At 40.8% G+C, this 72,089-nt stretch overlaps 1 protein-coding gene and 2 long non-coding RNA genes across 3 annotated transcripts; 1 reads left to right on the forward strand and 2 right to left on the reverse strand.

The window, feature by feature from the left end:
• The first annotated feature begins 15,893 nt into the window (after positions 1-15,893).
• Positions 15,894-17,264, forward strand: LOC133463956 (uncharacterized). Its single transcript, XR_009784394.1, has 3 exons — positions 15,894-16,079; positions 16,782-16,953; positions 17,102-17,264. It is a non-coding gene; the product is annotated as an uncharacterized LOC133463956 (long non-coding RNA).
• A 17,570-nt stretch (positions 17,265-34,834) lies between these two features.
• LOC133463633 (uncharacterized) lies at positions 34,835-37,473 on the reverse strand. Its single transcript, XR_009784356.1, has 3 exons — positions 37,314-37,473; positions 37,018-37,126; positions 34,835-35,277 (listed from the first exon to the last, which is right to left on the reverse strand). It is a non-coding gene; the product is annotated as an uncharacterized LOC133463633 (long non-coding RNA).
• Positions 37,474-37,550: 77 nt separating this feature from the next.
• LOC133463572 (butyrophilin subfamily 1 member A1-like) lies at positions 37,551-47,396 on the reverse strand. The gene is made up of 7 exons (XM_061745167.1): positions 47,101-47,396; positions 43,963-44,271; positions 40,655-40,921; positions 40,280-40,570; positions 38,966-39,055; positions 38,080-38,300; positions 37,551-37,556 (listed from the first exon to the last, which is right to left on the reverse strand). The coding sequence occupies exons 1-7, from the start codon at positions 47,171-47,173 to the stop codon at positions 37,551-37,553; spliced, it is 1,257 nt and encodes a 418-aa protein (XP_061601151.1). The 5' UTR covers positions 47,174-47,396.
• Positions 47,397-72,089: the final 24,693 nt, after the last annotated feature.

The raw sequence follows: 72,089 nt of genomic DNA on the forward strand, positions 1-72,089 counted from the left end.
GTGAAAGACGCCCCTCCCCCAGAAATGTGATGCTGCTGACCAGATCCACAGCTTTGTTGTCAGTGATGAGTGGTGAGTGGCTGTTTTCTGCAGAAGCTGTAGCTGAGATCCTTGGTCTTCTTGACATTCAGGATCAAGTAATTCTGACAGCACCAGTCCACCAGCTCTCAGATGAGAGGATGAGACATATAATCCTCCTCCAAACACGAGTTCACCACCGGGCGCTGACCTTCCTCGCAAGGACTGGTCAACACTAAACCGGCTACGGACGGGTGTGGGCCGTTTCAACGCCACCATGCACCGCTGGGGCCTGCGCCCATCAGCAGCCTGCCCATGCGGAGCCGAGGAACAGACCGCCCACCACATCATCCACGAGTGCCCCACCTTCCCCCCACCCAATGACCTTGACCTGAATGACCTGAGTCCCGACACAGAGAGCTGCCTGCAGCGGCTGAGCGACATTGCCTAGCTGCCTCACACGAAAGAAGAAGAAGATATAATCCTCCTGCTCTTTCATCTGTTTATGCCCACCACCTCCAGGAGGGGCCACATGTGTATATTGGCACCACAAGCACCTACTCGGCTCTACTCATCTCAGCTTGGGTCGACTCAACTCGGCCTGGTTTCTTTTCCATAACAATTCAGCACCTGGAGTAGAAGTAGGAGGTTGGAGTGAAGCTGCTGTGACGTATTTGATTGTGTGATCTAAACGAAGAAGACAACAACACTAAAGATGTAGAACCTGGAGGAGATGATAGATGTGCTGCTGGGTCTGTGGATTGTGTTCCATATCAAGTTAAAAAATGAGAGTGAGAGAAGCTTCAAGCGGCAACGTCAGCTGGGAGCAGCTATGAAGAGACAGAGCTCCTGGTGGATCTGGTCGTTCCTTATCTCCGTCTAGATCCCTTTTTAATTCTCTCCTCAGCACCAGGTTTATGAACATCTGCACCTCAGAGTTGGATCATGAAACAGACTTTTGAGCTGCCTGTCGAATAAAATGAACAAGAATCCGTCAGAGTCTCTTTCTCTGATTTCCTCCTCCTGACTCAGACGTCTGACTCCAACCCCCCGACCAATCGGTGGCCTGTAGTGTGATGATGTCAGATACAGCCGACTCAGCCGCTTAGAACCTCGGCAGAATAGTTACAGAAAAGTATCTACTTGGCACGTTTAGACCCTTAGTGGAAAAGTGCTAGGCGAGTGGAGTCGGGCTGAGTAGGTACTAGTGGAAAAGCAACATAAATGGGTTTTCTTTTTCAAATGATCTTTAGTTCATTAATGAAAAGGTGATAAATTGTTGACCATAATGCTAATATGCTATGGTTCATCTGTTGGTTCTGGTGAATGACAGCCTGCATAAACATGAGCGGCATGGGCCAGATCAGCTGATATCTGGTTAGAGGTGGATTTTTATCCTGGCCTTACGAGTCCAGCTACTCCACATCCAGGGTCCCGTCTCCATCAGTCAGGGGCCCCGCCTCCAAGGATTTACTGCTCTGGATTGTGGAAAGAAGCCTTGTAAACTTCAAAAAATGATGAAATGTCAGTGGTTATTAGTCTCTCCGCCTTTTTACAAATAGCCCTAAAACAGGAACATCAAATCATCCAGCTCGACACGTTGCCATTAAAGCAATCTCCTTGTGACTTCTTTTATGGTGTTTGTGGGTTTATCTTTCAAAAGACATTTACCCAGCCATTACATCCCCCCTCTCACTCTCTGTACAAAGCACACACACACACTCAAACACACGCACTAAAGACAAAAGCCAGAGTCAGGAAATGTTATCAATAATGAAAGATGGTGACATTTCATTTTGGGCCACTTTGGTATATCCACTATGAAAGCACCGGCTCTTCTATAAATCCACTACATGCAGGGACAGAGTGCATGTATCTTACGTTTGATGCTTTGCCTTTTGAGTTGCCTTCAAGGCTTTTAAAGTGGTTTAAAAATTGCAGTCAATATCTGTCTTTGCTTTCTTGGGTCAGCTGGCCAACCTCGGGTGAAAGCTATACACCACTTTACACACTGTAACTCCTTCCACCGATGTCAGTTCAGAATACTTTTGTGACATCTTTCCTCAAGTTGTTTGGCTCTATTCCAGCTCTCCTCCGCCAGACCTTCTCCATCATCTGTGTCGTTCAGATTACAGCTGTCTTCATGGTTTGTTGCAGTCATTTCCACGTGAGATCTCTGAAACTCTCACTGTGGTGTCTCATTTCTGTTTTTCATTCACCACCTTTTGCCTCTTGACTTCCGCCATTTTATGCCTGCTTTTATTTCGTCTTTGCTCTCTTTTTCTTTTTGTGCTTGCCCTCTTGTACATGGTGAGTCTTTCACTAAGACCCCTGACTCTACTTACTGCCATTATTTTCATTTACAATATGACATTTCTGCTCTCTCTTTGTCTCATTGTCATGGAAACCATTCAGCATCCATACAAAATTAAGGAGACCAAACAGATATTGATGGATTAAAGAAACAAAATGTATTTAACTAAATTATATGCAAAAGTAATGTGAAATATGTTAATCAGTAATATCAGTCATGCGGTGAGTGTATGGGCGTGATGGAGTGTTGGAATGTGTAAAGTAAAATAACAGCTGTGGAACAGGAAAATAAAAAGTCAGTAACAACTCACAGTGCCACCAACAGCAGGGGAGGGGTTGTCACACATCCTTCCATCCACACTTTATTACCTCACACTGTGAAGTTCTCTTTTGTGCATGTTTGCTTTCTTTTGTGCATGTTTGCAGGCCGGAGCTTCGGGAGCTGCGTGCTGGTCTGCGGCCCCCGCCCCCCCCCAAGGTCATCCTGTTGCTGCTTCCACCTGCCTGCGGCCCCCACCCCCCTCTGGGGATCCCGCTGCTGCTTCCACCTGCCTGCGGTCCCCCACCCCCCTCCGGTCATCCCGCTGCTGCTTCCACCTGCCTGCTGTGTGCTGTTGACGTACCCGACCCCCAAGTCTGGCCTTCAGCAGGAGGCTTATGAGCCTGGTCCTGCTCAAGGTTTCTTCCCTCCTAAAGGGTTTTTCTTGCCACTGTTTGGGTTTTTCTCCCACTAGGGGAGTTTTTACCTGCCATTGTTTATGTAATAATTGCTCGGGGGTTTATGTTTATGTTTATGTTCATGTTCTGGATCTCTGGAAAGCGTCTAGAAACAACATCTGTTGTATTAGACGCTATACAAATAAAATTGAATTGAATTGAATTACTTCAGCCTTTTTTTCTCCATTCATTTCAGCACTTACTGACGGTCAGTTCTGCTTGAAAGCCTCTTTGTTTCACCGCAGCAAGCTTTTATACATATGTTTGAATAAGCAAAGAGAGGCACAACTGAATATTGGCAGAGGTTGCTGTGGACTTGTTTCCCCATATTTGTGTTTTTTGTGTGTGTGAGTGCAAGTGACTCATTTCCACATGCTTTCCAGATCCTGTTCACGTGCCGTCATCACAGCAGTAGTTGGTGCAGGGGTGGCTGACCCATGGTGGGCGAACAGGAAGCCACAAGGGGAGTTTATTTTGCGGTCCATAGTCTTAATATTATTGTCCAATCAGCAACCTGATTCATTTTGCTGATCATTCAAGCAGCTTGCACTGCAAAATCCCAAAATCTTAACAAGAATATTTGTCTTATTTCTAGTTAAAATGTCTCATTTTTAGTAAAAAAAAAAAATCTCATTACACTTAAAACAAGACTCATCACTGGAAAAAATAACAATTTTCACCTGTTTCAAATAGATTTTGACTTAAAATAATTAGAAAAATCTGCCAGTGGAACAAGATTTTTTTGCTTGTAATAAGAAGATAAATCTTGTCCCACTGGCAGATTATTCTACTTATTTCAAGTGAAAATTTACTTGAAACAGGTGAAAATTGTCAAATAAGTTATTTTTCTGGTAATGACTCTTGTTTTAAGTGTAATGAGAGTACAATGCACCAGGGAATTTTTTTTTAACTTAGGCTATTATTATTTTTTTTAAATAAAGGAAACAGCTGATGAGAGTAACAGCAGCAGCAGGAGGTCACAGGTAGGATCTATATTAGCAAGATGAGTAACTGGGGAGAGAATGAGATCTGTGTTACTCACGAGCACTGCCATAAATAAACCGGCGTATGTCCAGAACCACAAAGGATGATCCATTGTTTGAACAACTGGACACAAAGATGATAAACTGTGACTTTGCCAGAAGCCAAACCCAGCCCAAAACATTCATCACAATGTTCATCCATCCTCGTTTTAAAATTACACCTGTCTAACGGCGTATGAATCTTGCTGATTTAGGGATAATATGTAATTCTACAGGCCCACAAAAGGTTATGTTTTACTTCCCCTGACTCACCTTCCCTTCCCTCAACTCACCTTCAGGTACGAGTTGACAAATTGCACGCCTTACGTTGACACTACCAACGCGTGTTAAACATGCGTTCAGCATCCAGCCATATTAGCAAGATCCAATCTAAAAATGCCTATAGATTTACATAATGAGTCTTTTTTTTCCAAATTGTGACCCTTCCCTTCATTTCTTTGGGGTCCGGCAGGGCTTGCCCCAATGTGATGTCGAGTGGGGACACAACTATAAACTCTACTTGAACATACATTTTTTGGTTATTTTTTATTACATATCACTACATATACTACATATACATGGAACATATTTTACATAAACATATAAGTAACAAAATAACATATTTGAACAATTTTTCAGATTTTTTCAGTTATTATAGAGATATTGACAGATATTGTCTGAAAAATGGTTCAAATATGTTATTTTGTTATTTGAAAAAATTCAATTTGTTTTGTTGATGAGAAAACATGTTTCTCTATTTTTCTTATTTTTTTTAGGGGGGATATATATTGTTTTTCGGCACTACCTTGTTCTCTATAGCTGATATAACAAATAACTCCTATGTGGGATCAATAAAGTTCTTATTTTTGCCATCTCAGAAAATTAAATATATTGTATTTGGTGCCTAACTGTTATATTTGGTGCCCAACTGTTTCCCAAGTATATTAGTGCGTGTGTGAATGAATAAATGAGACGTAAAACGTACATTTCTTTGTAGAAAGGTGCTTTATGAAAATAATTCAATTCAATTCAATTTAATTTTATTTATATAGCGTGTCTAGAGACAACAGATGTTGTCTCTAGACACTTTCCAGAGATCCAGAAAATAAGTCCATTTACTTGTATTAGTTTACAGCGCAGTCTTGCCACATCCAATATGGCGGCGACGTTGACGTGTGTTAAACATGCGTTCATCATCCAGCCATATTAGCGAGATCCAATCTAAAAATGCCTATAGATTTACATGATGAATCATTTTTTTCAAATTGTGACCCTTCCCTTCATTTCTATGGGGTCCGGCAGGGCTTGCCCCAATGTGATACATACATACATACCGATGCGTACTCGGATGATACGTGCCGCACTTGCGTCTATCAAAAGACCAATGTCATCATGGCTTGCAACTCGAGTAACTCAATCATTTTTCTGAAGCAATCACCCTTCGTTCGTAGAAATAATGTTGATAAATCGGCCAATAGTGCCTTTGGTTTGTTTCTACACAATAAATCACCTTTTCTTTGGAACTCCTGCATCTCTCCTGCGCTTGGGCCCTAATCTACCCACTCGTGACGTTAAGAGTTTAAGGGATGCTTAAGAAAATGCAATACGTATGTAATTTTGTACATCTGGAAGTAAACGCCTAAGACTGTCATGAATGCTGAACAGCTCCAACGTGACCTGAGACAATAGTCTTGAGTCCTGCTGACGCTGGAAGATTTCTCCCTTTTAAAACAGCAATTTACATATGAACAGGCCCTTAAATAGCATCAAAACAATTTATGCACGATTACCTGCTTTCTTCTGTAAAGAAACTCGTGAGAAGGAGCTTTTAATGATCCTTTTTATTCATTTTTTTTCCTGCGGCTTTGGTGTGCTCATTAGTGGCAATATTTAAAATGTTATCCATGGCATGGGTTTCAGGAGGTTGAGGGGAGGATACACTTCTCTGTGAAAAGAAAACAGAGAAACAACAACCTTATCTTCAAAACGTTGGTAATTTTAAACATTTTCTGACTGAGAATTGTCATTTAGTGTTTTTACTAAAGAGCTGAAGGGCAGTTGCATGTATTGCTTGCAGATAAAATGCCACTAATTCTTGATTAATCGGTGGAAAAAAAATAATTTTCAACAGCAGCACAAATAGCTTTAGTAGTAAAACGCCAATAACTAAGATTGGCCATCTTGGACTGTCCGCCTTTAAAGTAGAGGCATTGTGAAAGCAACATTACAGAAGCTGTTGTGAGGAAACACCCATCTAAGAAAGCTGTTCAGATCTTTCTCTCAACCGTTGTCCTGTCACTTTTTAAATGAAACACCTTGTTGTGGAAAAACCTATTAAATGCTCTTTAATATGTTCTTTCCAACTCCAATAACTGGACTGAAACTGAGAGTCTAACTTACCTAGAATAAAACTTGATATGATTCAGATTTTAGTAGATTTAATTAAACAGTTGCATGTAAAACGGTCAGAACATCCATCAGGTGTCTAATGGAGGTGTCATTCTGATGCAGAATGACAATGAAACAAAGGAAGCATAATGTTTTTAAGGCATAAAAGATGATTTATTCTTACTGTTCGAGTAGACGAAAACAGTTTTAAGGTCAGTGTTTAATCTTTTTGAGCAAAGTACCAGTATTTACATTTAGTCAGGCCAAGGCTACATTTACTGCTCTCAGCAGTTTTTGTTTAATCAAGTGGCCCAGGCTGAATGTTCCATCACACACATTGAGCCTAAAACTGTGGAAGCGTGGTTCATGTTCCAACATGGCCAGGGCGTTCAGTACAAAAGTCAGTGTTTAAAATCTGGCAGAAATGTTATGATTCAATGATTTGATTTGCAATTAGCAGCCACATGCAGCACAACTTATTACAACTTCGTCTCTGATATCTGCCACCCCATGAAACCATATTTTCACTCACACACTGTAACTTCTCCCACTGTTCTTTTCCAGATATTCTTGTGTGGCTAGTCAGCTTTATACCTGTGTTGTTGCTATAGCTCTGGACATCACATCATGGTTATTGTTGATAGTTGGAACTAGTACAGTTTGTTCCGGTATAATAATTTCACTTTTCCAAGCTGCTGTTGAACAATATGGTTAAATATTCCACTCTTGTCTCCCCTGGGTACTGCCACACCTCCACCGGTATGACATCAGAACTGACTGTCTTTCCATTAACTTAACTTACTGATCAACAGCACTTTTCAGTGTGCAAGAGCAGCACCTTCCTCTCCCTCTCTTTTTCTCCATTCATCCACTCTCCAAAGTACTCTTTCCATGTGCACATTTATGTACACAACAAAGAAAAGAGACTATTGTCCAAAACCTGTATGTAAGATCATGCTTCGCAGTGCCACAATGATACCTTGCTGTATAACCATCAGTCCCTGCAGCTCGGTGCAGAAACTATTCTGAAAAAAAAACAAAAAACAAACCTAAACGTTTTGTTATGATAGTGAACAAACAGAGTAGAATCCTGAAGTATATCCTGATATCATATCAGCATTTACACAATACCCAAATCATTTCAGAAACTCTGGTTTTCTTTTGAGGCTCCTAGACATATTTCAACCAAGTGCATTCAAGTGTGCATGATGGAAACCAGTATGAAGAGATTGGGTTTAGAATATAGTAGATAACAGGTGATTTGTTCTAAAAGCTTGTAAAAAAGAGACATTTCTTTTGTCCACCACTCCTTCTGCTTCTGTCATCGCTCCACAAACTTATTATAGATAGAGTTTTTTATAGCGGTGCATACACGTGCATCCATCAACTCACACTTTTCTGCACTCCTCTATGGTATTGGCTCTTGTTCTTTCATGAATGTATATGTTTTTCTTTTAAAGATTCTCATCTGCAGCTCATCCATTATAAATACTTCACACCCAAAATGAAAAGGAATATACATAAACCACTTTAGATTTTTTTTTTTTTTTTTTTGTGTGTGCCAATGCATCTGAAATGATTCTCACTGGTGGCTTTAAGCATAAAGGGGCAGGGGCAGGGAACCCATACATATTAACTCTGGATTAGTATTATTGGATCAAATAACTTGAATGTTTATGGAAGTCGTCTGACAGTGACCTAAATAAAGAGCCTTGGATAAGCTGAACAGGTTCATGATGAAATTATGCACAAAAATTATTCTGTTTTATGTAGAAACATAATAAAAATCCTCATCTCAGTAGTCTCAGTAGTCGGCAAAGACAAGTACTAACATGACTTTGCACAAAGGAACTTTTGCAATGTTTTGCTCAGTGGAGCATGGTGGCTTCACGCACACAGCCAGGAGACGCCAGGCCAGAATCTCATCTGGGGTGTTGTCAGGTTCAAACAACCTGGAACATCCAAAACATAATACAAAAGAGAGAAAGACAAGAGGTTACATTTTACTTGCAAGAAGAACGGACAGAGATGCGTTCAGTTACAATGTCCTACCGCTCTGAAGTGCACTCTGCCGACCCTCTCTTTTTATTTCTTTAAGGTGGTCCCTGGTTAAAATATGAGTTACAGCTCTAAGAAACACAGCTGCAACGCTTCACGTTTACATAACTCCTTAACTTCAACTTGATATATGTTGCTCCTCCTTGACCTTGAAACAGCTCGGTATATCTTCAACCAGGGGAGCAGTTCTTGTTTTGCACAGAAAGCTCTTTGATGACTTCACTCACAGTCACACCATCTGACTTCTCCTATCTACATAACAAACTCTGCAAATTTGAATTGTACATACACACCAAACAAGCTTAGTTTATATGTAAAGGCAATTGGAGTAAATATGAGATAACTCTATGTTTAATTGCTCTAACAGGTGTGCATGCTAAACCGGGGTTTCTCTGGGTACTCCAGTTTGCTGTGGTTGATTTCATGATATATAATGATATTAGCTTGTATCAGGACATATAGTGTAGTCAGTATTTGAGTTGTAAAAAAAAAAAATCAGGGGGGATGGTGGATTTTATCATATGGGGACAGATAATTTGTGCTGATTACAAATAGTATAATATATTACAAATAATAGCAGTGACCAAAACACCTGCAGAAATACTGCAGGAATGACATAGCAGCAGTTAAATGCAGCCTTCTGTAAGCTTTAAATATCCACTGGGCTTACATCAAATACATCAAAACACAACAATAAAAAACAGTTTTCTGAACTTATCAATATGACTCTGTCCTTCACAGGATAAGCAAAATGGATCACTGCAAAAACTCAAAATCTTAACAAGAATATTTGTCTTATTTCTAGTTAAAATGTCTCATTTTAGTAAAAAAAAATCTCTTTACACTTAAAACAAGACTCATCACTGGAAAAAACAACAATTTTCACCTATTTCAAGTAGATTTTCACTTGAAATAATTAAAAAAATCTGCCAGTGGAACAAGATTTTTTTGCTTGTAATAAGAAGATAAATCTTGTCCCACTGGCAGATTTTTCTACTTATTTCAAGTGGAAATTTACTTGAAACAGGTGAAAATTGTAAAATTTTTCTGGTGTTATTTTTCTGGTGATGACTCTAAATGTTGAAATAGCAGTAAAACCACATTCATTGATGAAATGACATAAAGGATGGAAAGGGGGGATGATTTTGACCGTTTTTATTTCAGGGGGAATGCCATCCCCCCTCATCCCCCCTCAACTCGAGTACTGAGTGTAGTGATATGGTATTTTTGTCAGGTATAATAAATAACGAAGCATTAGGCTTTATATGGAGATCTATAAAAATAAACTACAAAAAGCAAGAAGCCCAGCCCGGACAGAGAAGCGACGGTGGGATGGATGACATGCGCAAATGCCAGTCTGACAGCATAAAGCCTTTAAACTAAATGGAAAGCTCTGGTTTCATTTACCATTCAGTTAACTGTTACCATGGTAACTTGAGGACATAGGTTTACTTCCTTTTCAGGTTTTGCCACCTGTCAAAATGTGACGTGATACTAATGAAGGCCAGCGGTGGAGTGAGATGAGATGTGTCTGATTGTGAACTAGTTTTGCAGCATGTTGTCCATGAAGATAACCGGGACAGGCGTCCAAAGTTACTTTGGCTGGTTTTGTGATTGTAGGATCAGGCAACACGATGCATCCTAAAAGTCAGCAAATATTCCCTCAAATTAAACTGAAAGTGATATTTTAACTCTGGTAAGTCCCTTGTGTCACTTTAACAGTTCTAATGAGTTATCAATCCACCTCACTATTACAAACGCTGGATACTGGAATGAAATATATCTACATAAATTTAACAAAACATTCAATAAAGGCCTGCTTCCATTTTTTGGCATTAAAATAAGTGTGGGGTAGCTACACCAATGCCAAACATGTCAGTGTGTCCAATTAATAAAAGAGAATGTGATGGTTCATTGCCCCTCATGGTGTGATCCCACAAATTGGGCTGCAAATTGGCTCTTTAGGCTCTTTTGTCGAGCTTAGTCTGAGAAATGTGTGAACTTTAATTCAATTAACACCTAATCTTGGTGTTAAGTGTAACCAGTTAATCTTAAAAATCATTTTAAAAAGGAGACGTTTCCTGAGGTCTCAATTAAATGTCTTTGTCATGTTTTAATAAAAATACCTTGTTACGGGGCACGGTGGCGCAGCTGGTAGTGCAGCGGTCTCACAGCAAGAAGGTCCTGGGTTCGATTCCCGCTGGGGGACGCTGTGGGTGCTGAAGTGCGTGTTAGTTCCCCCATGACTTCAGTGCCCACACCCTGGGTGGGGTTGGAGAAAGGATCTTTCTGTGTGGAGTTTGCATGTTCTCCCCGTGTTCCCTTGGGTAGCTAGTGTGAGCTACCCTCACAAAAACATGCAGCAGTCCTGGGCTACACATGCCCCCTCTGGCCAACCGGGGCGCCAGATGGGGTGGGGAGGATCCGGCCGGAATAATGTGATCCTTCCACGCGCTACGTTCGGCCGGAGAAACCTGTCTGGTGAAAAGATGCGGCCTGCTCACTCCTCAGGTTAAGGAGGAGACCTGAGCTCAGTGCAGGGCCCTCCCGGGGTTGGTAGAGGATGGCAATGCCCAGGACTGTCAGTAGGTAGGAGCACGGGGTGGTAAAAAAATGGGAAAAAAACCGGGATAAAAATATTTAAAAAAAAATAAAAATACCTTGTTACAGTACAAGTGAAGTGAAGTCTCTTTTCAACCGTGTCGATGTTCCTCGGTTCAGAGCAGAGGGGTTTGAGCAGGTGGGGCCAAACATTAGAGACTCCACCGTCTGTGATGTGAAGTTGGTGGAGATACAGATGGGAAAGGTGGATGATTCTACTCTCATCTTGGTGTGTGATGTTAAAGATCCCAAAAAAACTGAAAGTCTCAATTAAATGAGCCCCCAAACTAAGTCAGGGGGTCGTGTTATGTCAGACTGTTGATACTCAAAGGGGAACAGAAGGTGCCATGGCTTGGTTTAGACGCGCTCCAGAAGGGATTGTTCCCTCGGCCCCACTAAAAATACGACCAGCTACACCACATCAACCACATAGTGACATTATTAGGCCCCGAGCACTGACAGTGCGAAGGCCCTATTGTATTTGTAGGAATTTTTTTTTCTTTTTTTCTCGTTTTTCTTCTCACGAAATGAGGGCTTTTTTGACCCCCTAAACGTGCCCCAAAAGTCACCAAATTTTGCACGCAAGCCAGGCCTGGCGAAAAAATGTATATTTAATGGGCCTGACCTAATGGCTCAACAGCGCCCCCTAGAAAACTTTGTGCCTCAAGCCCCACAATACGGTTTGACGTACATGCACGGACATCGGTACACACCTGTATCATGTCGCAACTTAAAGAAAAGTCTCTTGGTGCCATGGCCGAAACCGAACAGGAAGTCGGCCATTTTGATTTAATCGTGTAATTTTGCCGCAATTTATGCCATTACTTCGGCAGCTTCTTCGCCCGAACCATAACGTGCACCCAGGTGTGTTACACATCAAAATGTGCGTCTCCATCCTGCGATGACGCGAATTACTTTTCTCAGTCAAAAGCGTTACCATGGCGACAATAGATGCCAAAAAGCGCGCCCACCCATCATCTGATTGGTCCATATTTGATAGTTCCTACTTTCTGTCATAACTTTTGAATGGTTTGACATAAAGACTCGTGGGTGGTGTCATCGGACTTGGTTTTGAGTCCTTGACCATAATTGGTGCAAATTAGCCCCGCCCCTTCTTCTGATTGGTCAATATCTGATAGTTCCTACTTTCTGCCATGACTTTTGAATGGTTTGGTATAGAGCAGTGGTCCTCATTCAATGTTTCAAAGTTTATTTAGACGGGACAATGCATATTCATGAACACTACATTACAGTTAAGCAGTGTAAATACACCGGGTTTAGCAGAAATGCTAGTTTCCACCCGCAGTCCCCACAAACAACCAGACACACTCACACTCACACCTACGGGCAATTTAGAATGATCAATTTACCTAGGTCCTCGAGAGCCGCTGTCCTGCATGTTTTTGATGTTTCCCTGCATCAACACACCTGATTCTAATTAGTGGTCATCACCAATCTTTCCTCCAGCTCTGCACAGTTCTGTTGGTGACACAGTCATCTGTATCAGGGTTTACTGGAGCAGGGAAACATCAAAAACATGCAGGACAGTGGCTCTCGAGGACCTGGAATGAAGACCACTGGTATAGAGAGTCGTGGGTGGTGTCAGCCCCTAAATGTCCAGGCCTGAAGAATCTACATGCAAGTCATACAAGCGCTTCCACTGCACCCTGAACGTGCACAAGGGTACGAGGGCCCGTTCATCGCTGCTTGCAGCTTTAATTTCTAGTATTAATTACAAACCAGCGGTAGATGCAGACCACCAGGTCCCCTCTTTGATGAGGGCGCTAAACTGAAAGTAAAGCGTTGATCTCATTACGCTGGTATCAGGGGCGGAGCAGGGGTCCCAGCCCAGGGGGGGCCAAGCATTCTAGATGGGCCCTTGTGGCCTAAACATCCCCGTTAAAACATAATCGCTAAAAGAAATGCCACAGAACAGCGCCTCTGACACACAACCACAGCACGCAGGCGACACGGTCAGAACGATTCAAATGAGGTTTCAGCACCATGGATTTTGCCAGTCATTATGTCAAATCTAATTATAAGCCTAATGCAAACTTTAAGATATAGCACAATTCAGACACACGTGTTTAACCTACAAGACAAAAAGGTTACAATGTGCGCAACATGCATTTAACACAATGACCGAGCAGACACGGAGGTCAAACAGAAATAATTAATATTATGACAGCTACCAATGATGGTTTCATCCAGCGGTGGGCAGAGAACCACAAGAAAAAATATTTCCATCCAGGGGGAGTAGCACATTGAATGAACCAAAATGCAAAAACTTTAATTTTAAAAAATGTTCCTCATCATAGCACCATCAACCGCCGGTTCTTCATGGCCGCAAACCTTTCAATCACCAGGTGAGGTTTGATAGTCTGGCCTCATCCACTCAGCCTGGGGATAGTTTTTAATCAACTTCAGCTGAGTTTCCTGCTTTAAGGCCCCACTTCTGATGCGACAACTGGCTAAAAGTAAACGCACGCGCGCACGTACCCGTGCATGACAGGCAGACACACACGGGGAGAAGGGACTATTTCTTTCATTTTTATTTTTTAAACAACTTTATCCTTATGAATGCAAGTGTTATATAGTCCAACTTTCCTTATTTTATTCAGCACACTTTTTTTTCCCTTTTTTTTCCCCCCTTCGGCTTGGGCCCCCACACAGCAGTGGGCCCCGCCCCCACCTGCTCCGCTAGTGCCTGGTATCAATCAAAACATTGGCCACGGTTACATGATGTTTTTTAATTCAGAATTAATTATTCCAAATTAAATAATTCACAATTAACCTATTTTCCTTCGGGTTTACATGGAAAACACGTTTGATCGGCTTTATCCAATTCCGCTTAAGATCTGGGGGTTGGGAAGGTTCTGATTGGATAGGGGGACGGACGTCTTTACGTCCACCGGAAGAAAACAAACTTACTCGATTAGCAACAACATGGAGGACCACATTATTAGCATCCTTTTTGGATTTGTTTTGATTTTATTTTTGAAGCAGCAGCACAACAACATCATGTCGATTATTTTCTTTCACTGCAAACACAACAAGTTTGCACTTTCCCCTTCTACACACTTAACTCATCACTGACTGAGACAAGTTCCCCGTCCTGTGGTCGTCAGAAGGCGTTTGGGAAAAAAATAGAAAAGCAGCCGAGGAAGCAGATAAACTGCAAGTTAAAAACAAAAGACACCTTTTTTTGTGAAATTACAAGGATTTTTCACCATTGAGCATTTTGCTGAAGGCCACTGCCTCAGTGATGGAAACACTACGAGGAGTTTGACTTTCTTTTGCAACAGCAGACTTTAAAAGCAGTTTTTCTTGCAGATGTAACTTCAGGCCTCTGCGACTACATGAAATAGTTATAAATGCTTCTCTCACTGTCACATCTCGCGGTAGATTAAAAAAAGATGGTTATGTTGAATTCTGGGTCACATTTGGACAAGCCGATTTCAGCAGTGTTAATGTTTCGTAATATTATTTATTTTCTGTTTTTTAATAATGACGTTCATTATTTCTTGAAAAGGTTCAGAAATATGCCCTGCATTGTAATAATGTCTGACATTTCAGCTGCACCTGGTGAGAAAGAAAAGCAAATAAAGTATTTTTAGCAGAGCACCTAAATGCCCTAAATGGGAGTTTCTGGAGGATTTGTTTCATTTCTGGGAAGCCAAATCTTCCATAAACCAAGTTAACACAACAGCTCAAGCAATTCACACTTTGGTGGTGGGTTTAGAGTCAGCAGCTTAGAGGTGGGAATGATGTACGAAATGCATCAATGCGAGGAGGAATGCTGAAAAGGAGCACAGAGAACTTTCTACATAATACCAATTACATTTCTCATTTTGAAAATCAGGCTTTATATATATATATATATAAAACTGCACTAGATCAAACACTACAGGCAACATTTTGGAAGATGTTCCACATCTCTGTGCACACATCCACTAAAGATCTTGACTTAGCATCCCGTCTACATCTGGTATTAAAATCTGATCACTTTAATTGACTTTAATCAGAAAGTTTAGCCCCCTTATTTGTTAGACCGTGGTGAGTTGGACGATTATGGAGCCAAATCAGGGCCAAAAGTTTTGCTAATTTGAAAATAAAATTTTAACCTGAAATTTTTTTTTTACAGTTTCAATTTTATTTTTTTCAGTATCAGATCTTTTTTTCAGTTTCAAATCTTTTTATTTCAGTTTCAAATCTTTTTTTCAGTTTCAATTTTTTTTTTTCAGGTTCAGACTTTTGGCCCCGATCTGGCGTGGGGGGCGTGGCATCAACGGAGAGGGGCGTGGCATCATGAGTGACAGCATAACAGAGAAGGCGGGGGACGTTCCTCAGTCATGTTGCCTTCAGGAAACGTAGGTTGCAGAAGTTATCAGTAGAAGTATGATTGAACACTGTATATACACCATATTCACGTGATTGGCAGTGGAAAAAACTGATATTAGTGACACATTTCTGTTTAAAAAGCTGTTTTAGACCGTATTTGGTAGTATGTGGAAGTGGGAAATGTCAAACTTTAAAGTGTGGCTGTTGAACTGTACAGTCTGACATAGTTTATTGCTTTTATACTGGGATTGGTGCCAAATACGGTCTAAAACAGCTTTTTAAACAGAAATGTGTCACTAATATCAGTTTTTTCCACTGCCAATCACGTGAATATGGTGTATATACAGTGTTGAATCATACTTCTACTGATAACTTCTGCAACCTACGTTTCCTGAAGGCAACATGACTGAGGAACGTCCCCCGCCTTGAGAAGGGTATGGCTGCAGACCCGGAGGCAGCAGATCTGAGCAGCAGATCTGAACCGCAGTTCTAGACGTCACAGAGCCCCCTACTGGATTACTTTATAACTGCAACTAAATCAACAGTTCAGATCGAGACTTCTCGTTTTTTTCCGGCAGCGTGCACTTTTCTCCTTTTCTCAAGATGGATGACGACCGGAGTGTGAGTATTACCGTGAATCACATTTTTTGTGTATTCTTTTCAAGATATATTGGCACTTAATTGATCTGCAAAAGTGATTTAATCAATCAGTGAAATGCCTAACATGATCCACAAACTATATTGTTAAGTTAAATTTGACAGAGAAATTAACGTTAATGACTACTAATACTACTACTAATAATACTACTAATACTACGTGGCACAATTTCTATTGTCTGCAATATATATTTTTCATTTATTATGTGCAATAAGAACATGATCTCTTGTATATTACCAATCATTACCAAGATTAATCTTGTAAATAATGTCATGGTTATTATATTGATTATATATTTTTACTATTATTGTTAGGGTTGTTATTTTTTTCGTCCCAATAATTCATTGTTCATATATTGTTTGTTATTGCTACTCTTCAATCAACTGTGCAGTTGCTGCTGTAACTGTGGATTTCCCCATTGTGGGACAATTGAAGGAATATCTTAACTTATCTTTTTATTCATATTATACATTATGTGTGTTTATATAACTATTCACATTTATATCACTATATAGCCTATATTTAGATATTTTGTGGACAGAAATGTAGCTAATCCAGTGCATAAGATGAAAATGTATATTTGTCCGTTATTAGGTTTTGGCCCAGTTTTGTCTGTAAAACAGTGTAAAAATATTAACTTGGACTAATTGAAGACTCTTTTTTAGGTACACATAACAATCCAGAAAGGAAGGGCCTTGCCCCAACTTCACAGATGCACATCATGCTGCAATAACTACCACTGTCCATTCTGCAGCCCTCCAGTTTACTACCCCTCCCCGTTGAACAAATGTCAGATACACATGGATCTTCATTTTAACAGAGCTGTTAGCCATGAAGGTAAAGTTTGAAAACATTCTCCCTGTGTGTGTGCATGTAGTGCATGCTGGAACTTCATTGTTGATGCAGGATTTGTATTTTTAAGTGACAATTTGTAATGGAAAACTGATTATATAATAATATTTATATCTATGTGCTTATGTTTAAGAATACACCATTCACAGATGTGGACTGGGATGTCGGCCGCAGCTGCATTATCACTGTCCATACTGCAGTTCAACAATAAAACGGAAAGACGATTTTATTAAACATATACATTGGTGCAAGAAGAAACCAGGTTCCAACCCTACAGTCCCACCAACCACCACCACCCCCCAGGCACTGCACTGAATATATATTATATACTGTACATTGTACATTGTACAATGTACAAGATGAGACAATTGTTTACCCCAAGTTATATTGTTAAATAAATGTTATATTGTTCTGTTTGGGAATTTTGGACTTAATACTACCATACTTACCATTTCAGTATATCAAAGTGTTTTTATTTCTAATTGTTTACCCCAAGTTATATTGTTAAATAAATGTTATATTGTTCTGTTTGGGAACTTTGGACTTAATACTACCATACTTACCATTTCAGTATATCAAAGTGTTTTTATTTCTTTATTTCTTTTTTTAACAATTACTACAACAAAAGTGAGGACTTGACACCCAAATACACTATGTTGTAGTGGCTTTGATCAATGCTGTTCAAGTTTTGGGGGTAATATATCCCACTAAACGCCACATCTTAGTCCTCTCTGTCAGTGGCAAGACAGTTGTCATCTTCTCTGTCCCAGTCTCTTTTCATATTCATGCAATTGCAACACCTTTATAATTCTGTGCATATAACAGTCCTGCAGAGACATGGTAAATTACCAAGCCTCAATCACGACATTATCTATGATGTTTATCGTTGCTCAGTGTTTAAATATATATTTATTGTCATTAGGCTAAAAACAAGTAAAGACTCATTTTTTTATATTGCCTCATTCATGATTTAAAGAAATAATTTAAAATTTCACCTTAATTTGATAACAGTCTTAACTGCACCTACTGGTGCTGCCTATGATCTAAATCTCTTGCCACAAAAAAAAGAGCCTACCAGCAAAGACCTATGCTCTACAAATGACATCTGAAATAGTGCTGAATGAGCTACGAATCCCTGCCGTTTACCCTGGAAGTAAGTTCTTTAATTATAAGCTCCATCCTCATTATCAATTAAATCTTCATATATTGAGCCTCATTATCAATTAAATCTTCATATTTAAGCTCCATGCCTCATTATCAATTAAATCTTCATATATTTATTAAGGTGGAACGCTGATTTAGTTGCAGTGCAGTTCTACTAGTTGCAGTTCTACAGTCATCCAGTAGGGGGCTCTGTGACGTCTAGAACTGCGGTTCAGATCTGCTGCTCAGATCTGCTGCCTCCGGGTCTGCAGCCGTATACTATTGCCCGCCTTCTCTGTTATGCTGTCACTCATGATGCCACGCCCCTCTCCGTTTATGCCACGCCCCCCACGCCAAATTGCGGCCAAAAGTCTGAACCTGAAAAAAAAATTTGAAACTGAAAAAAAAGAAGTGAAACTGAAAAAAAAAGATTTGAAACTGAAAAAAAAAGACGTGAAACTGAAAAAAAGATTTGAAACTGAAATAAATAGATTTGAAACTGAAAAAAAGATCTGATACTGAAAAAAATAAAATTGAAACTGTAAAAAAACAATTTTCAGGTTCAACTTTTATTTTCAAATTAGCAAAACTTTTGGCCTTGATTTGGCTCCATAGACGATCGCTTTCGTTTACAGTAAGCGATTCCGTTCCGTATCTCGTTATTTTAAGATAGTTAAGCTTAGAGTAACGTAAAATTGTGTCAGAATGAAACTAAAAGCAACTTGAAAAGGGAGGAGCCTCCAAAAGTGAAGTGGTCCGGACAACACTACAAACATCTATGGAGTTTTGGCTCTCAGATGAAAGGAGGTTGTTGATATGAAAAAAAAAAAAAAAATGTGATGATGTTTCAATGAGTTCTGTGAGAGGGTGTCACAAAAAACATTAAACATGCCGAGGATGAGAGGAGAAATATAGGATTTTAGACTAAGAAATCTGGAGGTAGGGTGGTTTATGTTACTTTTTTACATGTTCTATGCTACATTGGAAGATCAGTGTCCAACTTGTTGAAGTTACTGCTGATACGTCACTAAGAAAAGTCTTTTTGCCACCTAAACGTGTCCTCTTGGGCCTCATTTATTCTAATCCTTCAAGATAAACCTCCAAGAGCTTGGTTTGAGAGACTGAATGAGGTTTCCTTTTTAATTCCCCCCAGACAGATGGCCTTTTCTTCTGTAGAAAAACTCTGGCCCCTGTGATACATTGTATTTGAGAATAAAATATTACAGACTTCCACACTTGACAAAAAAGGGCTGCATAAGCGCGCTCATGAAACCCTGCAGAGTGTTAGCTATTTGTGAGTTTCTCCATTAGCCGCCAGTATTTTCCCTGCCCTCGCTCCATCCATATCTGCGATTATACAATCTGAAGCAACACATGTGTTAACTGTGCTGATTTATGTCCCCAGTGGCCGCACACTTTCAGAACACACAATGATCCATAAAGTCGTGGGTACAAAAGTACTGAAAAGTCCACACAAACACAGGCCAGTAGGGAGCTTCATGCAAACACTGTACAATGATGCTGTAGATGCACGTATGCTCCCTGCAGAGACACCGGCTGTTCAGCGTCTTACTTGTGCTGTCAGATGACTTGACCGGCGGCCGCCGCCAAGACACATAACACACAACACCTTTAATGAGCTAGATATTGCCAAGAATAGCACAAAAAGCAGAAGTCTGTATGGTTTCATTTGGAGAGGGAGGATGAGATTTTAGGTTTTTTTCAGTGAGTGTAAATATTAAGATTTACCCTTGGGGTACATGTAAAACACAAGGATTGTGTGTGTGTGTGTGTGTGCGTGTGTGCGTGCGTGCGTGCGTGCGTGCGTGCGTGCGTGCGTGCGTGCGTGCGTGCGTGTGTGTGCGTGTTCACGTCTGCATTACTTCACTTATGGGGGACGACAGTTCCCTTTTATTATTCCTTTTCTGGGAATGAAAACCTTGTAATGGAGATAATTCAAATTCTTGGGCAGGTTTGAATTACTTTAAGGTTACGTTACGTCTCCAGGAAACAAATGTGGGTCAGCATCACGTTTTCTGAAGACATGTACCACACAGAGCCAGAAGAGGAAAAGACGAGATGTAACACAAGCTGACAGTTACATCAAGCGAGGGCTGAAATGGCTTCGATATGTCACATGAATGTTTCAGGAGAACTTCAGTGGGCTGAAGACATGATAGCAAGATGGGACACAACCAGAGCAAGGAAAAGATTTGTTCTGGAGGGAAACTGTTGGAGCAGTTTGGATTATTGGCATGACCATATTGCAATCGTCCAGAATGGCCCAAAGGGCACTGTTGCTAGCATTTTGCTAACAAGCTAAAGTCGCAAAAGTCCCACTGCGCACCAGCGGGTGTAAAGCATGACCCCGCTCTGATGTGGAAGAAAATAATAAATATAACACGCCCGAAAAAACAAGTAAAAACATGAAAATGAAAGCGATATATTAGTATACAGAAAAGGTTTCACTTTTCTTATTATTCCGCACGACTTTTTCGTCCGTTAATGCGGCCTGAACCGCAACGTGCACCCATGCATGGCATACATCTTTGGATGCGTCTCCATCGTGCCTCGATGGGCATTACTTTTCTCAGTCAAAGGCGTTACTGTGGCAACGCTAGCGGCTAGCAAGAAAAAAAGGGCAAAAATTCCGTACCATTTTACTCAACCATACTTTATCGTGGAGACATCGTTCAAATTTTGAAACACTCGGCCTGAATGGCGCTAAGACTTTACAACCTCATCATGCTAATTATTACAGTTTTTGCGATATTTAACTTTCAATTTGAAAAAGTTTCCATTTGAATTTGGACGCTCGTTTCTACACAACGGGTTATCGTAGAAACATCGTACAAATGTTCCCCAACTAGGCCTGCTGTGGACTTCAACATATTCAAATTTCATGAAGCTGTGATTTAATCACCCCGAACACAACCACTACAGCCCCAAACCAAAGCAGCAAGAGGGACGAATGGGCAGTAGGGCATGCCCATATCAAAATTTCCTGAAATGTTCTAGTTCTCTTTCCTCTCACAATGCTCAAACTAAGAAAAACAAAACATATTTTAGCTAAAGAATGATACACTGTAGTCCTTCTTCTTCCTCAGAACTTCATTGTGGTCCAAAACTGTTTAAGATCCATTCATATGGGGATATTTGTTGGTGGTGTTTACCAGCATGATCACAACCCCTGAAGTTGGTTTTCGTCCACATTATTAACTTATAGTGAGAGTAGTTCTGGCTTGGAGACCTCATGATTACATATCTGCCTCCTGCAGATGATGCAGTCCTGTTGGCTTCCCCAAGTCACGACCTTCAGCTTGAACTGGAGCAGTTCACGGCAAGTGTGAATCAGCAGGGAAGAGAGTCACCCCCCCAAACCTGAGAACATGGTTTTCAGTCAGTCAGAAAAAGAATGTCCTCTCACCTTGGGGTTGAGGTGCTGTTTCAAGTCAGGATTTTAATGATCTCGGGATCTTGTTCATGAGTGAGTGAAGAGTGGGGCAGCAGGATGGGTGTGGTGTCTGTACCACAGGGGTGGCTGGAGCTTATCCCAACTGTGATTGGGCTGGAAGCGGGTGGCCAAACCAATTTTGAATAAATAAATCCATTGCTGAGTCATAACTTCTCAGGGGTAAATAATCATCGCTAAATCATTTTGGTATTTAGGTTTTAATCTTCGTTTTTGTACGAACCAATGGAAGTTTGGTTTTACTACATAGCTTTAATGAGTTGCACTCAGCAATAAAAGCTCCCCCGTGTAAAACAGCCATTTAGTTAATTTCTAAAAGTCATTGGGCTGTGCCGGGCCTCCAGGGGGAGATGGGAGTGGTGAAAGAATGATTGTCCATGTCTTTGTTAGTGAGTGTATGTTAGTGTCTGTGTGAATGGGTGTCCTGCCCTCCCTCCTCCACTATAGTTGCAGTTCAAGTAAAACCTTGATTTCACTTTGCACACACACAGTTACACACACATACACACCTGCTCACTCACCTACATACTCACCCCACAGTTTTGGGGGACAGATAATGGCCGGGTTTCCCAGATCAGTTAAGTAGTTCTTAACAGCGAAAGACTTCTTTCAAACCTTCTTAAGGAGCCTGTGAAAGAAAATCGCGTTTCCCAGAGTGGCTCTTAGCTTAAGTATCTCTTTCATTAAGAAGGAAATGAAAGATGCTGCTGACCCAGTCTTTACAACCATCTTAGTGAACAAAGACTCACAGATCCAGCTGCGTCAGGCAAATCAATATCACACCAAGCAATGAGATATTAAAACAATGCACCCCGCACAAATTTTGATTTATTTTATACTTTAGATTTATATTGTTTAGCATTTATTGGTGACAGCAAAGGAAAAAAAAAAGAAAAATAAGGAATAACAAGTGTGTTCCTGTATATGCTTTATGCTTTACGCACAAATAAAACGATCATCATGAATATCATTTATTTGATAATTTGGCTGCTATACAGCATATTCTCGCTGCAAATCAACCGCGTCGCCGCGCGAATTCGTGCGTCAGCACTTCAGTCCCCTGGACGTGTCGGACCGGGCTGTCAGACCGGGACACCTGCGCCGTGCCCGAGCCCGAGCACCTCTACGTGTGATGACAGGGAAGCAGCAGCTGAAGAACAGGAGCCTTTGATGAATCGTTCATTACAGTCTCAAATATAATCAATGGTGTCGGTTTATATTAAAGAATCTTTTTGCCCAGAAGAAAAAAGAGCGAAGACAACGACCCATAACTATTTTCTTCTCTTGAAAAAACCTGCACCGCGGGGTTTAGGATAAAAGACGCTGCAGTGCGAGTCGGGATGCAGGGTCTCAGAAGAGGAGGAATACGTGCGAGGCGGGGCTGATCTCTGCAATCTGAAGCCCTCTATAATTGTAAAAAGAATTTCACTTATCACGGGTTCTTTTTGGAACATAACCCCTGCGAAAAACCAGGGATTGCTGTAATTCCACGTTGCGATTTGCGAAACTCGCCTTCTCTTGGCTCATGTTTTTGAACACACACAAACGCCCACCCCGTTTCCTCCCGGTTTCTGCGTGTGGGGAAAAAAAGCCTCACTGTAGCCAGAAATAACGGAGTAACGCACCGTTTGGATGAAAAAGGGTCATTGAATTATATTTATCATCTTAATTTTTTATTATAACGCACAGGCAGCAGGGAATTAGTGCGTTAGGCAGCAGTGCTGCGTGTGAAAATGCGCTGATAGTGATCGGTGATCGATTTGCCTGGCATCGATTCATTTGGTTTCAGAATCGGACAGCTGCTCCAAAGAGCTTCTGAAAGAGCGAAACTAAAGGACGGTGTTAAGAAGTCATCTGGGAAACACCCGTATCTTAGGGTTCTCTCTTAGTTCAAACCTTCTTTGAACCTCTCTTAAATCCTTAAGAGAGGTTGGATCTGGGAAACCCGGCCAATCACAGTAGCCTAGTCCTGTTTCAGTTTTAGAGACCTGCAATGGTTGCTGATTGTGTCTCTGTCTGTTTCCGTTTCTGTTTGTTTTCTCTCTTGCAGATTCCAAAGGCCGGTGTGGCCCGTTGTGTGTTTTCCCGTGTCGCTCTCATTTCAGACTTGCAGCGGATGCCACCCCTCAACACACCCTCCCACCCCACCCTCACCCTCCGATCCCCCTTACATATATGTAAAAAAAATAGATTAAATGATTAAAATGCATATATATGTTTTAAGATTTACCAAACTTGGTATCAACCATTAATATATATGCAGACAGAAAAGAAAAAAAATCTAAACATCAACATTTAGATATGTGAAAGATTTGTGATTGCAACATAATTTATAACCCTGTTGGTGGTTTAATTAATTTTTGGACAGGTGAATTGGTGATTTTATGAGGGTAAACCAGACATGGAAGTTAATCATTGCTTTTATTATTTGTCCTTTTATGGCTGAAAGTGAAAGTAATTTTTAACATTTATATAATTCACCAGAATTACAGTTGCATAATGTCTCTAAATTGGTCACTTTTTTAATACATTCCATTTAACTTCCAATAAACCACTGGGTTATTCAATAACCCCAAGAGTTTACAAACGTCAAGAGGATTACATCTGAGAATAGGCTTACCAAGAGCTTTCATGTGCTGCTTCAATTAATCTTCATATGCCGCTTCAAGAGTTTTATGTTTGCTGGTTTACATGCTTTCCTGCATCACTGTGAATTATCCATTCATGGCATGTCCGCAATGAGGAGGACTGAAGGAAGATTAAAGACACTGTGTCCTCTACCCTTTGTGTTTTTTGTGTATTCAGAGCAACTGATGGGACACTGAAATACTGTAGTGTGTACCTAATAGATGCAGCTTCTGTTGTTTGGTGAGGAAAGTTTTTATCAATACTCCAAAACCATCTTTGACCTGATGTTCCGTGTTACATAATACCAGAGACATACAGTAGGATGTGGAAGGACTTTTAGTTCAGTGGCCTTAGTTTGATATGACACAGTGGGAAGAGTATGTCGATAAAGGACATCTCATCCATACAAAGTGTTGTTGTGGAGCTCAATAAAAAGATTTGGAGGGGTAAAAACTGATGTAGTGTATCCCACAGAAGATTGCACTTAGTTGCCCCACCAGCAACTTCCACAAGACCTAAAGTAAAATGAAATGAAGGACACCCTTTGTTTCATGACCTTGTAGGTTTCAGCTGAAGCAATGGTTGGCCAGCTGAAATGTTACATTTTAAAACACTGTTTGCCTTTAACCTTTACAAACTGTTATAATTTTATAACTTTACAGCTCAATTTTGACTGTTTAAACTACATTTTTAGCTTTAGATCTATTTTGAATATCTCAGTAGCATATCCAGAGGTAGAAAAAGTACTGAAAAATTGTAATTGAGTAAAAGTATCTTTACTTTGCTTAAATCCTACTCAAAGTAAAAGTAAAAGTTCTCATCTAAAAATTTACTCGAGTAAAAGTACAAAAGTACTTCATTTAAAATGTAATTTGAGTAAAAGTTACTTTCAGTTATTTAATGCAAAAAAAAAGGATGAGTCACGAATCAAATTAATCAACTTGGAGGCATATTAAAGTACACATCCACACTTGTTTGAGTACATTTTTTTAGATGTTGATGTCTTGAAGGCTGAAAGCTCTGCTCTGCCGGGCAGGCACATTTTACACTGCATTATAATGTTGTTGCCTTTTGTGCGTTTGAATGCGAATAAGTCTTCCAAGTTTGGCCAGGGGTTTTTGTTGTTTTCGTGGCTGGTTTCTGCCCGCATTTAATTTTTTCACCATAAATTTTGTACTTAGTAACCTGAGGGGGTTCAAATTAGGGATGGGCGGTATGGACTAAAAAATGTATGACGATTATTTCTGGCATTTATCCCGATAACGATAAAAATGACGATAAAAAAAATACCAATCCAACTCCACCTTTGTAACTATAAATCTATCTCGCTCTCAGATCCGCCATGTTTGTCATCAACGGGAATTTATCTTTCTTTCTTTCTTTCTTTCTTTCTTTCTTTCTTTCTTTCTTTCTTTCTTTCTTTCTTTCTTTCTTTCTTTCTTTCTTTCTTTCTTTCTCTTTCTTTCCTTCCTTCCTGCTCTTTCCTTCCTTCCTTCCTTCCTTCCTTCCTTCCTTCCTTCCTTCCTTCCTTCCTTCCTTCCTTCCTTCCTTCCTTCCTTCCTTCCTTCCTTCCTTCCTTCCTTCCTTCCTTCCTTCCTTCCTTCCTTCAGCTCTCTCCTTCCTTCTTCCCTTCCTCTTTTCTTCCTTCCTTCCTTCCTTCCTTCCTTCCTTCCTTCCTTCCTTCCTTCTTCCCCTTCCTTCCTTCTTTCCTCCAGCTCTTTCCTTCCTTCCTTCCTTCCTTCCTTCCTTCCTTCCTTCCTTCCTTCCTTCCTTCCTTCCTTCCTTCCTTCCTTCCTTCCTTCCTTCCTTCCTTCCTTCCTTCCTTCCTTCCTTCCTTCCTTCAGCTCTCTCCTTCCTTCTTCCCTTCCTCTTTTCTTCCTTCCTTCCTTCCTTCCTTCCTTCCTTCCTTCCAAAAATCAGCTTTACACAAAAACATCATCAACGGGAATTTATCGTTTTTACCGCGAGATGACAAATTCTTATTGTGAGGAATTTTTTGGACGGTATATCGTGAACGGTAAAATATCACCCATTCCTAGTTCAAATGTAGCAAAGTAAAATACTTGGGTCAAAATGTACTCGAGTAAAAGTAAAAATTACATATTTCAAAAACTACTTAGAAAATTACAAATTACTCCTAAAAAGTACTCAATTACAGTAATGTGAGTAAATGTACTTTGTTACTTTCCACCCCTGAGCATATCTCACAAAAATAAATGTATGATTTATTTGTAATGAATGTTTTAGAAAAGTCGAAGTGTGTTGGTTTATAGGTTCTACATCACTTGTTTTTGGAGATAAACATCTGTTATTACACAGTATCCTGTCCTGCTATATAAAAGGCATGGCATGGCAGCTACTGTTTTGCTCCCAACCCTCACTAACCCTCTTCATCTTCAGAGCAGCTAGACGTGGGCCGTGCTGAGGCTTCACAAGCCTCTGGAGAAACAGGAACAGGACAGGAAGGTCGCCCCAGGGAGGCCTCTCTGCTTAGGCCCCTAACCCTGACACCTAGATGAATTAAGTTAACGGATGTGCCCACAACTCCCCCCTAGGGAGGTGTCCAAGAGGCATCCCAACCCAATGCCGGAACCACCTCAACTAGCTTCCCCAATGATGGGACTTCTCATCGTAATGGTACACAGCAGCGGTGTGTTTAAGCCTGACAAATAGTGCTTCTGACATGCCTTCTTTATAACGCAAACAACCAATCACATTTCTTTCTTTTCACTCTGCAAATGATCCCTGTACTTTGAAACTGTCCAGCCCGCATGTATACTTTTGCTGGCTAGCACTCAACTGGCTGATGATTTTTACCTGCCATTGTTTATGTAATAATTGCTCGGGGGTTTATGTTCTGGTCTCTGGGAAGATCCTATAGACAGCTTCTGTTGTAATAGACGCTATATAAATAAAATTGAATTGAAATGCATGTGTTGATGCAGAATCAGTGGACCCAATGCAGCACATGGAAGTACTGGTTGGCTGGGCAACAAATGAGATCACTCCATTTAAAGAGAATGGACTGCAATGCATGGGACGTTTCACCAGTGCTGTGTGAAGGCAGCGTAAGGCATAGTCCAAACACCCGACGTAGCCACCTACTTGTCAGCTGCTTGCATCCGTGATCTAATACATTACCTAAAGTTGATGATCATCGACGAAGGCCACAAACAGAGAGCTTTGCTTATTGGCTTGACTCTTTCTTCACCATAACAGAAACGAGATATGAGACTGAATTACTGCAGTGATCAAAGTCACCTTTTTCCAACAAGTGTAGAGCCTTCTTCTTTCAGAGCAGTTCATGACATCATGCATAGTTAATGTCAAAAGTCGTACATTTGTTAACATAGGCAATAAATTAGACGAGTCGCACTCATATGAATAAGACCTGATTCATTTAAATTTGAATTCACACCTCCCCAGACCCTGAGAGACCTTACACAGCAACCTAATACAGAGATGCTCTCAGCTCCACACGCCACTTGTAGCAAATTTATGATGATCAATTCAACACTTGAGGGGACAGTGATGAATCAATAAGTTTTCTGCAGATCACATTCTTCAAATCACACCTTTGAAACATCTAAAGCAGTCACAGCGCTGTATGATGGCAATTGATCATAAGATGAAAGAGGCTGGCGTGGCTTGATTCTCCAAGCGTGGGTGTAAGAGGTACAAAAGTTTTAAACATGTGCCAGTTAAAAGTGTTTTGGAGCTTTGCCAAAACTAATTGACATTCATGCTGTAATTAAATCTGCATTCGTCTGTGTGGGCTGTCATTTCCTACAGCGGCATCACCATTAAAAACACAACAACTCAGCAGATCTCCTGCAACATACGGACACTTTCAAACCCATTTACATCCAGAGGTACAGTACATGGCTTCAACTCTCACTGGAGTTTCTTAAGAGTTACACTTGTGAGTCTGCTGCTTGCGTTTCCAATAAAGCGAGATCATCAGAACATCCCAGACAATGTGACAAAATCAAGAGAGTAATTGCACTCGTTAAAAGTAGCCTTGTTGTTTGAGACACGGTGACAAGAAAAAGTTTGTGAAGGTTTTATAATTAGCCTAACTACTTTTCTGCATTCATTTTCCATGAAATGTGATCTGATCTTCATCCGAGTCAACAGACAAACACACGGTGCTTGAGCTGATAACACAGTTATAACTTCATCGGTCTTTACTGAACACGCTGAAGAAACATTCACAGTTCTCATTACTTCAACTAAAGCTAACTGGAGTTAGTGGTTTATCCAACTGGAGTCGAACTAATGACGTCAGTTGGGAGGTGGGATTTAGAACTATTTTGATACCTAAAATACACAGCAACATTTAAAGGAAACTATTCGTGAGAAGCATCTGCTGATGTGAACCATGCCGCAAAAAATAGGTGATCTCACGATTTAGTACTGTGGATACTCTTCCATGAACTGGAGCCAGTAGCAGAACACCACAGACAAAGCTCTGCACTATGTGGGCACATAAAAGACGCAGGTTAGCACATTCAAAATATAACACTAAAAGGGAAGGATGCTGGAGGGAGCTGTTATGGTTTTGGTAGTTTCCTGTTTTATTTTGAAGCCCGTGTCTTTGTGTTTCAGTTCTTGTTTGACTTTCCTGTTTCCCATCGGCCCTGATTGTCTGCACCTGTGTCTCGTCAACCCTTCTGTATATCTAGTCTTGTCTTTGCCCTGCTCCCTGCTGGTCCGTACTAGGGCTGTTCGATTTTGCCCAAAAATAAAATCTCTATTTTTTTCTCTCAAAATCCGATTTTCGATTACGATTACGATTATTTTGTGAATTGACAAAAGGCAAAGAAATGATTTCAAATATGCTGTTTTTTTATTGAACATTTGCCCCATTGGGCTTTAAGTGCAAACTTTGCTCTTATTAAACCAAAAATGAATGAATAAAGTGCAAAACTCTGTAAAATAAGTTGAAAAAAAGTTTTAAAAAATATAATAAAATATAAAGTTTTATCTCTGAAAAAAAAAATCAGCAAATCAGCACTTGCAAACATACAGTAAGTTATATTTCCAATTAAATAAAACAAGACATTTTCTAATTAAACTAAACTGGGTCTTTGCATGCTAAGTAATAAAGCAACCCATGAAGGAGGTAGAGGTGTGTAATGTCAGTCATTACATTTGCTATTCACATTTGCAAGTTTTTTGCAAGGAACACGAGCCGGTTTACCCGGTGGCATGTTCCAACGCCCCCTCCTACACTAAAGAGCCTCTCCGATGGGGCACTTGTCGCAGGTATTGAGAGGTATTTCCATCAATCATTAATATGGTATCAATCATTAATATGTGTGCAGACAAGGTAAAAAAAAAAAAGTGAAAAATCGATTTTACGAGTTTCACGTTTTAACATCGTTCTAATTACATAATCGCGATTACGATTTAAAATCGATTAATCGAACAGCCCTAGTCCGTACTGTTTGTTCATCCATGTTTTCAGCTCAGGTTTTTGTATTTTGTAAAGTTATGGTTCGGGTGTTTTTTGAAATCCTGCTCAGCAGCGCTTTTTGTTAATAAATAATTGTTTTTTTTGGAACTCCTGCCCCCTGCTCTCCTACATCTGGGAAAGACCAACCACCATTTCCTAACAGGAGTGCCACGATTCAGACTTGATCCACTGCCTCAGGACCGGGACCAGATGCCATCATTTATCATCAGTCAATGCGCAACAAAGTTGACCAGAATATCTTTACAGGATAATGTCAGGATGTCTGTCCATCAGCTGAAGCTAAGTGGCCGTAAAGAGGGGAATAATTCCGTCAGAACATTACTTCGGAAAAAGAAACACCTTTTGGTGCGGTCCAGTCAGAGCCCGGACCTTAAACAGCCAGGGGAAAAGTTACTCACAACTTTTTCACATGTTATTCTTCTTCTATGAAAATGTTGGCGCAGTAAGCCTCCTAATCAATATTATGAAATTAAGTCCACTCAGATGACAGTAGTATAGTAACCAAGTGATCTAAATACTTCTGTAATTTACTAGCGTCAGCTGCACCTAGTAGCCTACACCTTTTTTTTTTTTTTAATGTATGCAATATATTAATTTATTTATATATGTATGCCAGGGGAAGGTGGTAAACATTTGTGTAGCTTTCCACATGAAAATTAATTTAACTGTATATTTTTATACCAAAGAACGATGTTTTATAGACATTAACTATTTTTTTTTATGCATAATAAAGTAAGTACAGGAGTTCTTCGAAGGAAGTCACAATATAGACTGAAGGAATGAAAAAAAGTGGAAAAACTGTCTGTGAGACTCTAAAGATCAAGTGAAGGTCCCCACTGGCATCTTTGTGTGATCGAAGTGAGCATTCTAAAATGATGTTTGCTTTAGGATTTCACTCTCAGAGCAGCATTTACCACTGCAAAAAGATAACTCACAATGTTCAGTCAAAGAACAAATCCCCAAAATTTACTTCAAAAAGGTTGTTATCACCACAAATCCTCGTCACTGCCGTCATTTTCTAAAAGATAAAAGATAAGATAAAACAACATTTTTTTCTTTCCATTTAACAAATCAAGATACCTTTGGGTACCAGGAGATTATTCCCAGTTGCTGATGTATTGCTTATGTGAGGCACGCCAGTTCTTTACCACCTGCTGTTGGTTGCTCACATGTGAGCAGGTAGAGGGATAAACCTGAATACTAGCAAATACTAAAACTCTTATTTCAGTAGATTCTATGAGTTCTGCTGATGCTGGTATCAGAATCGGACCAGGCCTATCATGTTCTCTCTTCTCCTACATGCACAGCAAGTGTCATTGCTCTTCACTTTCATCATCACCCTCTCCAGACACGGACAAACCTGGAGAGACAAGGGCCGGGTTTCCCAGATCAGTTAAGTAGTTCTTAACAGCGAAAGACTTCTTTCAAACCTTCTTAAGGAGCCTGTGAAAGAAAATCGCGTTTCCCAGAGTTGCTCTTAGCTTAAGTATCTCTTTCATTAAGAAGGAAATGAAAGATGCTTCTGACCCAGTCTTTACAACCATCTTAGTGAACAAAGACTCACAGATCCAGCCGCGTCAGGCAAATCAATATCACACCAAGCAATGAGATATTAAAACAATGCACCCCGCACAAATTTTGATCTATTTTATACTTTAGATTTATATTGTTTAGCATTTATTGGTGACAGCAAAGGAAAAAAAAAAGAAAAATAAGGAATAACAAGTGTGTTCCTGTGTATGCTTTATGCTTTACGCACAAATAAAACGATCATCATGAATATCATTTATTTGATAATTTGGCTGCTATACAGCATGTTCTCGCTGCAAATCAACCGCGTCGCCGTGCGCGAAGCAGAACTGTTTTTATGAACGCATTCGTGCGTCAGCACTTCAATCCCCTGGATGTGCAGTCGGACCGGGCTGTCCAGGCAGCCGGGACACCGATCCTCCTGCGCCGCGCCCGAGCGCATCTACGTGATGACAGGGAAGCAGCAGCTGATCAACGGGATCCTTTGATGAATCGTTCATTACAGTCTCAAATATAATCAATGGTGTCGGTTTATATTAAAGAATCTTTTTGCCCAGAAGAGAAAAGAGCGAAGACAACGACCCATAACTATTTTCTTCTCTTGAAAAAACCCACCTGCCGACTCGCGCTGTATACAGCGCGAGTCGGGATGCATCATTCAGAAAAGGAGGAATACGTGCGAGGCGGGGATGATCTCTGCAATCTGAAGCCCTCTATAATTGTAAAAAGAATTTCACTTATCACGGGTTCTTTTTGGAACATAACCCCTGCGAAAAACCAGGGTTTGCTGTAATTCCACGTTGCGATTTGCAAAACTCGCCTTCTCTTGGCTCATGTTTTTGAACGCACACACACGCCCACCCCGTTTACTCCCGGTCTCCGTGTGTGGGGAAAAAAAGCCTCACTGTAGCCAGAAATAACGGAGTAACGCACCGTTTGGATGAAAAAGGGTCATTGAATTATATGTATCATCTTAATTTTTTATTATAACGCACAGGCAGCAGTGAATTAGTGCGTTAGGCAGCAGTGCTGCGTGTGAAAATGCGCTGATAGCGATCGGTGATCGATTTGCCTGGCATCGATTCATTTGGTTTCAGAACCGTACAGCTGCTCCAAAGAGCGTCTGAAAGAGCGAAACTAAAGGACGGTGTTAAGAAGTCATCTGGGAAACACCCGTATCTTAGGGTTCTCTCTTAGTTCAAACCTTCTTTGAACCTCTCTTAAATCCTTAAGAGAGGTTGGATCTGGGAAACCCGGCCAAGGTTGTTTCATGTGAAAGGTACAAAGATCCAAGTCAGGCCTCTGACAGCTGAGTGGCGTGCAGCTCCTTCAGCTGTCAATCAAACTCACATTCCAATGTCATTGAGATTCATTGTGACGCGTGATTCACTTTTGAAAGAGGCCTCAGTCCTGCCGAGAGATGAAGTGGGCAACGTCGTACCGGAGATAAAGACCAAACTTTTCATATGCGCTGAGTTGCAGTCTCCAAGCTCTAGTTACGGTCCAGGACAAAGTTAGAAACTGCTTATACAAATCAACTTTGGCAGAAGTGACTTTAAGAAAGTGTTTTCAGTGTCTTTGGGTGAGAACTATATTCAAGAGGATTACAGCACCATTCAGACTGATTGATCCAAGCGAGCAGACGACTCTTTATCTCAGATACTTGGCCTCCGTGGTTCTGCCTCCGAGCAGGAAAGCGGTGAAAAGTTAAACCATTAGCGATCTTTTCCCCACGTCTGTTATGTGTGGAGCTGCTGCAGCTACAACACAGCAACGGGTTACCATGGTTTACAGAATAACGGAAAGTAACGATTACAAGTAAGGCAAAACGAAGAGGGAGCACGTCTGTACACAGTGCGCAGTGGTCCGAAGAGCAGCTAAGGTAGCTTCCAACATGGCGGCTCCGCCAGGGGATGATGTCAAGACGACCAAGCCCAATACTATGCACTATCCATACTCATTCCGGAGAAATGTATTAGTGTGGATTGATGGACACTAGCTATTCAGAAACTTCCCACAATGCAATGCAGCGGTGTTTGGTTGTTAAGTGCTGCGCAGATACGTATATGTCATAAGTATAATAATATTATATATAATATCCTTATATAATAATATTATATAATATCTTGTTTGGGTCAGGATAAATGGGAAAGAGCGGAGCGGTGCTGCTACTGCTGCTGTGACAGGAGTTGTTACCATGGTAACAACTCCCCCTCCCAACGGCAGGAAGTGACGTGTGTCTCTTTACGTGCCAATTAATGCATACTACTGATATTTACTCAAAAGTGTGCCGAACTGAAGCATACCTTTTGAGTATATACTGTTTAGTATGGCATTTCGGACGCACCGTATGTTTGTATTAAAACAGTGTCGCCTTTTCGAGGCTCTCAGAAAACCACGTGAGTGATATTGCAGCATAAACAGTGCTGATAGCTCGTGTTTCATCCCATCCAAGTAATTATTGGAAACACGCCGTGCATGGTGGTAGTAGCATCCAGGAAAAGAAAAAACAAAACAAAAAAAAATATTTCTGCTTTCATTTTTATTATGTCAGTTTTGGTCCTCCATAAAAAGGGGCATAAACATTGTTCACATTTTCCAGCCAGTTTCTGGATTTTTGGGAAACTCCCCTGTAGCAAGGCTAGTGCTACGGGGCCCGACCGACAGGACACGGAGTTTCAGTGCAGAACTCCTTCATTCCAAACCCCCAGGACACACGTGCTTCCAGCTTCAGCTTCAGTCTGACCAACCGTCTCAGCAGCAGCTTCTCCTCTTATAAGGCTGGCAGGGTGGAGAGGTTGACGGGCCACAGCTGTGTCCCGTCAACCTGAGTGGCTTCAGCTCCTCCACTCTGCCACATCCCCACTGCAACTTTAATGACACAGCTGAACTCAGATACATTTTTCATCCAGCACAAAATAGGTGGAATCCAAATTTCATCATTAAATGCCACTAATGGCTCTAAATGTACAACTTATAATAAAAAAAGTATTTTACTCAATTAATCTACATCTATATACAAACGTTTGGAAAAAGAAGTCGTCACATAACAGTTGTGAACAGTACGATACAGAAAAAATAGGTTGTTTCAAAGTAATTTAACCCTCACCAATCATTTAAAGCCCAAGTAAGCCAAATTCAAATATTTGCATGGAAGCATTTTATATTTAATACTTAATTGTTTTAGAAAACAAGTCAAAATAATGAATTTTGGAGTTAAAATAGTGGAATTACTCTGCTAAACTGTTTGTGTTCCGTTCATGATTTTTGGAGCAGATCTGAAATTAGGGCTGAATACGCTGGAAACCCAATAGAGGTTTATTGCTGAAGATTACAGGATCGAGCTTGAAGTCAATAAGGAAATCCTGTTGCATCACTCCTCACGGGCTTTAGTACCTGCCCTTCTGAAAAATAAATGAAATAAATTGAATTCCTGTAAACTTGAAGCAATCAGGATTTACCAAAGAACGTTGTAATTCGGAAGAAATAAGACTCAAACTTCATATTTGTTTGAACTGATTTAAAGTCAAATTTAAACTGGAAATTTTTGACTGACTTAAAAGTACAACATTAATTTAAACAGTCACAGTTTTTACTCTTATAGCTTATAAACATTTATATTCAAATAAATGACACATTTAAGTAAAGTAAGTAATTAAACTTTATTTGTACAGCGCCCTTCACAGACCATGGTCACAGAGCGCTTCACAATTAAAATAAAAACACAGTTAAGAGATACATACAAAGTTTAAGATTAAAAGGCCAAGACAACACATTTACGATCATAACAGCCCCAAGAGAATTAGGCAAAAGCCTTCACAAATAAAAAGGTCTTTAGTTGCCTTTTGAAGGAGTCAACAGACTCCATGGAACGCAGAGAGAGCGGAAGATCGTTCCAAAGCCTGGGAGCAACGGCCTGGAAGGATCGGTCTCCTCTGGTCCGGAAGCGAGTACGAGGAACCATCAGCAGATTCTGATCCACAGACCTCAGAGCCCGAGCTGGGGTTAGGGCTGGATCAGATCGCTGATTTCAGGTGGAGCCTGACCATGCAAAGCTCTGAAAGTTAAAACCAGAATTTTAAAATTGATCCTAGAGGAAACTGGCAGCCAATGAAGATCTTTGAGAATAGGGGTTATGTGTGACCTCCTATTAGAGCGGGTAAGAATTCTTGCTGCGGAATTTTGCACTAGCTGCAGGCGAGACAGCTCCTTTTTGTTTAGACAAGAGAACAAACTGTTACAATAGTCCAAACGCGAAGACACAAATGCGTGAATGACCAGCTCCAAATCATTTTGCGACAACATTTTCCTGAGTTTAGAAATATTCCTCAGATGAAAGAAGCAATTCCTTGTTAGCTGTTTGCAGTGTTGCACTAATGACATGTCTTTGTCAAACACAACACCCAAGTTTCTTAGGCTCGGCTTAACAGACTGGCCCAAGTCGCCCAAATACTGGTAAATCTGACTGTATTTCTTCACAACCCCTGTCTATCTTAAATGGTGTTCCACAGGGCTCAATCTTAGCCCCAGTCTTATTCTCAATTTACATAAATGATATAGTTAAATCAGCTGCCAACTCATCTATTCACTTGTATGCCGACGACACAGTGCTCTATGCCACCGGTCCCTCCCATGCAATCGCCCTGGAAACACTCCAACAGAGCTTCCAAGCCGTACAGTCTGGTTTATCTGCCCTCGGCCTATCCATAAACTCCAGCAAAACCAAGGTCATGTGGTTTGGTCGTAAGCACGCTGTCCAAGATGGTACCATTCTGGCTGCTGACGACCGTAAACTTGACCTGGTATCCTCTTATAAATATCTGGGAGTCTGGATAGATAGCAGTCTGTCATTCACTGAGCACTTATCCTCTCTGCAGTCAAAAGTGAAGGCCAGGCTCAGCTTTCTTTACCGTAACCGCTCCTCGTTCACTGCCACTGCCAAACGCTCCTTGGTCCAGCTCACTGTGCTTCCACTTTTTGATTATGGTGATGTCATATATAGATCTGCCTGCAAAGGAGCACTTGAACGGCTCAACGTTCTATATCACTCCGCCATTCGATTTGCTACCAACGCCCCATACAGGACCCATCACTGTGACCTCTACACCCTGGCAAACTGGCCCCCCCTGGAAACCAGGCGCAACATGCACTGGCTGATGCTGGTATTCAAAACCCTCCTAGGTCTTACCTACCTAACACAGCTTCTGCATCTGCGCCCTCCCCCTATACACAACACCCGTTCTGCCCCTCTCATCCTGTTAAATGCCCCACGGACGCACTCTTCCCTGGGCCATTCCTCCTTCCAGGTTGCTGCCGCCGACAGCTGGAATCAACTCCAAAAATCCTTACAGTTACAAACTCTTACCTCTGTCAACTCCTTCAAACATGTCATAACTAAATCCATAAAGTATACCTGCAGCTGTCCCAGCCAAAGCTCTCTCTGATCCCGTCACCTCACTAACCTCACTGTTGCTGCTGTTGTTTTTTTTACTGTCTCATTTATGGTTGTCTAGTACCACTGTTTTTACTTTTAGTGTCTCTGTCCTTAGTTAACTTGTTGTATGTCACTGTACGTCAAACTAACTGTCATTCTGTGGTGTGTCACTGCATTATGTCGTTATTCCTTTTTCTTTTGTGTCACTGTTGTTGTATGTGCTTTTATTGTCTATATCTTAATGTTACTCCCCTTCTCCCTTCCCCTTAGGAGGTCTTTCACCTCCTACCAGGCCATTGCCTTAAATAAGAATGTATTCTTAGCAATTCTTGCCTGGTAAAATAAAGGTTTACTACTACTTACTACCCAGGAATGGAGTCATCAGGGGCAATAACCAGGGTTTCAGTTTTGTCCACGTTTAGCTGCAAGGTGTTCACACTTAGCCATTGATTAATCTCCACCAAGCAATGATCTAAGGAAACCATTTGAACAAATTAGAGGTCGCTGTGAAGCTCTCAGCTGCTTCAAGTTACTTCAGAAAGTCATTCAACTGTCTTTAACTAGTGGTTAAATGTTTTCTAGGTGTTTCATTTTTACTTGAAAGATTTTGTTTGAATTATGTAAAAACATCAAAAACTAAATATAAAATACATCTTTACCTTCATCTCTTTCTCGTGTCCGTTCTTCCATCCTTCTCCTTCTGTCTTTGATTTTATCAACTAAAATCACCAACACCACACCCGCTACCAAACCCACCAACACACCCACCACCACAGCCACCATCACACTCACCGCAGCTCCCACCCTAGCCACCACCACAGCCCCCACCACACCCCCCACCACAGCACCAGCCCAAATGCTGAGTTTGACAACTTTCACAATTGCAGTTTTCACCTTCAAAGCTTTCACACAATTCAACATCATATACACGATCACGCATGTCATCACACCAAACATCACACCCGCCATCGACACCAACACAGTAATATTAGCCCCCGACCACCCAATCCCCACGAACGTCACCAAAGCCCCACCCCCCACCACTACCGCCACCGCAGCCCCCACCACAGCCCTCACCATCAAAATAATAAATCCTTTCAACCCCCCACCCACCCACCCCCCCACCAGATCACACCAGCACACACCCACTAACACACCCAATGACACGCCCACTGACGGACCCACTAACACAAGCACCATAAGCCCCACATCAGGCAACAACATAGCCATCAGCAGACCCCTCACCACTGCCCCAACCACTACCCCCACCACAGCCCTCACCATCACAATAATCAATCCTTTCAACCCCCCACCCACCAACACCCCAACCAGATCAGACCAGCACACACCCACTGACACACCCAATGACACACCCACTGACAGACCCACTAACACACCCATAACTACAGTAAACCAATCCCCCACCATAAGCTCCCCATCAGCCAACAACACAGCCATCACCAGACCCCCCACCACTGCCCCCACCACAGCCACCACCAGGGCCCCCACCACCAAATCCTTCAGCTTCACACCCTTCCCCATCTCCTCCACCATCACATCCTTTAACATCAAATACTTCACCATCACACCCATCAGCAGACCCACCAGCAAACCCCCCACCGCTCCTAAAATAACTCCAGTCCGGTCTGCAACAGAAAAACAGAACAAGAATTAAAATGACAGTTTTTTCTATTTTGATGACAGTGATTTGAAACGTGTCTCAACAAATCACATGAACCTTCACAACTGAATCTGTTACTGTTTGTAACTCAAACTCAAACTTTATTTATTATATAGCACCAAATCATACAATATAAATGCAACACATGGTGCTTTACATGCAGAATAAAATAACAATCAAAAACACAATTTAAAACATCCCATACGACCCCATCCCCCAACCCCCACGCGTACACACACACTCACTCACACTCATACACATGTTATTATTATTATTATATTTCTTTATTTGGTATGGACATCACAATAACATAGGACAAACCAAATGCACTGTTTGAGTGTTTTAGCATACATGCTAATTTGCAACACTTGTCCACAGGAGGCTTTTAAAAAAATAATATAAATACAATACAATAAGATATACAATAAAATTAGAGGATGACATAAGATATAAAGCAAAGACAACATTCAAGAGCAGAACCAGACCTGACCTATTCATGTAGGCACTGTTGTTTAGACTTGAGCCATAGTTTGAGTCCTCTGTTGAAAATATTGCCACACGTTTCTAATTTTAAATTAGTCGGTAAAGAATTCCAGAGTTTTGCACCCTTCACATAAAAAACAGACTCACCAAAAGAGGTCTTGTACTTTGGGATACGACAATCACCATTGGTGCAGGCCCGTGTGGTTACTCTACCAGAGCTCTGATGCCTAATAACCACTTCAGAGAACAAGGGTGAAACATAATTATATAAACATTTAAAAACCAGTTTAAGACTACTAAAATTCACAAAGTTTTCAAAAGTTAAAAGGTTGTGTTTTCTTAAAATTTCACAGTGGTGCCATCTCATAGGTTTCTGATCCATAATTTTTATTGCCTGCTTGTATAATGATGTTATAGGTTTTAGAGTTGTTTGAGAGGCAAATGACCATGATGTGATGCAATATGACAAATGTGAAAAGATCATTGCATGCATGTATAATCGAGCAGTTTTACATGACAAATTCCTTCGAATATAACGAAATAAATTTAGATTTGGTTTGACCTTCTTGGAAATTTGCTTAACCTGACTGTTGAATTTTAAATTCTTGTCCAGAATAATGCCTAGGTACTTGACTTCGGTCACTACATAAATGGTCGATCCCTACCTCAAATATGTCATTAGCAGCCCTATCACGTATAGAGAAACACATGGAGACAGTTTTCTTTACATTAAGAGTTAAATATGACAGCTCAAGCCATTTATGAATGTTTAGTAGTGCCTGTGTCAGCTGCTCGCCTGCCAAGCTTGGTGTGCACACACTCACACGCCCACACACACACACACACACAGTAAATGGACTGGTGACATGGCTTAGCACTAACGATCCAGGTGAGGAAAACACTACCTATGGGTGGCCGTCCACAATGAGAGGCTGCACTGACCATGACCACAAAGAGCATCGCCACAGAGACCCCCCCAACCCGGACAGACCGGGACAGACCCCACACAGAAGGTGCAGTCCCACCCCCAGCTACCCAGGCCTGAGGGACCCCCATGACGACACCCCCATGGGCAGAGCAGACACACCTCCCAGTGTGGACGACCCCCCTGAGGAAACACTGGAGCTAAAAACTAAAATTTGTTTGTAGTCATTAGTTGACCTAAAGCCAATGAGTTCTTTGAAAGTTTCAGCTATTTACTAAAACAAAATGATTAATATAACAAGAATAATATAACAAAATTAGAGGTTTCCATCTGTAACAGAGATGGATGCAGTTCTGTGACGTCACACTCCGATGATCTACGTCACCGACACAACTTCAGCAGTGATGTCATGCAGATGTTAATATGATGAATAAATATTCAACTTTTCACATTACACATGACCAAAATTAACTTCTTAATATTCTATTTTCAATATGGTTCAAACACTGTGTGAAGACTCACTTTTACTGCCTTACCTTTAGGTACATGAAGAAAGGTGTATTTCACGTAAGTCTCCTCTTCATCAGTGAGTTCACACGTGTAAGTTCCTGTCTGGTCTGAAGATAAATCCTTCAGCATGAGACTTCCTGTCTCTGACACGGACACCTCGTGCTGCTTCCATCTCTCTGAAGGTTTGTAGGCGTCTTCAGCGCCGCTCTGTGTCAGGATGATCTGACTGTGGTTGAATCTCCAGGTGAGATATATGATTGAATAATTGGCGGTTGAGCAGGGGATGATAGTTTCAGTGTCTGATGCATTTAGAGCAGCTGGAATTACAGTAAACATGAAACAGAATCATGAAGCTCCAAAACATCTCAAACAGCACATTATAACCTGAGCCTTTCTGTTACCTGGTTTAAGCAACGTGGTTCTCCTGCTGTTTGCTGCAGTGCTGACGGTGCAGATGTAGTCCAGGTCCGTATCATTATCTGAAAGGACCAGAGAGCTGCTGATGCTGTAAAGCTGCTGTTCAGTCTGATGGACTGTTGGTGGATTCTGCAGGTTCCTGCTGGATGGAGGACTGGTGGTCCAGGTGAGTCCAGGTTCAGGATAGATCCCCTCTGAGCTGCAGATTATCTTATTTTGTGTTTTTTCAATGTTGACCCTCTGGACTGGAGCTGTAAGACAAATATGCGGTTATAAATGTTGTTAATGTCACTGAATGTTTGCTTCAATCTTGGCTGCAAACGTGCCTCACTGGTCGAGTATAGGTCAAATTCATTTATATTAAAAACAACCAAGCTTCACCAAGGTGATTTACAGGTAAAACACAACAATATACTGTAAATAATGTTAAACAAATGGAGTAAAAACACAAAACTACCAAGAAGATCTTACATCTCTTGGACCAATGTCAGAACTGGATCACTATGCTCACATTTCCTGGTCCAATTTAGAGCCGAGCTGCAGCGTTCGGCACGAACTGAAGGATTAACTGATCTAAACCAGCATACAGGAATTACACTAATCCAGGAGTGTAATTATAAAAGCATGCATGACTCTTTAAATCTTTCTAAATATAATTATGACTTCACTTTGGACAACAGTTGTCGACACTCAAGGCTGAAACCAGCGTCTGCAGCCATCACTTCTCTACTGAGGTAGTAGAGTGGACTTAGTTCATGGGTCCGTTTCACAAAGCAGGTTTAGTGAAAACTCTGAGTCTGTTAACCCTGAAATGAGGGAAACTCTGAGTTTTCCGTTTCACAAAGGGAGGTAACTCAAACCAGAGAAAGAGAGGTAACTCTAGCCTGTTTCACAAAGAGAGGTAATTTAAGCTCTCGGTCAGTTACCGTAGTAACAGACGCTCTGAATCTAACCTGGTCGGGACCAGGTTTATATCAATGAACCTGGAGTTTCTTTGCGTCTCCGCCTCTTTCAGAGCCACATGCACATTTGATTTCCTCATTCATTCAGTCAGCAGGTGAGTTTTGGTGAAGTTCTGCCGTCTGTCATTAAAAACAGAGTCAGTTTATATATTAGAAGTCCATTGTCACGAACATGGCATGTCCTTTTGATGAAGACACAATTGATGAAGGTGCAGAATTAATGTGCAGAGAATTAAATATTCGTCGGGAGATGGTTATCAGACCGCGGGGTTTTCATAAACTGTGAGCCATAATCATCAAAATTATAACAAATAAAGGCTTGAAATATCTCACTTTGCATGTAGTGGGAAATAATATTTGTTTCACCTTAAGTTGAATTTACTACGAATTAAGTTTTGCAATATATTCAAATTTTCCGACCTCCACCTGTATATTATTACATAAATAAATAAGAGCATAATATGTGTCTGTATTGGTTCAATACGGAACGCAACTTTTAATTCCCAATTACGGAACAATTCCGTATTTCAAGGGACGGGTGGCAAGCCTACATAAACCTGTCCAAGCCATAAAAGACTTCCACAGGATTGCAGGTGAATGATGTAGAGATCTGTTACTGTAAATTAATTTTATATTATATTCTGTGCTGCGGTGTTACTCTTTTTTCGAAAAACATGTTCAAATTCGCCGTATGCGCGCATTAAAATCTCTAATTCCATTTGCGTGAAAAAGGACACGGCGTGAAGTATGTGGATCTTCAGATGCAAACTAATGTTTCCTCAAAGGGATTTTGTAAATTAAAATGTTAAATAAAGTTTAAAAAAGAAAAAGAAAAAGTATGTGGATCTTTTGTTGTCGCCGGTTGCCATGGTGAATCCTTGTATCAGGGCTCTATAGATACTGGCTTTTTATAGTTGTGGTGCACACGCAAGTTGCAGAGTTGAGTAAATTAACTCAAATCCGCTGTTCTGGAACTGAAAACTCAGAGTTTCCGATCAACTAAGAGTTCAGGATTAGACTCAGAGTTTGTTGAACCTGCTTTGTGAAACGGACCCCTGGTTTGGTAAAGAAAGAAGTGAGAAAAAGGCAAGATTCTGTGTGCAAATGGAGAGAATGGTCTGCAGAAATGTTACCTGCCGGTTTCTCGACCCTACGCCGGTACGAGGCCTGGATGGAGGGAACATTCCTTTGTTGTATTTTGAGGATTTTTTCTTTTGATTAAGATTACGACACAGGATTGGAGGACTAGCGCTTGTTTGACTAATATTTTGGACTGCTGGGACATTTGGGGGGGCTGCATTTGTCCTCGGATGATTTCCGTTCTTTGTTGAGAGGGTTTCTTTTGTTGCTACCAGGAAGATGAGTGAAAAAGGATCCTTTTATGTGAATTGTGTTAATGATAACCGGAGCTTAGTACAGCTGCCTTTTCATTTTATTTCTCTATTTGTTAATGTTTCATTTAACAGGATGATACGGGCTACAAGAAATAACTGCATTTCATGAATTAATGGAATATTTTTACTTTACTAATTCAATCTTTCCCTTTGGTGAAGACTTTTTCTTCTTGACTCTAAGAGGAATGGATCAGGTAGGTGCAGGCAGCATATAAAATGTCCCAGCAGGGGCACATACACTCTGGTCCACTGTTACACAGTCATAAAGGATGCATATCTCTCCTGCGAGACTTCCCAACACAAAAAAGAAAATCTCAACATTGAAGAAAATAAATGTCTTAAGTCTTTGACAAATGATTGCGATTTCTGCTACCGAGAAAGCAGCCAGATGATGAAGGCAGCGGGTCATCATTCAGATGATTATTCAGAGGTAAATCTCTTATGTAATGTTTAATGATAAAGCAGAGTTATAGAACAAATGGATCGTATCAATGAGTCCAAAAACAGCTGGAAACTGGATTTTGATGACTTTCCTCCATCTTTTTCAAAGTCGAGATGTTCTTTATCTTTGTTTTGAAGAGAAGCCTAGCAGGACGAGATGTTACAGAGATACGTAGAGAGAACTAGTAGAATTAGCTCATGAAATGAAAAATACCCTCCAATGAAAACACTGTTTCCCGCAGCGGTATTTTGTTGCAAATTTAAAATTTCGCTTTTGTATTGCCAAAAAAGTGGAATGGAAATCCACCTTATCTGTATCCGTATCAAAGAAGGGGACATTCAGACATTCAGAAACAGTGCTGCATTACTGTTTCAACAACCACTTTAGCAGCTATTCTAACTTTGTCTCAGCTATTTTATGTCTGAGACAACTCCTGCAACAGTGACAGTAAATCTCTTTTCTTTCCCTGTAACCCCCCCCCCCTCTCTACGTACCGTGCACATTCAGGTGGATGAATCTTTCCTCCTTTCCAGTGACGGTGCTGGTAAAACACTGATATCTGCCCCGGTCCTGGACCGTCACTCCTCTCAGCAGCAGGGAAGCGTTCTTCCTCTTCCTCCTCAGAGATGTTCTTCCTCTGAACCTCTGGTCCTGCTCTCCCGCTTGGTCCTTGTTGTGATAGTAGGAGTGAACCCGGGTCTCTGGTTCCGTCTTTTGAATCCAGTGGACGTCAACGTTATTGTGAGCTGTGAATCTGCAGGGCAGGATACACGTCTCGTTGAACTGACAGGAGACCTCGGTATCTGTAGAAACACACGTACAAACCTATGATCCATTTGGAGTCACTAATTAACCCAAATGACATATTTTTGGACAGTGGGAGGAGGATCAATTATCTGGAGAGAAGCAGGAACCTTCTTGCTCTGAGGCAACGGTACTAATCACTAATCAGTTTTATATCCACTATAAAACTATCAGGAACAATGTATTTTAAACTTTGCAGGAGTTTCAGAGAACTGGGAGATAGATTAAAAAGGCCCAAACATCATTTGTGACTTGTGGTCTGGCTCACACTCCAGTTCTAAACCAGTTCCTCACCATCAGTTTAGCCATTTAATTATATTGTAATCATGTCAGTAGAAAACTATGACGCACATTCTTCATCTGGTCTTTTCTGGGAGGTTGTCTGCCGAACTGAAAAGGTCCGTGTGTAAGTTTACTTTGAATTTCCTACGAGAAAAACCTTAACTGAGAAAAGTTGTTTGTCTCTATTTCTAACCAAGTGTCTTATTTCTCATATCAATGAGCACAGGTTTAAAATACCCAACACCTCATTTCAAGGTCACCTTTACAGTGCACACAACACCGATTAAAATAGCAAAAAAAGAAAAAAGGCAATATAAATTATTAACTTAAGAATATTTGTTAATTTGTCGAGTATAATATCTCATAATAAATGTATTTTAAATCCGGAAGAACCAGTATGTTGTTGTCCTCATAGATATATATAAAGGCTAGAGTCTCCAGCGTCATTCACCGGCGGCCATCTTACCACAGGACACTCTTTGGTGCGCTATTGTTGCTGTTGGTGGGTGAGTGGTCTGTACAGACAAAAATACTCATAACTTGCTGAAATCTTGGCGGATTTACAAACGGTTTGGTTTATTATAAACGTCATAAAAGGGTATGATTCGGGATGCTTGGACATGTTGAAATTGTATCTTTTCTTTTCGAAAAACGACTCAATATATATACACATGTAAGAATATGTTGTAATATATATATATATATATATACGCGTTATAATGTAATATATACACACATGTAATAATGTAATAATATATATATATATATACATGTTATAATGTAATAATATAAATATTTGTTATGTCATAATATATATATATATATATATATATATATATACACATGTTATAATGTTATATAAATACATGTTATAATATCATGATATAAATATATATATATGTACATGTTATAATGTCATAATATATATGTATACACATGTTATAATGTAATGATATAAATACATGTTATAATGTCATAATATATATACATGTTATAAGGTAATAATATATATATATATATGTATATATGTTATAATGTAAATATAAATATTACTAAGAATACTATAGAAATATTGATTTCATATAAATACCATGCCATACCTATCTGTTTCTTGTTATTTTCATATAAAAGTACATTTGTCAATGTTTATAATTATTCACAAGTATGCAGTGTCATAACTATATCTCTGACGTTCATAACAAACTAACCTGTTTGAAAATCTGTTGAAAATTGAGCAAGTTATGGTTGTTTAAAGGGGACCTATTATGAAAAACACATTTTTTCTTGCTTTAACATATATAAAGTGGACTCCCCTCAGCCTGCCAACCCAGAGAAGGAGGAAAGCAACCAAATTCTGCAGTGTCTGTACAGCCGCCCGGATGAGCCGTCCAGTGTGATGTGGATCTACGAGCCGTTCAGATTTGGTGCATTTTCGTTACGTAACCAAAATGCAAACCACGCCCACAACTATAAAACCGTGTAACTGCATGCGAGCGCCCGACTATCGTAGCACTGCGTGACATTGTACGCCCCCTGTCCATCTCCCTCCAGCAGCTGCCACTTTATTAAGGTTTTTGTAGTGAAATGAGGAGCAATCATAGAGATAACGTTTCCTACAGCACTTTCAACCGGCTTTCAACGCGAGCGACAGGAAGAAAATAGAAGCAGGGCGTCCAACAAATGTTCAGCTCAAAACGGCGCACTGCGTCACACTGCGCAGCGCTGCGTCACTGCGGCCAGTTAGGACAGTCCAATAGAAAATAAAGCAATGGAATTGATTTTGTTACTGACGCTCGCTCGCAGTGGATACAGTTATGAAAAGGCGTAATAATAACTCCGCCAGCCGGAGCTTCCGCCATTTTTTCGTAGCGGTGTATCGCGTCATTCAGGCAGCCAATCAGCACAGAGCCTCATTATCATAGCCCCGCCCACTCAGAATCCAGCATAGATAATGAGGTTAGAGAATGGGATGATAAAGACATGGTTTAGAGGCTGAATTTCTAATTTATTTAGCAAAAAGAATCAAAAGCTTGTTTTTAAGACATTCAAGGCCTGTTTAAAATAGGGATTAGATGCCATAATAGGTCCCCTTTAAGCAGTACATGCAGCATTAAACACAATGTTATGAATGAGCGAGCTACCTGTGGCAAGCAAGATGGCCGCCGCGTGACGACGTTGCTCTGCATTGGCCAGCAGCACGGGTGAGTCATCTAGCCTTTATAGATATCTATGGTTGTCCTACCAACGGATAACGGACATGATCATACATGCCGGCACCCATGTTGCAAAGTGCAAATACTATCTAATCAGTTTTACGACTTTGAAAGCTGTAGTTTTAGCTGTGCGCGCTCCCGTGGAGGCGCGTTCTCGGGATCGAACCAAAATTATCATTATAACAATGCAATACAACGTTTGGTTGTTTTTTTTAATGTAGGTACTTGGTCAAACTACAAGGATATTAATGGTCTCAGTGAAGTGACAGTATTAAAAGTTAGACATAAGGGGGTTTATGTGTTGGTTTTAAAAGTTAATATAGCAGCACTCACCACCGCAGACAACCGACGCGCACAAAAGCAAGCCATAATAAACCATCGCAGTGATCCTGTTCATGTTCCTCATGGTCCTGCTGCAGTTGGACGCTCCAAGCCCTGATTTAAATATTTACAACCTCAAATGCACTAAAAACAGACACATTTCAGCCCAGTTTGTTGAGGACTCCCAGAAACAGCTTAACTAAAGTGAAGCTTCTGACTGAACTTTTGTTTTCTCTCGACACTCCCACCAAGACAGACTTGTTGAGAGACTTTACCACGTTTGACTTGATTGCAGCGGAGAAGTAAATGAATAATGAGGTCTGAGGTTTAATTCGTGCCAAAAGTCTATTCTGCATTCACTGTTGAATTCCGCTGAGCTTTCAGACGTTTGTTCACGTAACCTTCCAGCTTTAGTTGTGACAAAGATCTTTTTAACAGCTACACTAAAAAGGTAAAAAGAAATAACAGGAAGTACCATACAGGTGTTATCAGTTGGACTCATAATTGTTTTACAACAGAGAAACCACAACATGTTAACAGGCTTGTCATGACTGTCATTGAGAGCAAGTTTTACCTGACTGTAAATATATATATATATATATATATATATATATATATATATTACCTGATCTAATAGAATAGGGGCTAATTTAGGAAAAAGCCTTTTGTAAAATTCAGCAGGGTAACCATCAGGCCCTGGGCTCCTACTAGATTGAAGAGATTTGACTGCCCTAGATAATTCCTCTAAAGAGATCGGCTCCTCTAATTTTTCAGACAAATCACGACTAACTACAGGCACATTCAGGGAGTGGAAGAAGTTATCAAGGTCCGATGTTGATATTCAGAAGCATAAAGGGTCTGATAGAATCCTCTGAACTCATCGTTAATCTCCCGAGGGTCTAGTGTTATCATCCCCGCCGATGTACGAATTTGGGAGATCTGATGTGAAGATGAAGAATAGCGTAACTTGTGAGCTAACAATCTACGGCTTTATCTCTTTGTTCATAATAGGTGCTCCTAGATCTGAAAAGTAGTTCTGTAACCTGATCTGTTAGTATTGTGTCGAATTCTGCCTGCAAAGCTAAACGTTCTTTATAGATATCCGGGGAAGGTGAAACAGAATAAATGTCATCCAATTGGGCAATAGAGCGCGTCAACACAGTTAGCCTACTTTTTTTCATTTTGTTTACACGTGCAGTGTAAGAGATCATCTCACCTCTGATGTAAGCCTTCAGGGTTTCCCAGAAAGTGGACATAGAGATACCTGGGGTTTTATTTGTGCTTACAAAAAAGTGTATCTGATCTGCAACAAAGTTGACAAAACATTCCGTACTGAGCAATTGAACATTTAGCCGCCATGGTGGTTGCAAATTATCAAAATTTTGGAAGCATACTTCCATTGTAACAGGGGCGTGGTCAGATATAACAATTGAATTATATGAACATGAAGATATGGAATGGAGAAGTCTGTTATCTATGAGGAAGTAATCTATACGCGTAAAAGTGTGGTGAACTGACGAAAAAAAGGAATATGCCCTCCCAGCTTGATTAGCAACTCTCCATGGGTCAGAAACCGCAAAGTCAGACATGAAGGATCGGATTACACTGGCTGAAGTTGACAAAGTGGCAGTTTTAGTGGAAGATCGATCCAGGTGAGGGTCCAACCAGCAGTTAAAATCACCACCTAAAATCAACATGTGGGAAGATATATCGGGAAGTGCGGAGAAAATTGACTTAAAAAAATCCCCATTATCCCAGTTAGGGGCATAAATATTAACCAGAAGGCAAGCACATTAGTATTGAACAGCCTACCGCTGACAATAACATATCTACCATTTGGGTCGGAAACCACGTTTGAACATGTGAAAGGAACAGACTTATGAAGTAAAATAGCCACACCTCTTGCCTTACTTTGAAATGAAGAATGAAACACCTGACCCACCCATCTACACCGCAGACTTGAATGCTGTAATCAGGGCTCCAGAGTCCGACCTATTAGGTCGCATATGCAACCTAATTTATTAAGGTGCAAGTTAAAATTTAATGAGGTCGCTCCGGTGCTACTTGCAAGAGGAAAAAAATAAAAATTCTTTATTCTTTATTTCTAGTAGGAGCTCTAGGTAGTGTAAACTTTAGTGTGTCAAAGTCGCTCCTGTGGTTTCTTGTGCTGGCCCCCCCTTCTCCTCCCTTTTCTCTCTTTTGTCCATGTTGCAGCATCCTTTGCCGGACACCGGAACCTGCAGGTGGTCGTGGGTGGCTTGTAGCTTGCATTACGGAGCACAAGTCTTTCCCCGACCCTGCACCCCAACCTGGGACTTGCTGATTGGGCCGGAGCTTCGGGAGCTGCGTGCTGGCCTGCGGTCCCCACCCCTGGTCATCCCGTTGCTGGCCCCCCCTTCTCCTCCCTTTTCTCTCTTTTGTCCTGCAGGTGGCCGTGGGTGGCTTGTAGCTTGCATTACGGAGCACAAGTCTTTTCCTGACCCTGCACCCCAACCTGGGACTTGCTGATTGGGCCGGAGCTTCGGGAGCTGCGTGCTGGCCTGCGGTCCCCACCCCTGGTCATCCCGTTGCTGGCCCCCCCTTCTCCTCCCTTTTCTCTCTTTTGTCCTGCAGGTGGCCGTGGGTGGCTTGTAGCTTGCATTACGGAGCACAAGTCTTTTCCTGACCCTGCACCCCAACCTGGGACTTGCTGATTGGGCCGGAGCTTCGGGAGCTGTGTGCTGGCCTGCGGTCCCCACCCCCGGTCATCCCGTTGCTGCTTCCACCTGCCTGCTGTGCTGTTGCCGTCCCTGACCCACCAGTCTGGCCCTCGGCAGGAGGGTCCCCCCTGATGAGCCTGGTCCTGCTCAAGGTTTCTTCCCTCCTAAAGGGGAGTTTTTCCTTGCCACTGTTTGGCTTAAGGTTTTTCTCCCACTAGGGGAGTTTTTACCTGCCATTGTTTATGTAATAACTGCTCGGGGGTCATGTTCTGGGTATGGGTCTCTGTAAAGCGTCTAGAGACAACTCTGTTGTATTAGACGCTATATAAATAAAATTGAATTGAATTGAATTGAATTTTTTTCACTCGGCTGTGTTAGTGCATTAATGGAGTGGTTGATAATACAATCTTACTTTCTGGCTCATTCCTGCGAGTCCTATTTCTCCTCTCTCTGTATGTCGGCCTGCCTGACTGCACCTGTTACGGTCTGCGCACGTAACGTGCACAGTAGTGCACGCGCACGTACACGCAGCACGCTCAAAAAGGTAAACAAAGCAGATGCAGTATGAAGCGGTCTATAGGGTCTATAGTCGATTATTTTAAGAAGAAAGATGTGCCAGAGGCAACCATGGAGGCAACAAACGGTTGGTGGTGGTGGAGGAGGAGAAGGGTTAGCAGAGGGAGTGACAAGAATCATGGATTCTCCTTCTGCTGAAGAGAGTGACAGGTTGGCGAAAGAGGCGGGGGACAGTGGGGAGTGGGCTTGCCACCCGCCCCTTGAAATACGGAATTGTTACGTAATTGGGAATTAAAAGTTGCGTTCCGTATTGAACCAATACGGAACCCCTTTGCGCTCCGTTGCCTAGTTAAGCCGAAATTATGGTTCCGTGTTAAATCGACGCAGAGCCTACGCCGTAGGGTACGCGGAAACGCGCAACGTACGGCGTAAGCTCTGTGTTGGTCTGACGCGGAACCATAAATCAGCCTTTACCTCTCACTGCTGCTAACTGCACCGACACGCGCGACTTTAAACTAAAAAAATGTCAAGTCAAGATGTCTCCAGAGGCTGCAGACACCCCACCTCGTCCTAAAAGAGGAAACAGAGGTCTCCCGGAGGTGTGTCAGACAGCATGCTGCAGGAACCTCCACAAACATAATATAACGTCACAGAGGAGCCAGGCATCTGTTGCACAGTTCCTCATACCTAAATCATCCCCTTAGCTTGATATGGTGTGATGGGACATATACAGTATTATGCTCTTAATTATTGATCATAATATACAGGTGAAGGTCGGAAAATTAGAATATATTGCTAAACTTAATTAGTTTCAGTAAATTCAACTAAAGGTGAAACAAATATATTATTTCCGTATAATAAATATATTTATTATACGGATAAATAATCCGTATAATAACAAAGTGAGATATTTCAAGCCTTTATTTGTTATAATTTTGATGATTATGGCCCACAGCTAATGAAAACCCCAAATAAAAAATCTCAAAAAATTTGAATATTTTATGAAATCAATAAAGAATTAAATAATCAAAATTATAACAAATAGTTCAGTGGAGCTCCTCATCACTGAACTTTGAGCTCTGTTCGGAGTTCCATACCACAGTTCTGAAAGACAAGGAGCTGCTTGGCTTTTGTCATTTTGTCATTTAATTTAGGTGTGGTTCTGTTTAACTGCCCAATGCAGGCAGACTTTGTTTAATTTACGATGACCATGCGCAGGTTCAGGCTGTCTGTACAGTCATGAAAGTTCAATGCTATTACAGCATTTAGTTTTTTCATATAAAATATATACATTTCTATGCATTTTAGACGTTTTGGGGATGTCCCTTTTTTTTTAGCGCCCGGGAAAATCGCTGAAATCGGGACGTTCCTTATTTCTATTTCTGAAAGGAGGCAACCCTAGACTCATATGTTTGGTTTTTAGGTAATTTAACAGCATCTCTATGAGGTTAAAGGATCTTTTTATGTTTATTGTGTCTGGGAGGTAATAGATGATTGTCATAAAAAAAAAATCAACAAAAAACCCCTTCTAATCTATATTACTGTAATGAGTTTTAGGAATTATACCTAATTTTAGATGATTAGAGAGATTAACGTATTTTCTGGACTATAAGCCGCTACTTTTTTCATAGGTTTTCAACCATGCGGCTTATACAAAGGTGCGGCTATTCTGTGGATTTTTCTTCCACCGCTCGGGCGCTCTAACCGGAATTAGAATAAAAACTAAGACAAAATAAATGCAAAGAAGAATACGCTACTTCTTCTTTAGCAGATAGAAGTAGAAGCAGATTTCAAACAGATAAATAGATAAATAAATACTAGTTATTTTCTCTTGGTTCTGTCCAGTTTTAATCAGCAAAGTTGCTGCCGTGTTAAAAGACACTGTTAGGAAAGGATCTATTTAGGTACAAACATGTACATCATTTACAGTTCAAAATCCTTCTGTACATGTAGTAAATGTCTAATCTAACAACATAAATATTTGCGACTTGCATATCTTTTTTTTTAAATAGAGCGGATGCGGCTTATATACTGGTGCGCCTTATAGTCCAGAAAATACAGTATATTATTTTAGATCATTACAGATGGTATCAGCATTTTCGTGCAGGAACCTTTGTTTTAGTTTTTTGGTGTTTGTTCTTTTTGGCAATTATTTAGCTTTGCAAACCCCGCCCCTTTTCATTCTGTTTTACATCGGGAGAGTTGCAGATCGCATTCCTCCAGCCATTACATTTATTATGTTATCATATATTAGTTTGTTGAGTAGTGCCGGAGGACCCGAGGTGACATTTTCCCAAACAGAATTGTGGTTGTTTTCACAGAATAAATGGTGAATGTTCCCCGTTGGTGTGAACGTATTTTCAACGCCACGCAGACGCTCACGGCAACCGCTTACTTGTGTACGTCATTCTCAAGCAGGAATCTCAAGACTTGTCTTCGAAACTGACTGACTGCTGGGTCAGTTACTTCTATTCATTGTCAAATTTTCACAGACAATTAAAATGAAAAACAAAATGCTCAACTAGTGTTTACATCCTTCATAGTCGTTTCTGTATTCTAAAAGTACACATCAACTCAAATTGAAGATATTATATGAAATATAGACTATTGTTCTGCATAAAATCTCCTTTCCAACATCAGGCTAAGCTTTTCTTTGCTCTCAAACAGCATTTGCTCTGGGTGTCACAGATTCAACAGGATGGTAGAAATCTGATGTTCTGAGCGAACCATGACAGCCCTCCTGCTGAGAAATGATTAGGAAGAGATATATCTGTAAGCCTATTTTATAAAGCTCTGTGTTTCACACCCCCGGTTGGGTTGGATAAGCTTAAAGGCACATGGGAGAAGGAGCTAAACATCATAATTGATGCTGAAGAATGGAAGGATGTATGGAGACATGCTAAATCAATTTCAGTTTGCAATCACGCCCAAGCAATACAGTTAAAAATTATACACACAATGCACATATCCGCCAACCGTAGACATCACTTCCATTCTACTCTCTCACCCACGTGCCTTAAATGCAAGATAGAATTAGAATTAGTACCCTAACTCATTGTTTTTGGTCATGTTGTAAACTGCAAGGGCCGGATTTACTAAAGGTTTGCGTGTGTTAAAACGTGTGCAAACTTGACAGCACCCGCAAACCAAAGTGCCAGCTGATCTACTAACAGCGTGCAAAGACGACTGCGTCTCTGAAATGCGCAAAATTGCACACGCAATTCAGTTAGTACTTTTGCCCTGATGAATAATCAATATGGGGCGTACCCGCCAGAAATCCTAAATACTGGGAGGGGAAGATGCAAATTGCTCCATTTACCACGCGCAATGAGATTTACCAAGCCTGAAAGTAATTGCGCGTATTGTGATTGCGTCTGTATTTAATACGTTCGAAAGGAAGGTGCTAATCTGCTGCTGCTGTTATTGTGGCAAGGAGGCGACATCCAAAATCAAAGAATACGCAGAGAGAGAGTCTTTATTCTGCTGCATGCTATTTTAAAAATGGTTGCACAAGTTTTATTAAAGGCCACTTTTTCTTTAGTTCTCCGCCTTATATCTTCTTTTAATGTGCCCCCCTCCACTCGCCCACAAGCAGGCCAAGCCTTTGTGCCAAAGCTTTGTATTTTATTGATTACTTATCTTATTGAACGTGAAATCATCCTTCGTAAATTACATTTAATTAAAACCCGTGCTTATTAATCACAAAACACAGGTTAAACATCATGACCAAATCTGCTCCGACCCGGTGTCAGTGATCAGCGCAGACAGACTGCAGCTTCGCCTGAATTATGGTTCTGCGTTAAATCGACGGCGTAATTGACGCGTAGGGTCGCGGTGCGGTGTGCGTCGCCGCGTACCCTACGCCGTCGGTTCTGCGTTGGTGTGACGCGGAACCATAAATCAGCCTTTAGTGTGCGCTCTGTGCGCTGTTCTGAACACTTCTCTTCTCTCGGCCATATGATGGTCCCGTCTGTCACACATTTACTGTCAGTGTTTGCTATATAATATATAATATTTGCAATATACTGTGGACATCTGAATAAAAACTTAACTCATAAATAGATTGAATCAAAGCGCTCTCCAGCTCTGTGTCTGATTGTCTTTTTCTCCTCAGATCATGCCGAGCACCGCGGGGTCACGTAAACCCGACCAATTCAATATTAAAATCAAATTCAGTCCTGTGGCCCGTTTTTCTATTTCGTATTTTTGATCTGTGCCTAAAATTGAAATATGAAAAACCAGACGTTTTTCTGTTTTTTGCGTTACCAACTGCATTTATTCTATCGCAGGTTTTCTCCGATATTGCGTTTCTTTTGGTAATGTTTAAATTTCTTTGCTGTAGTTCATGAATGTGTTTATTTGCCTCTTCCACTAATATCTCTAACTCCAACTCGTTCAATTTCCTTTTGCGCTTGTGACTTGTGACTGTGCTTTCCATCCAGACTCTCCATGGCGCAAACGTAAGACACGCAACACCTCATTTAAATACTGCAGTTTGCACCTGTTATCAATTGCGGACGCAATCTTAGTTGATCACCCGCAAACCACGCAACAACTGCACGCGCAAACTTTTTCAGTGCACACGCAATTTAGTACTCTTTATTTAGGATCTTAGTAAATCGGGCCCCAAGTGTATTGGTCTAATGTGCTATCTGAAATAGAAAAGATATTGGTTTTAAAACTGGAGATGGACCCCGTATCTCTCGTATTGGGCCTCCCAACACAACACTTAACATCAAAACATAATCAGAGGCTGTATTGTATTCTTATTTATGCAGCGAGAAAGAATACTTTATTGCAGCTGATCAATGAAAAAGTAGCAACTGTTAAAGGCAAAGAGTGGTGTTTGATCTGGTGCCATTAGACCTTACATGTTTATTACATTCAAAAACAGACCAATTCTATAAAGTTTGGGAGCTCTACTTGAACTATGTAGAGCTTGATGTCTGTAATATTATGTTTCAGGGATTTTCTTGACTGGTCATACTGTACATTTTTAATGAAACCCAGGGTATTATCTACATGGATCTGAGCTGGTGTTTTGTTTTGTTTGTTTGCTTGTTTTGCTCGTCATTTCTGTGGATCATATTGTGCATCCATTCTTTACTTGTAAAAGTTAAAAATTAATAAAAATATTGTTCAGCATCCTGCTCTGCACATCCCGCAGGACTTCCTGGATGCAGGTCTTGCCACTGGGGAGGCTGCTGAGCTGCAATTATCCCTGACACTGTCAGGACCATGTTCAGCTTGACTTGTGCTTTTTGACATGATGCATCGTCCCGCTGGAAGCAGCTTTTACAAACCTGTCAAGAGCGGCCATAAAGGGGTGATGTGGAAGCCTGGAAAGACAACCGAGGAACAGTTTCAGGGATCATTTCTTCAAGTTCAATAGACACACGTTCATGTGCAAGATAAAAAAGAAATGGCAACCTCTTTGATTTATTAAAGGGGACCTATTATGAAAAACAGGTTTTCTCTTGCTTTAACATATATAAAGGGGTCTCCCCTCAGCCTGCCAACTCAGAGAAAGAGGAAAACAACCAAATTCTGCAGTGTCTGTACAGCCGCCCGGCTGAGCCGTCCAGTGTGATGTGGATCTACGAGCCGTTCAGATTCTGCTCCTGTCGTTACGTAACAACGGGAGCGATTTACATAGGTTGGCCTCCGATGCGTGAAACCACGCCCACAATTAACTCCGCCGGCCGGAGCTTCCGCCATTTTTTCGTAGCGGTGTATCGCGTCATTCAGGCAGCCAATCAGCACAGAGCCTCATTATCATAGCCCCGCCCACTCAGAATCCTGCATAGATAATGAGGTTAGAGAATGGGAAGATAAAGACATGGCTCAGAGGCTGAATTTCTAATTTATTTAGCAAAAACCATCAAAGGCTTGATTTTAAGACATTTTAAGACATAAAATTAAAAAATTATTTCCCGTCTAGATCCCTTTTTAATTCTCTCCTCAGCTACCAGGTTTATGAACATCTGCACCTCAGAGTTGGATTGAATTCAGTTCAAAAGTCTTTATTTCCAACATGACAGTACTGTAAGTAACATACATGCTTCAACATACATGTACTTAAACAATGACTGCAATAGAAACACTTTTTTTTTGGTAGCAGCAGCAGTCTTGACACGTTTAAAAAGGAGCAGGAGTAGAAGTAAAAAACGTATGAACTCAACTCAACTCAACTCAATCCCTTGAACTCAATACTATGTTTTCAGATGGACCCTTGTTATTAGATATCAAAAATCTTACAAATTAATAGTAAGAATCTTACACAGTATAAATATATATTGTGGTAAACCTGAGTATAAATTAGAGGATACGAGTGAGTGATGAGTGATTATTGACATGTGCAGTACAGTGGGGTAAAAGAGAATTTAATCAGCCACCAATTGTGCAAGTTCTTTCACTTAAAAAGATGAGAGAGGCCTGTAATTTTCATCATAGCTACACTTCAACTATGAGAGACAGAATGGGGGGAAAGAATCCAGGAAATCACATTGTAGGATTCTTTAAGAGGCTCCTCTGTCCTCCACTCGTTAGCCGTATTAATGGCACCTGTTTTACCTCGTTATCAGTTTAAAAGACACCTGTTTTACCTCGTTATCAGTATAAAAGACACCTGTTTTACCTCGTTATCAGTATAAAAGACACCTGTTTTACCTCGTTATCAGTATAAAAGACTCCTGTTTTACCTCGTTATCAGTATAAAAGACACCTGTTTTACCTCGTTATCAGTATAAAAGACTCCTCTTTTACCTCGTTATCAGTATAAAAGACACCTGTTTTAACTGGTTATCAGTATAAAAGACACCTGTTTTAACTGGTTATCAGTATAAAAGACACCTGTTTTACCTCGTTATCAGTATAAAAGACACCTGTTTTACCTCGTTATCAGTATAAAAGACACCTGTTGTAACTGGTTATCAGTATAAAAGACTCCTGTTTTACCTCGTTATCAGTATAAAAGACACCTGTTTTACCTCGTTATCAGTATAAAAGACTCCTGTTTTACCTCGTTATCAGTATAAAAGACACCTGTTTTACCTCGTTATCAGTATAAAAGACACCTGTTGTAACTGGTTATCAGTATAAAAGACACCTGTTGTAACTGGTTATCAGTATAAAAGACACCTGTTTTACCTCGTTATCAGTATAAAAGACACCTGTTTTACCTCGTTATCAGTATAAAAGACACCTGTTTTACCTCGTTATCAGTATAAAAGACACCTGTTTTACCTCGTTATCAGTATAAAAGACACCTGTTGTAACTGGTTATCAGTATAAAAGACTCCTGTTTTACCTCGTTATCAGTATAAAAGACACCTGTTTTACCTCGTTATCAGTATAAAAGACACCTGTTTTACCTCGTTATCAGTATAAAAGACACCTGTTTTACCTCGTTATCAGTATAAAAGACACCTGTTTTACCTCGTTATCAGTATAAAAGACACCTGTTTTACCTCGTTATCAGTATAAAAGACTCCTGTTTTACCTCGTTATCAGTATAAAAGACACCTGTTTTACCTCGTTATCAGTATAAAAGACACCTGTTTTACCTCGTTATCAGTATAAAAGACACCTGTTTTACCTCGTTATCAGTATAAAAGACACCTGTTTTACCTCGTTATCAGTATAAAAGACACCTGTTTTAACTGGTTATCAGTATAAAAGACTCCTGTTTTACCTCGTTATCAGTATAAAAGACACCTGTTTTACCTCGTTATCAGTATAAAAGACTCCTGTTTTACCTCGTTATCAGTATAAAAGACTCCTGTTTTAACTGGTTATCAGTATAAAAGACACCTGTCCACAACCTCAAACAGTCACACTCCAAACTCCACTATGGCCAAGACCAAAGAGCTGTCAAAGGACGTCCTGCACCGGGCTGGGAAGACTGAATCTGCAATAGGTTGGTGTGAAGAAATCAACTGTGGGAGCAATTATTAAAAAATGGACGACACAAGACACTGATAATCTCCCTCCATCTGGGGCTCCACCAAGATCTCACCCCGTGGGGTAAAGGTGATCACCAGAACGGTGAGTAAAGATTCCAGAACCACACGGGGACCTAGTGAATGACCTGCAGAGATCTGGGACCAGTAAGTAAGTAAGTAAGTAAAGTTTATTTATAGAGCACCTTTCACAGACATTGACAGTCACAAAGTGCTTTAACAAGAACAAAATAAAACAAGTCAATTATGATCAATAAAACAATTCAGGAACCAATATTTCTAATAAAATAAGACAACAAATAGAATAGACAATATGGAGTTAACAATCAACACACAACAATTAATCATTCCAGCTGTGGAAAAGCCTTTCTAAAAAGATGAGTTTTTAGCAGTCGTTTAAAAATGTCCACAGAATCAACTGTTCTTAAGTGGAAGGGGAGCTCGTTCCATAACCTGGGGGCAAAACATGCAAATGCTCGATCACCTTTGGTTATTAACTTTGTCCGAGGGACAACCAACAGAGCCTGGGAAGAGGATCTCAGTGACCTTATGGGAACATATGGCATTAGCAGGTCAGACAGATAATTTGGTGCCTGGCCATGGAGGGCTCGATGAGTAATAACTAATATTTTAAAACGTATTCTGTATTGAACTGGGAGCCAGTGTAGAGAGGCGAGGACGGGTGTAATATGACATGATCTCCTAGACCTGGTGAGTATTCTAGCAGCTGTGTTCTGAACCAATTGGAGGCGATCCAATGAGGTTTTGGACAGACAGGTGAAAAGGGAATTACAGTAGTCAAGTCGTGATGATACAAATGCGTGGATAATGGTTTCTAACTCCTGGTGCGATACAACTGATCTTAGTTTGGTGATATTACGGAGGTGATAAAAGCAAGTGCGAGATAGGGAATGAATATGTTTATCTAAAAGCAGGGACTGATCCAGAATAACACCAAGGTTTCTGGGGTTAGAACAAATATTCTGTTTTAATGATCCTAGACGATCTGCAATGTCTGCAGCAATCTTACTTTGGGCAATAATTAAAACCTCAGTTTTATCTGGATTTAGTTGCAGAAAGTTGGCAGCCATCCAGTTCTTAATGGCAGAGATGCAATCATGGAGTTTGGTGATCATAATGTCCAGAGTAACAAAGGAACCATCAGTAACACACTACGATCAGGGACTCAGATCCTGCAGGGCCAGACGTTCCCCCTGCTGAAGCCAGTACATGTCCAGGCCCGTCTGAAGTTTGCTAGAGAGCATTTGGATGATGCTCCGGGTGAGTAGCGGAGAAGAGAGGTGAAAATGGAGGAGCATGTGAAAGTTGTCAGTCCAGTGAATGGGGAATTTAAATTTCTAAAACGCCCTGGCGACACCGTTTATAAAGGTAGTGATATGTGTTCTTTGTGAAAAGGACTTTGCTTACCACCCAAGCAGCTCAAGTTTAGCCTACCACATGAATACCACAGCATTAGTAGTGCTGTCAAGCAAGTTTTTCTTTTAAATGTGATGGATGTGTATGTGCATGTGTATACATCCAGCCCCCCTCCCCTGCAGCATCAGTTTAGAAGGTCAAAAGGAGGGGGTGATTGAAAAAGAAAAAGGAAACGCAAGAGTCGACAATGTATATCACTACAAGTAGTGTATACTGCAGAGTTATAAACTTGCTGTTTAATATTCAAATATATGCACTGGGTGTCACTCTAAAATCCTATAAAAAATCAGTTCAGTAACAATTTTAGGACCTGCCAGTCACATTGTCATATTATTAAAGTAGAACATACGGTTCACAAAAATATGTTTAATCCAGGATTTACTGAGCTGAAGGAAGGATTAATGATATTTTTCACTCTGTTTTGACTTGATGCTTTGTACCTGACAAGAGTGTTGATATATTTAATATATCAAACCAAACAAAACTTCTAGTAAGAGACATTGCTTGAAAACCTTTCAGCTCCAGGGCTTTTTATCGGTGACAGACTCAGGAATCAAACCGGTGACCTCTAGTGGTGTGGTACCTTCTCACATTAATTAGGGCCCGAGCACTGACAGTGCGAAGGCCCTATTGTATCTCTAGGAATTGTTCTCGTTTTTATTCTTGTTCTCGTTTTTATTTTTATTTTTCCGACGAAATGAGGGCCTCCCCCCCCCCCCTAAACGTGCCCCAAAAGTCACCAAATTTTGCACACAAGCCAGGCCTGGCGAAAAATTTGATATTTAATGGTTTGCATTAATGGGCGTGGCCTAATGGCTCAACAGCGCCCCCTTGAAAACTTTGTGCCTCAAGCCCCACAATACGGTTTGACGTACATGCACGAAAATCGGTACACACCTGTATCATGTCGCAACTTAAAGAAAATGGCCGAAACCAAACAGGAAGTCGGCCATTTTGAATTAATCGTGTAATTTTGGCGCAATTTATGCCATTTCTTCGCCCAAACCGTAACATGCACCCAGGTGTGTTATACATCAAAATGTGCGTCTCCATCCTGCGACGATGCGCATTACTTTTCTCAGTCAAAAGTGTTACCTTGGCGACGATAGATGCCAAAAAGCGCGCCCCCCTTCATCTGATTGGTCCATATTTGATAGTTCCTACTTTCTGCCATAACTTTTGAATGGTTTGACATAGAGAGTCGTGGGTGGTGTCATCGTTCATCGCTGCTTGCAGCTTTAATTAATTATTGTTATAATGGGAGCACAGAGCTGTCACTGTGAGTCAGCTGCTGTGAAATAATTACTGCAGTGAAACATGCTTCCATTTTTGAGTCCTATAATGTCTTAGTTGCTTAGCAATCAGAGCATACAAAGACACCAACACAATGCTGAGCCTCAGAGAAGGAGACTTGTTTTCAGATCCCCAACTTCCACGAAGGAGCGCAGCTGAAATGTCACTATTTGACTAAAAGCCTTTAATAAAAGTTTATTCATGAGGCCCCCTGAAGGCTCGGTGGAACGCAGCACTCGCATGGGAAAAGGGGCACACTGTGAAAATATATTAGGTTTGCTTTGTGAAGTGGTTTTCCTGTGGGGGATTGTTTTATTCCACACAGCACCTCCATATGCTCAATACGCTAGATTGTTTGGATTCCTTCAGGGTTTTGTATTGGGTTGCGGAGAGCTAATAGCTAATGCTTCAAGCCTCTACACGTGGGAGGGCTAATCTTTTCAGAGTGGCCGTGTGCGTTTGTGTGTTTTTGCTCTTCTATAACTGTTTTTCTGAGGACCAGTCTGAGCTTCAGACTTTCAGATACTCAGACTTAATCACATATTTTATTTAATTTCATTTTCACAGCACAATGCTGTGTTCACGTCGGCTGATTTATGCTTCCTGCACCGAGGATGCAGATAAACCGTATTGACTTGGAAGCTTGGAAGCCACAAGTGGAGGAATGTGGAAGAAATATGCAGTACTTTTCATGGGAAAGAAAAAGTGCTCTGGATCAAAATGATAAAACTGTGCTGGAAGGGACGGGACGGGCGGGGATGCACTGCAAAAACTCAAAATCTTTGTCTCAGAATATTTGTCTTATTTCTAGTTAAAATGTCTAATTTTTAGTCAAAAAAAAAGATCTCATTACACTTAAGACAAAACTCAAAAAAAGCACAATTTTCACCTGTTTCAAGTAGATTTTCACTTAAAATAAGTAGAAAAAATTTGCCAGTGGTACAAGATTTTTTTTTGCTTGTAATAAGAAGATAAATCTTGTCCCAGTGGTAGATTTTTATACTTATTTCAAGTGAAAATTTACTTGAAACAGGTGAAAATTGTCAAATAACAAGTTATTTTTGTGGTGATGACTCTTGTTTTAAGTGTAATGAGATTTTTTGACTAAAAAATTAGACATTTTAACTAGAAATAAGATATTCCTGGTAAGATTTTGAGTTTTTGCAGTGTGGCCAAATTGGCCAATATTGGGGTGACCACCTGGCTGAAGATAAACCAGTCAGGGACCTACAGTAGTCAGGGATTTAACTTGGTAATGGCATAATCCAGGTATGTTTATGCATCACAGTGAAATAATCTTGGAAACAATGGAAGCTGAAGGGAAAGGCTGTAGTGAAAATGGCCTTTCTGTGCATTCTGACATATTTTCTGTTTTATTGTGATGAAGTATAACCTTAGACATGATTAGAGAATCCTGTTGTACCATTCTATTATACTAAATACACAGATTTCAAGGTGCTGAGAACATTTGTTTCTGGAGGGTTTTTTTTTTTTACATTAGCTCTCTATGACATCACAGAGGGTGGCGTTTCTATGGCAGGTCAAGTTTTCCAGAGCTCCAGTGGTTATTTTAAAAACACAAGTTCAATTCAATTACATTTTTCAATTTCATTTATATACTTTTGTCCCCTTTAGAATGAAAAATGGCTTACTACTTTTATGTGATTCATAATTATCAGATAAGAGACTATTCCTTTTCTCCAAGGCAAGCTTCTCCACATACAGAAAGAGATTAGATTTATTAATGTGAGAGAAAGTGCCTGTGAAGAAAATGTTCTGGATGCGAACTGGTCTCTGTAACTACAATAGGATGAGGAAAAACTCCATGACGCATTTTATTTTCCTGACCGTGCAAAATTGTGAGTTAAACCCTTCCATCAGCATTTAATTTATTCGTCCGATTTTTTTTTTTTATTATTATTTTTTATTATGCCTAAAGTCTTGAGTTTAAACTGCCCTTTTCATCCCTCTAACCTTCTGGAGCTTCTCCAACACACCCGACCCACCTATGACAGAAATGTTTGAAATGTTACCTTACACTGCGGAATTGATTTAAAGTCTTAATTTCAATTCAATTTTATTTATATAGCATCTAATACAACAGAAGTTGTCTCTAGGATCTTTCCAGAGATCCAGAACATAAACCCCCGAGCAATTATTACATAAACACTGGCAGGTAAAAACTCCCCTAGTGGGAGAAAAACCTTAAGCCAAACAGTGGCAAGAAGGAGGAAAGAAACCTGGACCAGGACCTGGATCATAAGGGGGAACCCTCCTGCCGGAGGCCAGACTGGGGTAGTCGGAGGGGAAGGTTTACAACTGCAGAGAAATAAAAGACAATATTCTTAAGCTATAGATCTTAAAAATAGAAAAACAGAAAAGTCAGTGTCTGCCGAACCGTCCTGCTGGCGTACCTCAGTGTGGACCACCATCAGATGCTCAGCGTGAGCTGATTCATGTAGCGAGATAATGAACATAAAGATGGAAGTAAATCGAGCACAGAATGGCTTGAGACAGAGACAGTCCAGCTTTTGTGGAGAGTCCAGACCTTAACCCGGGGGTCAGCAACCCGCGGCTCCAGAGCCGCATGTGGCTCTTTAGCGCCGCCCTAGTGGCTCCTGGAGCTTTTCCAAAAATGTTTGACCTTTTTTTTTTTCCTTTTTTATTATTTTTTTTTCTTCTTTTTTTTCCCTTTTTAAACTATTTTTTTCTCTTTTTTTCCTTTTTTTTCTCTTTTTTTTCCTTTTTCCTTTCCTTTTTAATCTCAACATTACGACTTTTTTCACGAAATTCTGACTATTTCCTCGACATTTTAACTTTTTTCTCAACATTTTGACTTTTTTCTCGAGATTGTTCTTCAACATCTCGACATTTCGACTTTTTTCTCGACATTGACTTTTCACGACATTTCGACTTTTTTCTCGATGTGCATAATGATAATGAAAAAAAAAAAAAAAAAATCTTCTCCCAGTTATAACTAATATAGATACACTATATAGATATAGTGGTCCTGCGATGGACTGGTGACCTGTCCAGGGTGTAACCCCTGCCTCTCACCTGAAAATAGCTGGGATATGCTCCAGCAGACCCCCATGACCCTGCAAAGGATAAAGCGGGTATAGATGATGGATGGATGGATGGATAGATACATGCAACATGTGTTGCCTTCATTCTAAAGCTTGTACAAAACTTCATTTTTTGCGGCTCCAGACATATTTGTTTTTGGTGTTTTTGGTCCAATATGGCTCTTTCAACACTTTGGGTTGCCGACCGCTGGTCCAGACCTTAACCCCACGAAGACGCTGTGGAATAACCTCAATCTACAGATTGATTGATTGAAGAATTTATTAGAAGAATTGCATAGGATCAGGTACAGTTTCATGACAGTACAGATTCGCTGATACAAAGTCAACTAAAAGGCATTATTCCAAGAAAGCATTACACTTGTTTACATTGGAGACCATTGGAGACCAGATACTGAAAGTCACTGGTGACAGCGGAGGCTTGATTATCTTTTTACTCCAAAGACTAAGCACATTATGTGCGTCTGTTATTGTGACTTAGATGAAAATCAGAGTACATTTTATGGAAAAACACTGTCTTTGTATTTCATCATACCAGCTGCCATTTTAAGGGTTTTTAATAAAATACTTTAAGACAATCCTCATCCACAAGGTGACAATCATGAGACAAGGTTGAGCCGTCTTTCCAGTTCACTTCACGAGCCCAATAATACTCATGTACGTGCTTCAATAATTCAAAGTGCTCATGTATAAAACAAACCTTTTTTCTACCCAACACGTCAGGGCGGCACCTCTTTTGCCCTCCACTCTGAAAAGCTCACTGCCTTACCTCCTCAATTCACACATCCTTGACTCCTCACCTTGAGTCTTAGTCCCTCCCACCAGAGACGTGACCGGAGGATGAGACGGAGGACACGAGGACAGAGGAGGCAAGGTGACAGACATTTAATAAATTAAGGTGTCCTTGCCTCAGAGCCATTACTTATAAGGAACATGATTTACAACGTCAATTACACGTGACAGGAGACACGACTGAGTCATCTAAATGTTATTTTGTCGCAGTAAACACCTGGATTTTATCGTCTCCTCGACGCGGATTAAAGGCGTTTGTAACAACCTCCACGGTTGTCCTCATAGGGAAAGAGACAGCACTGTTTCATCAGAGGAGTACGCGTCTCCTTGACCTGGACTCTGATTTTATGTGCAGATGCACAACAAACACTCACTCTTCCAAAATTTCAATCTGAGTTCCTACGCCTCAGTAAATGGGCCACATTTGCATTTTTATAATGTCCTCTTTCAGCTGCGTGAGTGCATGGAGTGTTTCCGGCCGGGTGTGATGCATTTGTGTTGAGCGTGCGACTCGCTGGTGGATTCTTCTTAAACAGCTTGTGGAAATAGTCTCAGCGCTCTCCTTCCTGCTGGATATTCTTCTTCTATCGTCTCTGCCCTGTCACTTTTCCTCTTTGCTTTCCACATTTTGCTTTCTTGTTTTCTCTCGTCTCTGTATCTGTCTGCACATTTCTCCTGCGCTGACAGGCTTTCTGGAAGCAATAACCTTGTAGATGATTGGAGCGACTTCACACAGACTTTTGATCAGTGGGCAGTTTTAGACACAAGAAAGTCGAATTTCTTCCATCTCTGAAACAGAAAGTGTAATTTGACGCCTTTCTACATTCAGATTTTTTTTTCTTCTTCTTTTTTCTTTTACAACTATAAGGTTTTAGACCATAAATGATAAGCTTTGTTCCATATGTAATTTAGATTTTACATAAACTGCTCAATGAGTCAAGAAAAGATGTACCCATAATCCCATTCTGTAATTGTCATGGTTATTTCTGCATGGTTTGTTTGGGTTTCTGACACAAAGAAAAACACAGTAGTCTAATGGCGCTTTTCCACTAGTACCTACTCAGCGTGACTTGAATCGCCACGCCCTGGTATTGCGCTTTTACACTAGGGGTGGAGGCGTGCAGAGTAGATACTTTTTCTGTAACTATTCTGCCGAGGTTCTAAGCGGCTGAGTCGGCTGTATCTGACATCATCACACTACAGGCCACCGATTGGTTGGGGGGCGATTGAGTCACAGCCTGTCCTAACTGCATGCGAGCGTCCGACTATCGCGTTGCACTGCGTGAGATCGGACGCTCTCTGTCCACACAAAAAGCGTTATGGGCCCCCACGTTATTTTGATTGACAGCTGAAACTCGCCTTTTACTCACCGCACTACCCGCCTGTGCGCTCCTAAAGTGGCAGCACCTCGCGACGCGCTGATTGGCTGGCAGACTATCGAAGCGAGCGCGACTCCCATTGGTCAGTCTCTCGCTAAGCAGAGACTGGCTATCACATTAATGTAAATGAAAAAGACACAAGCTTTAGATAATAAGTTGTGAAACTTCCAGCTCTCTGTCCATCTCCCTCCAGCAGCTGCCACCTTATTGAGGTTTTTGTAGTGAGATGAGTCATAGAGATAACTTCTCATTTCAACTAACTGGATCAGCCGTTCCTCATCCATGACTGTTTCCTACAGCGCTTTCAACCGGCTTTCAACCGGCTTTCAACCGGCTTTCAACGCGAGCGACAGGAAGAAAATAGAAGCAGGACGTCCGACAAATGTTCAGCTCAAAATGGCGCCGAGTCGCTCGCGGCCAGTTAGGACAGTTCAATAGAAAATAAAGCAATGGAATTGATTTTGTCGCTGACGCTCGCTCGCATCGCATGCAGTTGTCAGGAGGCGGAAATCAGACAAAGAGCGACTCGCGGCTTCTTCATTTTATTCGACAGGCAATGGCAGCAAAAGTCTGTTTCATGATCCAACTCTGAGGTGCAGATGTTCATAAACCTGGTGCTGAGGAGAGAATTAAAAAGGGATCTAGACGGTGATAAGGAACGACCAGATCTACCAGGAGCTCTGTCTCTTCATAGCTGCTCACGGCTCCAGCTGACTTTTCAGCAGCACCGAGACAAGCAAAAAAAAAAAAAAAGCGTTGCCGCTTGAAGCTTCTCTCACTCTCATTTTTTAACTTGATATCAAACACAAGCCACAGACCCAGCAGCACATCTATCATCTCCTCCAAGTTCTACATCTTTAGTGTTGTTGTCTTCTTCATTTAGATCACACAATCAAATACGTCACAGCAGCTTCACTCCAACCCGCCCACTTCTCATCTGGGTGTCTAGAAACAGACGAGGAAGAGGCGTGACGAGCTGAGTAGGTACTAGTATAAAAGCGCCATAACATGTTGTGGTAAATATTTGTTCTGGTTTTTTTGAGGCCTCATGGAACCAACTCTGTTATTTGTTGCTATCCATCGTTCACATTTCCCTTTATTTTCCTGGTTTGTACTCAAACAGAGTTGGACAGATCCTGATACCAGCGTTTGAAATTGTCACTGATTTAATAAGAGTATTGCATCAATGTATTTACAGAGAACAGGATGTTAAAATGCCTCATAGATTTAACAGTTTCTTTGAAGATTGATGAATTTTAATTAGGTACATTTCGCAAAATGATGTAAGATCCATGGGAATGACATGGTGCTGCTTGAGTAGTCATCTTTTTTTTTTCTTTTTCATACACAGCTAGAAACACGGAGCCAGGCTTTTCCCTCCACATCTTTGCTTACATTTAATTTTCTCCCCTGAAGAAGGCAATCCATTCCCGCTGGGGAGCCGTCTCATTCCCGCTGCTGCGCGCCAGTGTGTGAAAAAGATTAACAGCTGCCGTTGCAGAGGAAACACCGAACCGTATTCCATCACCGACATCGTTTAGGAACTTGCATATAGATGTCGTGCAAGCGCCACATTTACTGCTCGTCCGCTGTAATCTGAGTCTCTGGGAAACAACGATTTATGTACTAGATTCTGTTAAAATCTCAAGCTGTAACTTGGCTTTCTCTTTGAAATCCCTGGAAACTGCTCAGTCACTTGAGTCAAACCGGTTCGGTAACAACTGGAGAGGTTTCAACTTCAGCAAAGTACATTTTAAGTAAATTCACTAATGGAAAGTGAAGACGAGGTTGGACAATTATCCTGAAATGCTGCACCAAAGTTAAATTAAAACTTTGATGGATTTTTCTTCTTTTTTTCTTTTTTAAAACCTTTTGGAACCGGACTGGTTTTTCAAAAAAGGATAACTGCAGCAGAAAGCTAAAAGTGCACAATCTGTCTAAACAAGAGCTCAAATTGGGGTACGAGAGCTTTTACCAGAAACAATTTCAGCACAGAGACACTGAAACAGGCCAGTGACAGCTAATGTTGCCCTTATATCAAAAACTCAAATGCAAAGTGTTTGTTGCAGAGCATCTGCCTGTTTAGGAAGAGCACTTGACTTTGGAAATAACTGAAAACTAGAAACTGTTGAGTCATAAAGCAATTAAACAAAAAGACAAATAAAACCCAGTTCTCCTTTTGGAATCTCTATTGATTGGCCTTTTCTGTTTAAGAGCCTATTATGATATCATTTTTATTACTAATCTAATTACGGAGACAAACCATGCAGTAAAAATGCATTTCTGTTGCAAAGTTGTTACGTTTTAACCAGAGTTGGGTAGTAACGAGTTACATTTACTCCTTTACATTTACTTGAGTAAGTTTTGGGAAATTTTGTACTTTTAGGAGTAGTTTTGAATCCCTATACTTTTTACTTTTACTTGAGTAGATTTGTGAAGAAGAAACTGTTACTCTTACTCCGCTACATTAGGCTACGTTGAGCTGTTACTTTTCTTTTATCCACGTACGAGTCAATCTCATGACATCACTGGGTGATTCTTTGGGAAAAATGTTTGTTTTTGCATGTTTTGTCACATTTACACAGACTCAAACACACACAGAGTTTCTATGAGTTCATGGGCTTGTTCTAGTTCTGCCTGGTTAAAAAAGAAAAGTACAAAGGCTTGAAATTTTGTGCTACATGTGCTTAATTTATTTTTTTATTCTGTTATTTTATTTATTTTATTATTTATTAAAGTGCTTGAATTTACTTTAAGCTTATTTTAATTTAAGCAATTTTTTATATTTTTTATTAATTTTTAATTCATTTTATTATTTTTATTTAATTTGCCTGAAGACGATTTATTTTGAACTTTTGTCTGTTTGAATGGTTGTGTTTTTAATCAGACGTTACTCAACAGTTACTCAGTACTTGAGCAGTTTTTTCACCAAGTACTTTTTTACTTTTACTCAAGTAATTATTTGGATGACTACTTTTTACTTCTACTTGAGTCATATTATTCTGAAGTAACATTCAGAAGTACATTTTTTGGCTCCTCTACCCCCCTCTGGTTTTAACACGGTCAGTTGAGGTTTGGCGCCAGCTCCTAGTGGTCATAGGAGGAACTGCAAGTCCTCTTACTTGAGTTCAACATGGAAGACCAGATATCCAGCCTTCCAGATGCAGGGGGTTTCAGTAGCCAGGCCCACCTGTGGGTTGCCATCACCTTCAGAGAGAAACTAGTAATTTTTTTGACAAACCTCACTGTGGGTTTACCGCAGAAACTCACATAGGGGGGTCCGCAAGGACAAACAGAGTGTGTGCTTTCTGCAAATACAAGCCCACTTTAGACTTACTGTATGTGGGTGTTTCATTTCTTAGGGATGCATGTGGCTTTGTCTTGCTCAATAAACCTCCAGTAAACACGTCGATGGGAATATTTGCTGCGGAAATAACACACTATTAGCTGTGTGTGTTAACTCAAATTGAGTTTGTGTATTTGTTTCAATTAAACTCAGATTAAGGGGCTTTTTTCTAATTGCTTTCTGAGCAGTTTCTTGTGTATCTGTGTGTCTCGTAAACTCCTGATGGCTGAAGCTGTGATGTGTATTCTCCTCTCATCAATCACAGCTTCTCTGCTTATTCAGCCAGCGGCGGAGCGATGGAGGCAAGGCTTATTAGCACTCAGACATCCCAGAATATTAAATGAGGCTTAAGTGACGAGTTGCATCGCTGGCAGAGAGGAATTTTTTTTTCACAATAACAACTTAGAATATCTCATATAAAAGACACAGAGATGAGGTTTTGAGGCTGTAATGAGAGCCCACAGACAGACTTTGACAAAGCCTTTTAGAGCTGCTAAATTTTAAAAGATATTGTTTCAACTGAATCTTAAACCAATCTTTGCTACCTACATGACAATTATGAACTGGTATATAGTTCCAGCCAACCATGGCTCTGTAAAAAATAGTTCTCTGTATCAAACCTGTCGTCACCCTTGGTATGAAGCTCCTTTCTGATGTGATTCTTGTACTGTAACCATGGTGATAAAATGATATAGTAGACAGTATAATCTGTCATACAGTTGTTTTGGAGATCGTGTCACCAGTATATTCCTCAGCAAAGTATAAGTAGACCTTTTTGTCTTCTAGATAACCAGCCTAGATTCTTATGCTGCTGGACAAAGTAGATCTATAAGGACACAATAGAGCACAACGTGCAGCTTTATTTTGTGCCACTTGTAATTTCTTCATACCAGGTCAGATATACGTCAACAGATGGTTTGACACTGACCGACCATGTTTCATGTCTGCTGGAAGAAGAGCTTTACAGTGGACATTTGGACCCCCAACGTGTTTCCACATCCATTTTACTGCACAGATTAGTTAAACGGACAGCTCTACGTTGGTTTAAATCACATCTATCTGACAGGTTCCAGTTTGTTCATGTACAGGTTTCTTCAGAACAGTCAAGGGTCTGTTATGGTGTTCTGCAGGGTTCAGTGCTTGGGCCAATCTTGTTCAGTTTAAACATGCAGCCATTCTTAACTGAATTATTTGACCAAACTACAAAACAATAATCCAGTTGCAACAAAACCAAAGCATTCAAAACCTTCTACTAACATCTAGAGATAAAAATGTGGAAATTCTTTTCGCTAGTGACAAGCCTATTCCCATTTTGCAAACTATAGAATCAGTTTGTTTGGACCAGGACAGATTATGATCTAGAATTACACCTAACACCTTTGTCTCATAAACCTGTTCAACGGAAATATTATTTACATTCAATGTCAGTATTTCTTCAATAATACTGTGTAAGACTGTGTGTGCGCGGCGTGCTCGCGCGCGTGTGTGTGTGTGTTTTTCCAGCACAATCATCTCTTTGTAAATGGCACGTTTTTATCTTCTGAGGGAACCTGTTCTTCTTTCTCTGCCCTACCATGATGCCGTACCACGATATGATGTACAGAGCAATTCAAAGTTGACACCGTGAGAAATCCAAGCTGCTCGGGCAGACAACGTCGCTGCATCAGCACTTAAAAGGAAAGAAAGATGAAGCAGGGGTGAGCTGAACAAAAGTGAGGGCTTAAGAGAAACACATGAGCCTGTGCCAGGCCTCTAAAGCTACATGTGCTCCCTGCTGCGGAGGGAAAGTGTCGGGGTCTTTACTCGTCTCCAGAGTTCTTAGCACCAGGGGATGGAATGGATCAAAGTCGCGGGGTGCCAGTTCAGGATTTTCTTAGCGGATACCAGTCGTTGTGGAAAACGGAGCACTTGTCACTTTTCAAACATGATTTGACAGGAACCACTTTGTTTCCTGCATGTGAATATTTTCAAAAATGGGTGTCATCACTTTGAGATGAGCTTGAACAAATAGTTTATGTGCACAGGAAGGTTCTGGCAAACATGATCACAGACGGAGAGACAGGGATTCAGCAGGTCTGCATTAAAAAAGCAGTTTAAAGAAGGAAGGAAGCATTTTCAAACCTTCAGGCTTCCAGCGGAGCTCCACCGGGACAGGCTTGGTTGGTTGCTGGGCTGGCTGATGCTGGTTCTAGGCTGGTTTCAGGTTGGTTGTAGGCAAGACTTGGCCGGTCAGCCTGTTTGACAATAGATGAACCCAATGGCGTCGACGCATGGTCATGGTGTGGTTGATCAAGCTTACCGGGTGACACAACCATGCAACAGCACAGTGTTCTAGTTCGGTCAGCTCCCCGTTGGGTGGTGGTCTGGTCAGTCAACTTAGAAGGGTTCTGGAATGATCAAAGGGATACGTCATTGGACGGGGGGGATCCAGTTGATGCAAGAGGAAGACGGTCCAGCTGACGCTCCCTGTTTCGCCCTGGCTAGCAGCCTGGGAG

The sequence above is a fragment of the Cololabis saira genome, chromosome 17 (assembly GCF_033807715.1).
Source record: "Cololabis saira isolate AMF1-May2022 chromosome 17, fColSai1.1, whole genome shotgun sequence".
Classification (NCBI taxonomy): domain Eukaryota; kingdom Metazoa; phylum Chordata; class Actinopteri; order Beloniformes; family Belonidae; genus Cololabis; species Cololabis saira.

Excerpts from the sequence above, each read along its gene's own strand:
- LOC133463572 (XM_061745167.1), bottom strand. The coding sequence starts at position 47,173 with ATGAGGAACATGAACAGGATCACTGCGATGGTTTATTATGGCTTGCTT. Across the intron at positions 44,272-47,100 it reads CGCGTCGGTTGTCTGCGGTG|ATACCGAGGTCTCCTGTCAG; the intron begins GTGAGTGCTGCT and ends GTGTTTCTACAG. Across the intron at positions 39,056-40,279 it reads CTTTCTTCATGTACCTAAAG|TGGTTATTAGGCATCAGAGC; the intron begins GTAAGGCAGTAA and ends TGTTCTCTGAAG.